Below are 72,089 nucleotides of genomic sequence, written 5' to 3' on the forward strand. Positions count from 1 at the left end.
GTTTAAGAACTACCAATATGAAATGTTCCATAATGTCTTACCTACATTTCAGTTCAAGAATCAAATCCATTGAAATTCATATGAGTAAGATATGCCATTTGAAACAATGCGTGCGCAAACTAATTTCTGGACAGATTTCAAACTCATGTTTAAATATGATTCTAATGCACTCAATTTCATTCAATTCTTGTTCGAGATCAACATTAGACATACATGAGGGTATAGTTTCAGCACTTAGCATATTAGCACTTAAAGGTCATTAACTTGACACATGTAAACATTTAAGCACAAATATTTAACACATGAATCATTTAGACAAGATATATTGCACATATATGACCACAATTAAGATTAAACAATCAACATGTAGTTTGACAAACAACCATTTAAGCACTTTTTCTAGCATTTTAGAATATGTTCAAATCAAGCATGCTCACACATATTTTGCATACTATCATATATAATCATCAAAAACACAATGTTGACTTAGATATTAAGTCTTGATCCAACAAGGTTACCTGAAGATAATAAGCAGAGTCCCAATGACCGCGCATAACTTGAAGCGACGCAATCAAAGTAATGAACCTCTTGTCTCAAGGCCATCCTAACAGGTTGCACAGATCTTTGGGGGGCAAATGCGAGGGATAAATTGAATGGAACACATGGCAAGGTCTGAATGGTCATTTTAGGACACTGACCATACCATGATCAATTACCCCATGATATTTGGCCATGATCGGCCAAAAAATCAGATAACTGATTTGGCTATCCCAATTGATCAGCCGAACCGAATGGATGGACGGACATTAAATTCACTCATTATAAAAGGATGAAAGATATTCAAGGTAAAATTTGAGCACTTATTTGTGATTATTGGGTTAGTGATATTTTTGAACACTTAATTGATCGTCGGAGTGTCTATAGTCGTCCCAATCGTCTTTGTTTTCAGGGTTAGGATAACCAGATCACAGAGAAGTTGTTGATCGAGCAGCCCATTACAACACATAAGAGTGTTCGACTGGTTTGGTGTCAATTTTTGTTCAGCACAAATATAATAGCATACTCAAACTTAAAAAGTACTGGTTAAACCAAAAATTTTGTCCAACCCAAATCTATATCTATCTATACTGATATATACTTATATATAAAGCAGAGACTCTTTTAATAAAGCAGAGACTCTTTTAATATTTTGACATCTGTTTTGCTAAAAGACTGAGTTTGTGCCTACGTGGACTCTCTATTCTTTCTTATCCCTATTTTCAATCACTCACACAGACTCACTGTTTCTCTGAGAAAGCATGACCTGAGGCAATAAAAAAAATAATGTAAAAGCTCACGATTCCGTCCGTTTCGTGTTCCACAGGTTGTTGCTTTGCGTTCCCACGATTTCGTCCTTTTCTACTACTTCCCTACATTTGAGTTTAGTTGTTGATGCCCCTCTATGGTTCTCTTTGTTTTTCCCCCATGATTTCGTCCGTTTCGTGTTCCACCGATTGTTGGCTACGTTGGGAAACTTTGGGGATTTTCTTGAATTGCTAGGTTGGATTTTCTTGAATTGATACGTTGGTTTCTCTCACCTCTCAATGGAAAATTTCCAGGTTTGATTTCTAAATCTAAATTTCTCTACAGATTTCTACACATATTTCAATAGTCCATTGAATTTGTAAGGTTTTAGGTAAATACAACGCTATCTCTGAGGTTAATTTATTTTTTCCCCTTTCGACTAGGTATGTGATGCTTTAATTTCTTGGGTTTGTTAGCTTATGGTTTACGTTTTTCTTATGATGATCTACTGTTCTCTTATGATGAATTCATCTGTATTTTCCGTGGACGGACAATCCTGGTGAGGTTTTTACTGTTCTAAATGTCCAGATTAATTTGTTTATTCCCGTGATGCATTAATTTCTTCTATTTTCAGGGATTAATTTCTTGATGGTTTTTTTGTGTGATGCAGTATGAAACGCAACAGTATCTCAGTCCCCGTGTGAGTCTCGATTTCTCTCACATGATCAAATTTTCGTTTCTCCTAAAAAACTACATTTTCGTTTTTTTTCTGTTATGTAGTAGGAAACACAGCGGTATCTCAATCACCATGTGAGTGTTGATATCTCTCGCATAATCAAATTATCATTTCCCCTAACAAATTAAATTTTTGTTTGTTTAATTGTACCTTTTTTCCTCCTCTTCATAGGTGAAGAGGGTTTTCCTTCACATTCAAGATTGGAATTTGACCATGCGAAATTGAGAGCAGAATCTCTCCACTCGTTCCTGGGACAGCTATACCATGAAACACTTAGTTCTCATTGTGTTGTATAATTTTTTTTAGATATTATTCTAAATTCACTTTTTTTTGTCAAACTCATTTAACAACACAAAACTGTGTAGCCAGTTAAATATAAACTTGAGAGCTACACACACTCTCTCCCAGTCTCCCATACACATAGTATGACACTTAAAGAGCCATTTGGAAACAAACAATAACTTGGACTGCATTTTTTGTATGAGTTAATCACACGGACTAAAAGAGTGAATTTGGAGACTCATATCAAAGTATGTAGCCAATGATTCATTTGAAGACTGAATATAACGCAATCAACCTGATAAAAAAAATGAACAATTGGTAAAATGTTTAAATTGAACAATTGGTAAAACGGAGTGTAAACAATGTATTTAATAATTAACTCTTTGTTCTATGTCAATAATAATTACCTCTTTGTTCTCTTTTCAAAAGAGTATTGCAAGTGCCACTAACTTTGTTTGTGCAGTATCACCTTCTCTGCTAAACTTTATTATGTTGGTTCTTCTTCAGTCTTTGTTGGTTATTGTGAATAAATTGCATGTTAATTTCAAGGGTTCCCTTTGCCCCGTTTCTTATTTCCAATGAGGTTCCTTATTTGATGGAACTTTTCAGGTCAATGTTATTAATGGAATGCGCCAGATACACCACAAACTTCTTATATGCAAGTTACTAAGAAGGCTAGGCATAATGATATGTTTATGAAAAACCAGAGAGAGAGGTGTGATTGATATTTGATTGTTTGTTGAACTCATTGTCCTTACTGGGGGTACTCTGTTTTTGTTATGTTTAGTTGGGTTGTCTTTGTTTGTTTTCTTGAAATATCAGGTATGGGAGTTTCTTCAAGTTCCATATATTGTTGTCTCCTACTATGGTTTCAACGGATCCAGATCTCAATAGATACATTTTAATGAAGGAACCAAAAGGTCTTGGTCCCTGGGTACCCAAAATGCATGCTTGATAGTTTGGAAAAATGCAACATTGCAGCAAGCCAGCAACTCATGGCTCCACTCACAAGTCACGAGTACATGAGAGTGGCATTGTTTGCACTCACTAGCCCCACTATGATCAGATACCACGTTTTTCATAAAAATTGACGACTTCATGAGATCGCACCTCAGTAGTTGGGATAGCAAAATCATTAACATTCAAGATAAAACCAAATAGGTTTGTGACACACCTTTTGATTCCCCTTTTTCAATGTTTTAAGTTGTACTGATATGTTCTCTCATTGGTTTTATGCTGATGGCTTAACTAATCATTGAAGCAGCTTGGTGTCATTGGATCCATGCCAATCTCTTGAATGAGTAGAAGATACGTAGTTGAATTTAGATTTTATGGTTTTTCTTTATTTTTGTTGTTGATTGTTAGGGAGGTTCGCGAATGCTAAAGTCAAGGCTTCCATGGTTGCGGCGAAGGTAATACGTGAGGTTTCACCTCTTATTTCCCGATTTTTATGTCTGGATTGATCTATTTTAAAATGGCTGGGTGCATATTCCTTATTCTATTTTGATTTTAATGAGTTAATCTCTTGCTTTTTGTGTTATTTTACCATTTTTCCTAAAATAGTTATGTGCTCAGCATTCATGTCTTTTTTTGCTACAATAATTTATTAAATAATCATAATTTGGATATTTACTTTCAAACACGATAAATAAGAAATATTATTTTATAATTCTGAACTTTGGTTCATATTGATTGACAAGAAAAATATTTTCCAGCTGATATGCTCTGATTTTTAAGACCCTTTTCATATTTAATTTTTTTGGTAGCATAGGAGAATTATGTGAAATTATGAGGAGTGTCTGGACAGCTGCTCAAAATACATGTTATCATCTGTTATTTGAATTAATCAGTTTTAATTCCAATTCTCTTAGAATTATTGGAAAGAGAGTTCTGGATGCATATACATCCAATTTGTTTGGTGAATAACATGGATATTCTCTAAGTTAACTTTTATGAAAATGTGAGTTTTGCTTTTTTTTTCTCAATGGCAAGCATGGGTATTCATGCAGGTAATCAGAAAGCTTTGCTGTGAACTTCTGGGTTTAAAGGATGCAGTGGAAGATCTATATGAATTCTGAAAATATGCAAACAAAATATTTGGTTTTCTTGAAGTGAGAGGGAGCATGCATGAATCTATAAATACGAGTGGTAATTATATTATTACCGTTGGCATTGTGCATTTTTGGTTTCTGTTTGAGGCATTCAGACATGATGATGAATCAAAGAGATTCATCTACTATATCGTGGTAAGTTTTGGCTAACTAATATGGCCATCTTTTATATGCATATCCTATACCAAATTTTTTAGGTCTAAATGCTTCGAGTGTTATACAACTGAAGGTGCTATTCGAAGAAATTCGTCAGGGGTCAATGGGATACAGAGGAATGCATTTCTAAGTGAAAAGTGTACAAGTCTTGCCCCTATGTGAGTTCCGTTCCTCCTTTGCTAATATGCTTTTGTTCTTGAATTTTTAATAAGGATTTTTGTTTTACTTTTGAGTAGTCACATTTGGATAGGGCTCACCATTTGGGCCTAGGCCCGGCCCGGGCCCGTAGGCCAAAGTAGACCGGGCCTGGGCAGCCCGGCCCGACCCATTGGGCGGGCCTGGGCTCCATTTTTTGGACCAGTGATATGCCAATTATATGCATATAATTGTGCATCAATTTACATGAAATCTTGCATTGTTTTAGAGTTGTTTTGGATTAATTCTGCCTAAAAAGTGTTTAATTTTGTAATTCAGGTGTAAGGGCAATCTTGGAAGAAAATGAGCAAATTGGGGAGAAAGGACCAAGAAGTGGAGATATTGAAGAAATCCGATCGATCGGATTTATGCCCGATCGATCGGAATCCACCGAATCAGAAATGAGACAGTGAGAAAATCCGATCGATCGGGAATTCATCCGATCGATCGGCCAGAGCAATCTCGCGATTTTTGAGGCATTTAATTGTCCGAAATTAACCTAAAGTCAAGGAAGGCCAGCTCAAAACGACATAGAAGTGTGAGATAAACGACTCTGGGTTGTGGGGAGTATAAAAGGGATAAGTTGCTAGGTTTTGAGGGGGGTTGGAACTTTGGAGAAATTCTCTCAAGCTTGGACGGCAGCCCTTGGGAGCTCAAGCTGGAATTTCAGGGGTTTCATCTAAGTTCTTCTCATTTCTTGTATTAAATGACTGCTAGTATGGATTTCAAGTTGTATTTCGTGATTATGAGGAACTAATCCTCTAACTATGGGTCCTAATGGAACCCCTCTTTGAATGTTGAATGAACTTGATTGTTAGTCTTTAATCTCTTTTATTATTGTTGATTTTCTATGGATATACTTATTGCTTTCAAATGCTTGATCACCATTTGAATGATTTTTAGCTTGGGTTGAGACCGGAAGGATAGGCCTAAGGTTGCAAGAATCCATAGAAAACATAAGTTGAATGAACCATAGAAATATATGTTTATGACTTATGCAATTGTTAAGTGATTTCCATTGATTTTAATGGGTTTACAATGTACTAATCTGAGTGTTAGGAATAACCCGGATTTATATTGAAAACACATTCGATGTATCTAGGAATAGAACATTGAATAGAGTGGGAAATTGATTGTCAACAACTAATTTGAGAATTGAGAGTTAATGAATCAATGGAGTTCAATTGGATGAGAGGTGGTGAAATTAGGAATCCTAGTGCTTAACTTTCTTGGAAACTAAATTGTTACTTGTGGTTGGTTGGTTGTTAAAATTGTTACTTACTTAGACATCTTTTAATTACTTGTTAGCATTGCATAAACTATAATCAACAATTCGCATTGCCAATTAGTGTAATAATTATTTGAATCGACTTTAAATTGAAATTGCCAAAATATCCTCGTGGGAACGATACTCTACTCATTCTTTATTACTTGTGCGATTTGTCCGCTTGCGAATAATTTCACAACAAGTTTTTGGCGCCGTTGCCGGGGATTGAGGCAAATTTTATTTTTGTGTCAATTTAGGTAATTTTTGTGCTAATTTGGTTTTTAATTTTCTGCAGAAATTCTTTCCTCTTGTATGAGCTTGGGAACACGTTCTTCTAATCCAGAATTAATTGCTATTGATTTGGAGATTGAAAGGACTCTTCACAATCTTAGACGAGAGCTTATTAATAATCAAATGGAAGGCTTTGGGGACAATCAAGGAAGGGGGAATGTTGGTGATCTTGGTGGAGCTGTAAATGTGAATGGTGGCAATGGTAATAGTGGAGGTGTTAATGTAAGACATGGTGATGATGAGGTTGAAGGTCCTCCTAGGCAATTTGATCCTCGCTCTCTCGAGGATTGTGCTAGGCCTACTTGGGACACAAATCCTTCAAGCATCCGCTATCCCCCTATCAATGCTACTAATTTTGAGATCAAGCCGGCTATCATCAACATTATCTCTAATTCAGTGGTTTTCTATGGTCTTCCTAATGAAGAGCCCAATATTCATCTTCGCTCTTTCTTGTATGTGTGCACTACTTTTGGGATTAACGGAGCTTCTAAGGATGCTATCTTGTTGAGGTTATTCCCATTTTCTTTGAGGGACAAGGCTAAGGGATGGTTGATGTTATTGCCTCCCAACTCTATCACCACTTGGGATGAGATGGCGGAGCAATTCTTGACGAAATTCTTTCCTCTAAGCAAGGCGGTGCTAATTAGGGCGGATATCATGTCTTTTGCCCAAAAGGATTTTGAATCATTTTATGAGACTTGGGAACGCTTTAAAGGAATTATTCGAAGTTGTCCAAATCATGGCCTCCCGGAATGGGTAGTGTACCAAGCTTTTTATAATGGGTTGAGCATGCATACTAAGGAGACTATTAATGCAGTTGCGGGAGGTTCATTCATGACCAAGAATCAAGAGGAGGCTAGAGAATTACTGAAAAAAGTGGCCAAAACCACTAACTCTTGGTCTTCGGAAAGGGGGAATCCAAAGCAAGGAGGAAGTTTTAGAGATGATGAAGTTATGTCTACTTTGGCTATAATGGCAAAGAAGATTGAGGCATCGACACTAAATCAAGCTCAAGTAGTACATGCTATGCAAAGCGCACATTCTCTTATGTCTTGTGATTATTGTTGTAGTACTAACCATCAAACCGGAGAATGCTTGATCACTAATGCATCTTCGTCTCAAGGTGAGCAAGTTAATGCTATTGGAGGTGGATATTACAGTCGGCCTAGAAATGATCCATACTCAAACTTCTATAATCCGGGGTTTCGGAATCATCCAAACTTCTCTTGGAGCAACAATAAAAATGTGCAAAACCCCCCCCTCAACAAATTCAGCCACAAGAGAAAAGGAGGGATATCGATGAAATGTTTGCTAAAATGGCCGGAAGTATGGAGGCATTAGCCAACAACACCAACAATTTCATTAGCACGACTGATTCTGCATTACAAACTCAAGCATCACTGATTCAGAATCAAGGGGCATCCATTAGAAATCTTGAAATACAAGTGGGGCAGCTAGCTAATGCTCTATCATCAAGAGAAAAAGGGGAACTCCCTAGCCAAACGGAAGTGAATCCGAAAGGTAAAGATCATTGTTATGCTATTACCTTACGGAATGGGAATCTAGTGAAAACTGCTGCTGATCTCGATGCTGAAAAAGCGGAAAGCTCTATTCGAGCTGAAGTTGAAAATGAGATAGGAGAAAAATCCGATCGATCGGGCACAATTCCGATCGATCGGACCACTGCAGACCAAAATGAAAGTGTTGAAAATATGCAGAAAAGCAAGGATGTGCAATCCCGGTATGCAGTTGAATTGGATTGGCCTGATAGTTCATTGCCAGCACCTCCAGTTAAAGCATATGTACTTCCAATTCCTTTTCCACAAAGGTTGAAAAACACCAAGAAGGATTCTCAATTCTCAAAATTTCTTGATGTGTTCAAGAAATTGCAGATAAACATACCTTTTGCAGAAGCTTTGGAGCAGATGCCCAGCTATGCCAAGTTTATGAAGGAGATTCTTTCTAAGAAGCGGAGGTTGAAGGATTATGGGAGTGTCCAGTTGACGGAGGAGTGTAGTGCAATAGTGCAGCAAAAGCTTCCAATTAAGAAGAAAGATCCAGGAAGTTTCACTATTCCTTGCACTATTGGCAGTACAGTGATTGAAAGGACACTATGTGATTTGGGAGCTAGTATCAATTTAATGCCACTATCGATAGCCAAGCTCATTGGCTTGCATGAAATCAGCCCCACTACAATGTCTCTTATCATGGCGGATCGATCTATTAAACATCCTCGGGGTATCATTGAGGATGTTCTTGTCAAAGTAGACAAATTGGTTTTTCCGGTGGATTTTGTAATTCTTGATATGGAGGAAGATTCTAATACTCCAATTATTTTGGGGAGACCTTTCTTACGTACGGGGAGGACTCTTATTGATGTGGAAAAAGGTACTTTGGTATTGAGAATTGCGGATGAAGAAGTCACGTTCAAAGTGTTTGACACTACCAAGTACCCGAATGACGAGGAATCTTGTTTTTGCGTAGACTCGGTGGACCATATCTTGGCTCATACTTATTCCATAAATTCTTGCTAAGACCCTCTTGAGTCTTGTTTGGTGAATAGAGATGCTCTCGAATATGGTGATGATGAAATGGTGGAGTTTATGAATTGGTTAGAATCGATGCAAGAGGCTAAACCAAGAAGATTCCAGCGATTTGAACCGCTTGGTGTCTTGTCTTCAAGGCCACAACCAAGTATTATAGAAGCTCCAACACTTACTTTGAAACCTCTTCCATCTCATCTTCGGTATGCTTACTTGGGGAATTCTACTACCTTGCCGGTTATTATCTCTTCGAAGTTGAATACGGAAGAAGAGGACAAACTTTTAAGAGTATTGAGGGAGCACAAAATGGCTTTGGGGTGGACAATAGCAGATATTCGGGGAATCAGCCCCACTATGTGTATGCATCGTATTCTAATGGAGGAGGATTACAAGTCTTCGGTGGAACATCAACGCCGACTAAATCCCAATATGAAAGATGTAGTAAAAGCTGAAATTTTAAAACTTCTTGATGCAGGAATTATTTACCCTATTTCAAATAGTTCTTGGGTAAGTCCGGTGCAAGTAGTTCCCAAAAAGGGTGGAATCACGGTGGTGAAGAATGAGAAGAATGAATTGATTCCCACTCGGACTACTACCGGTTGGTGAGTTTGCATTGATTATAGGAAGCTCAACAATGCCACTAGGAAGGATCACTTTCCTTTACCCTTTATTGATCAAATGCTAGAAAGGCTTGCGGGATACTCTTATTATTGCTTATTGGATGGTTATTCGGGGTACAATCAAATCCCCATTGCTCCGGAAGACCAAGAAAAGACCACTTTTACTTGTCCTTTTGGCACTTTTGCTTATAAAAGGATGCCTTTCGGCTTATGTAATGCGCCGGCCACCTTTCAACGGTGTATGATGAGTATTTTCAGTGATATGGTGGAGCACACAATTGAGGTATTCATGGATGATTTTTCTGTTTTTGGCTCATCATTTGACTCTTGTTTGAAAAATTTATCTATGGTGCTCCAAAGATGTGAAGAGACTAACTTAGTGCTCAATTGGGAGAAATGTCATTTCATGGTGCAAGAAGGGATAGTCTTAGGGCATCGAATTTCTCAAAAGGGGATTGAAGTGGATAGAGCTAAGATTGAACTTATTGAGAAACTCCCTCCCCCAACTTCGGTTAAGGAGGTGAGACGTTTCTTGGGGCATGCGGGCTTCTATAGGCGTTTCATCAAGGATTTTTCAAAAATCACAAAGCCTTTGTGTGAATTATTGTTGAAAGATGTTAAGTTTTATTTTACAAAGGAGTGCTTGGAAGCCTATACCACTCTCAAGGAAAGGCTTACTACAGCCCCTATTATCACTTCTCCGGATTGGCACATTCCATTTGAGCTCATGTGTGATGCTAGTGACTATGCTATGGGAGCGGTTCTCGGTCAAAGGAAGAATAAAATTCTGTATGTTATTTACTATGCTAGCCGTACTCTAAATGATGCTCAACTCAATTACACAACAACGGAGAAAGAACTTTTGGCGGTTGTTTTTGCTCCTGACAAGTTCCGATCATACTTGATTGGCTCTAAAGTCATTGTATACACTGGTTGTCGCAACCGGGGTCCCCTTTTCTTTCTCTCTTTTTCTTTTTCTCCCCCCTAGCTCTCTATTTTTGCTCTCTTCCCTTAGCTCTCTCCCCTAGCTCTCTATCTTGCTCTCCTCCTTTAGCTCTCTCCCCTAGCTCTCTATCTTGCTCTCCTCCTTTAGCTCTCTCCCCTAGCTCTCTATCTTGCTCTCCTCCTTTAGCTCTCCCCCCTAGCTCTCTATCTTAGCTCTCTATTTATAGGAAATTAGGAGCTACCCATCCATTGAATGACCAACCATGGCAACCTAAGTGGAGTCACCACCATTGAATAACCAATTTGCACTAAGTAAGTGGATTCACCACCATTGAATGTAAATGGAGTCACCACCATTGAATTTGCACTAAAATGATGGATTCACCACCATTGAATGTAAATGGAGTCACCACCATTGAATTTAAGTGGGGTTGCACATCAATTTGCACTAAAATGATGGTGATGCATGGAATGATGTCAAGAGAGATATACATATATGTGTATATATGTATAGGTGGAAATAGTAATGGGTTTGACAAATCATGTGGTGGGCTTTCAAATGATAATCAAGACATTGGTCAAGATGGTAGTGGACACAAGCAAATTAGCTCTTCATGAAATGGGCCAACAAATGTTGAACATAGGTTGGTATGAATTGGGCTAAGATATGAGTATTTGTGGGCTTAAGAATCCAAGAAAGAGAATATTTATGGGCTTATAGGTACAACAAATGTGTTTTTTTGCATTTTTGTGTTTTTTCTCATTTTTGTATTTTTTTGTATTTTAGCCGGACGAAAATCGGGTACTATACTGATCATGCAGCCTTGCGCTATTTATTAATGAAGAAGGAAGCCAAGCCAAGGTTGATTCGATGGATTCTTCTATTACAAGAATTTGACTTGGAAATTCGAGATAAAAAGAGATCCGAGAATGTGGTGGCGGATCACTTGTCTAGAATATTGGAGGGGCGTGAAGAAGCCACCATTCCTATCAAAGAAACATTTCCAGATGAACAATTGTTTGCTATTCACTCTTCTACAACTCCTTGGTATGCTGATTTTGTAAATTATTTGGCCAAGGAGATCCTTCCTCCGGATTTATCTCACTCTCAAAGGAAGAGATTCCTCCATCTTGTTCGGTTTTATTACTGGGAGGAGCCTTTCTTATGGAAGCAATGTGTGGATCAAATTATTCGTCGGTGTGTTCCGGAGGAAGAAATGATTAGTATCTTGAAGCATTGCCACTCATTTCCATGTGGTGGTCATTTTGGCGGTAACAAAACGGCAGCTAACGTCTTGCAATCCGGTTTTTATTGGCCTACTTTGTTTAAAGACGCCCACTAATTTGTTCTTGCTTGTGATGAATGTCAACGTACTGGGAATATTTCAAATCGAAATCAAATGCCTTTAACCAATATTCTCGAGGTGGATCACACTACCATGTTCCACACTTTAGTTCCCGATCCGACGGTACGTCAGCGAAATAGGCATGCTGCCACGAGAGGCTCCATCCCCTCCCGCCTATGGGTTATTGACAGTATGATGAAGAAAAATTTATGGCCCCATGGACATAAATTTGAGAGACGCGCATCAGGAGTGCTGGTTTGATATTGGCTATTATTTTGTGCGCGCCATGCTGCAATGCACCACGGAGGTGCGTGAGGGGAAGAAGATGCAGTTGTTCTTTCCCCGGTTGATCACTCGTTTGCTCGGCCATTTGGGCCACCAGCTACCAGCCACCGGCGATGCTGCTCCTTTTCTTTCTGAGCTCTCCCCAGCCGACTGGAATCTGCGTACTGGTCATCTCCCTCCAGCTGTTGATCCGGCTGATTCCAGTCCCCCGTCTAGTCCGGCTGATCCATCACATGTTCGCTCTACTGAGGAGCGGTTAGAGGCCATTGAGATGTTTCAGATAGAGACACGTGACCAGCTGGCTGCTATTCGTGCTCAGCAGTCGGAGATGGTTGCTCTTTTACGCCAGCTGTCCATGCAGTCTTCTTCCGCGCCAGCTGCTCCTGCACCTGCTTCTGCTGGGCCATCCACTGTTTCTTTTCCATCCAGGCGTCGTTTCTTCTGAGATCGCCCAGGTTGTTTTGTTCCTCTCTTCCCTACTGTGTAGTCATAGTTTGAAACACTGAGGACAATGTTCACATCCAGTGTGGGGGTGGGAAGGGAAAACTTTTATTAGATTATGTTAGTCCTTTTATTGTGTTTTTCTTCTCTTTTAGAACCTTTGAATTTTATGGTAGTGTAACTTTTTCTTTGGAAACTTTTAGTGTTGCTTTTCCCCTCTATGATGCTTACTATTGATGTGTTCATTGCATTGGAGATGAATTGATGAATTGTGGCTTAGAAAGTTGATATTGTTGCTTTTCAAAAACTTGTGGCCAAAGGATCAAATTGAAAACTTTTTGGTAGTGCACATCCATTATTTAGCAAATTGTGGAGACTTGAACAAATGTGAGTTTTTGAGCCATTCGTTTCTCAATGAGTGATATAAATCAACTCTATTGTTTTTATTCCGCTCACTATAATATTTGCTTGATCTCATTATTCTTCATCTCGGTTGCTTGCTAAGTACTCATTACATGACATTACATCCAAATCACTTTCATGTGGGAAATTCAATAGTGTTCTTGAAAGATGAGAGTTAGGCCATTTTTGGATCTATAAATACTTTTTTTTTCCTTTCATCATATTTTATACATGCTATCCATTGCACCCTTTTTGAAGCCAAACACTGACCTTTTATTCATAACCAATTTCCCTGCTTCTTATTGTGGAGAAAGAATTATTTATGTTAAATGAAAAATTGGGATGATATATGCTGAATTTATTTTGGTCATCAAGGGAGTGTGGATGGATGTTGTAGTTTCTTTTGGAAGAAGTGTGGGGGGGGTATTGACTGATAGAAAAGAAGAAACAGGAGAATGCAATTTGAGTCTTTAAAAAAAAAAAAAAACCAATTGCAATTGCATGTGACTCTATATTTGTGAATTGATTGTGAATGTGAATTGATTGTGAAGGAAAGGGAATGATGGAAGAATGGAAAGATAGTGAAGTATGGAGAAAAATTTGAATGACATTTCTTTGTATAATGATCCTCCACTAATTCAAAATTCTATACCCTTTGCCCTTCTCATCTAGCCTTTACCCTACATTACAAGCTTTAAAAGTCTCACTTGATTTTGAGAATGCTTTGGGTTTGAACACAAGTTGGTGAATAAGGATGTTGGTCAATTGCTTGGTTAAGTGACATCTATTCATGAGATCATTTCAATTGTTTCTTAAGCTTTCATTGCATTATCGCATGTGGGAATTCTGATTTCTTGTTTACAATATTCTGCCCACATGCACTTGAGAGAAACACTTAGCCACTTCAGCGCGATTTTGCTTGCGAGTGAATATCTGTGAGGCTTGAAGTTGAAGCTAAGAACTTTGTAATGTGCTGTGTTTTCTGCTGGAGTTTGAATTATGATCCTAAGGCCACTTGACATTTTATAAAGATTATTGAGCTACAATTTTGTTGATGACACTCTTGTGGCTTTGAGCTACTTTCAATCCTGAGATTTGGGGGGAAGTTTTAAAATTCCTTTTCTTCTTGACTCTAGAGTTACTCGAGGACGAGCAAAGATTAAGTGTGGGAGTGTTTGATATGCCAATTATATGCATATAATTGTGCATCAATTTACATGAAATCTTGCATTGTTTTAGAGTTGTTTTGGATTAATTCTGCCTAAAAAGTGTTTAATTTTGTAATTCAGGTGTAAGGGCAATCTTGGAAGAAAATGAGCAAATTGGGGAGAAAGGACCAAGAAGTGGAGACATTGAAGAAATCCGATCGATCGGATTTATGCCCGATCGATCGGAATCCACCGAATCAGAAATGAGACAGTGAGAAGATCCGATCGATCGGGAATTCATCCGATCGATCGGCCAGAGCAATCTCACGATTTTTGAGGCATTTAATTGTCCGAAATTAACCTAAAGTCAGGGAAGGCCAGCTCAAAACGACATAGAAGTGTGAGATAAACGACTCTGGGTTGTGGGGAGTATAAAAGGGATAAGTTGCTAGGTTTTGAGAGGGGTTGGAACTTTGGAGAAATTCTCTCAAGCTTGGACGGCAGCCCTTGGGAGCTCAAACTGGAATTTCAGGGGTTTCATCTAATTTCTTCTCATTTCTTGTATTAAATGACTGCTAGTATGGATTTCAAGTTGTATTTCGTGATTATGAGGAACTAATCCTCTAACTAGGGGTCCTAATGGAACCCCTCTTTGAATGTTGAATGAACTTGATTGTTAGTCTTTAATCTCTCTTATTATTGTTGATTTTCTATGGATATACTTATTGCTTTCAAATGCTTGATCACCATTTGAATGATTTTTAGCTTGGGTTGAGACCGGAAGGATAGGCCTAAGGTTGCAAGAATCCATAGAAAACATAAGTTGAATGAACCATAGAAATATAGGTTTATGACTTATGCAATTGTTAAGTGATTTCCATTGATCTTAATGAGTTTACAATGTACTAATCCGAGTGTTAGGAATAACCCGGATTTATATTGAAAACACATTCGATGTATCTAGGAATAGAACATTGAATAGAGTGGGAAATTGATTGTCAACAACTAATCTGAGAATTGAGAGTTAATGAATCAATGGAGTTCAATTGGATGAGAGGTGGTGAAATTAGGAACCCTAGTGCTTAACTTTCTTGGAAACTAAATTGTTATTTGTGGTTGGTTGATTGTTAAAATTGTTACTTACTTAGTCATCTTTTAATTACTTGTTAGCATTGCATAAACTATAATCAACAATTCGCATTGGCAATTAGTGTAATAATTATTTGAATCGACTTTAAATTGAAATTGCCAAAATATCCTCGTGGGAACGATACTCTACTCATTCTTTATTACTTGTGCGATTTGTCCGCTTGCGAATAATTTCACAACAACCAACCCAGGCCCCTGCCCGAAGCCCTATACCTCGGGTCAATTTTGGCCCGGCCCGATCCCGACCCAAGCCCGACATTTTATATATATATATATACACACACATACACAGACAGTGCATGCACTGTCTGCATATGTATATATATATATATATACATATATATATATATGTGATATATATATGCATACATATAAATATATATGTATATATAATATATAATATATGTGTGTATATATATATATATATATATTATTGCAATGTATGTGTATATAATACGTATATATTTCACTCTCTATAAAATATTGTTCAATTGTATAAAAATTAAAGTACAATTATGACATTAATCAATTGTAAGTAATATTTATTTTTTTAAAAAAAAGTCAAAAAAAAGTCAAGCCCCGAGCCTGAAGCCCTAACTTTATGGTCCCGGGCCGGTCCTGGGCCTCATATTCCCACTTTGGCCCGGCCCGAGCCCGAGCCCGAGCCCGGTCGAGGCCCGAAGATCTAACCGGGTCTGGGCTTAAAAAAGTCGGGCCTGGCCTGCCCGGCCCGATGCCGAGCCCTACATTTGGATGATAAACATCTGAGGCGCTTCTTGGAAGCTGCATCTAACCTGGGAAAACCAGACACTGGTGCTGCTAACGATGTTTCAATTTGAGCTGCTTAGTTCAACAAGAAGGTATAGCCGTTTTATTTCCCCTTCTCTCTCTCGAACCAACTATATTGAGCTATTGACATTCGTAGGTACTTCTTTGAATCATAAAATGTGGGGTGTCCTTTACCCAACATGAAATGACTTGCATTTTTCGTAGGGTTCTTACAATGTGGAGTAGAAATATCAATATCTATGATTATAGAAACTACTTTGGGAATTGGTAGGCCTTAAAGTTTTAGTAAGGAGACCTATGTCTAATTTTGAATTCAACATTGAATAAATTAGAGTTGAATAAGGTTTTGTCATGTTGTCACAGCTAGAGAATAATTGAAGGCAAAGTGCAAAAAGGACCTTACAGCGATTACGGCTACGTAAAAGAGCATTGTCTTGATTTGCTTTGTGAGGACTGTTCTCTTATGTTCTAAGCAAAAATTGCTTGAATGCATTGTTGTATACAGAGTATGTTGCAAAAGTTACATACATGTGATGGTTCCATTAGGTTCCTATGCATAATCCATAAATCATTCCTTTAAGGTAATCTATCAATGAAACTTTAAAGGAAAATAAAAATTCAAAATGCTTTTGAACTGGGCTGAATTATGATTTTTGTTATTTGTATACATAATGACTCGACTAAAACTGTTGTTATTCAATGGCCTTTGTATATGTGTCTATCTGAACTCATATACCAGTCACTGGTCTACATGATGTTTAAATTTTGATGTCTCAGTCAGGGCAATGCTTATGTGTTCTACTTGAAGGGAATTGCGTCAAAAAAACAGGGAAATCGACCAAGAGTAATACATGTTTGTTGGTAGTTATTTTGTAGAATCTAGGAGGTTTCTTTAGTTCGTTCCTTACGTTTAATTGAGATTGGAGTAGTTTTCTTCGTTCCTTATGTTTAATTGAGATTGGAGTAATTTTCTTTTTTAAATGCGTACAAAAAATCATTGTCCATGTTGATTTTCACCTCACTTTCATAATTGTACTTACATTGTTTTAGATACTATGATTTATCAACAAGATTATTAAAAAAATTGTCCATCATGAAACTTGATACTTATCGAAGCATTTTATATACATATCTACCTGAAGAGAATTCAAATTTTCCATGTTCCTATTATTAAGAAAAATTTTATACAGAAAGTCAACTTCAATTTTTCACATTTAGTTATCTATTTTTTTAATTATCTAATTATTGATTTTTTGTAGAATTCTAAATTAATAATTGGACAAAATAAACATTTATAAAACTGAGTAAAAAAATAAAAAAATATACTCTCGCATCGCGCGGGATTTCAACTAGTTGAAATCTAAATCCGAAATTTTAAAAATTCTGCTAATGTGGCATGACATTTAAAATTAATAAAATCAATTTTTGGACGGTAAAACTGCTTATATGGGAAAAAGATTGACTGAAATTATTTCATCAATTTCACTAAATCTATACCATTGAGTGGTGGGATGTGGTGTTATCAAATCCTATGCAATCATGTATTGAATGGTGGAGATTTGATGGAATAGGTTGGGCTAATTCCATTTCCAGCCCCCTATCCCGCTTACATGACATTTAAAATTAATAAAATCAATTTTTGCTGCTGACGTGGAATAAAAATAAATAAGAAAAACTTATATGTAGAATTAGTTTAAAAATAAATAAGAAAAACTCATAAGAATAAGTAAGAAAAACTTGATTGATATCAGCCTAATCTTTCGATCCCTTCATCATCAAAATTGGCTTCGTTGCTATTAATGGGTATTAGCCTAATATTGGCATAAACCTCGTCGGTATCTGGATCGATCATGAAATTGACGGCGGAGACTCCGCAGAGATGTGCTCTGCGTGGCCTTGAGGGAAGTAGAAGACTTTGGCGTGGCATTTGGACCATGCCACCGGCACAGGCGTGACATATCTGAGAATCCAAGCACTTGTCTCCACATCCTTCACTTTCTCTTTTGAATCCATGAAAGTAGTCATTTTTGTTATTAGATCTGTTGTGGTATTGTGATTGAATTTGTTATGGGGATGATTGGATTTTAGTGGAGGTGAGGGAATTGTTTTGGGTGGTCGGTCGTTAGAAATAATGGCCGGACGAAGATTTTGGGCCTCGGGAGTGTTGGCAGTGGGTGAGGAAACTTCTTAAAATTTAAACCACAACAACAAAAAAATAGTTCAAATTGATTTTTGAATGTCACCTCAGAGATGGTCAAAATCTGCTCAAGTTATCAGCTCGGAGACCAAAAGTTGTATTAACCCGTCCTACATGGTAATTATAGTGTCTTTGTTCCATGGGTGTTTGTAAAGAAATTCTTTGAACATGAGAGTTGAACCACATCCCTTCCATTTGACAAGGGTTACCCTAATAACTTACCATATCAGTCCATTTGTTTTGTTGCCCACTTGGACAAAAGCTTGGATTTCAGATGGACCAAGAAGATCAAATAAAAAGAAAATCATTTCTTCCCTTTCAAAACTTTAATTGAAAGATAATGAAATGGCACATTCTTCTATATAAAATGGTGATATGAGACTGTTAAGAATGTAGAAAGCAACAAACTAGTTTTATATGATATATCTGTTAGAAGACTGGAGCCACATATATATGAGCGATGCAGGTTAACCACTTGGATCATCCTATCTATAACCACTACCCTCCACGTGGCATTACATGGTTAACTGCTTATCTGCTCTCAAACACCACCTCCATACCCAGAAGAAGAAGAAGAAAACAGCACTTGCTGCACTGACTTTGGTTTTCTGTAGCCAAAATTACAAGCATGGAGGCCAGCATCGCTTGTTGTGCTCGTGGGGCTCTTCTTCCCACCGTTTCTTCTCAGCATTCAAAAGCACTAATCTCTACGCCAAACATCTCTGCCTCCTTCACCTCCTCCAGGGTATGTGAATCACAACAAACATATATATATACACATATATCTATGCAATGGATGCTCACATTTGAATCAAAAATAACTTCCATATTTGTTGTCAAGAGTGACTGTGTGTAAATTTGGATGACAGAGTTTGAAATCAAGCTCACTTATGGGAGAACAATTGAGAGTGGTATCAAAGTCATCCCTCAAAGTTTCAAAGACAAAGAACTACTCTCTTGTAACCAAATGTGAAATTGGTGATAGTCTGGTAAGTTAATGAACATGGTTGAATTACTTCACAGTACTATATGTGATCCTATATATAGTATGTAATTTGGGTTTTATGTAATTGTAGGAAGAGTTTCTTTCAAAATCGACATCGGATAAGGGACTGATTAGGGTGATGATGTGCATGGGAGAAGCTCTGAGGACCATTGCATTCAAGGTCAGGACAGCTTCCTGTGGTGGAACAGCTTGTGCCAATTCCTTTGGAGATGAACAACTTGCTGTTGACATGCTTGCAGACAAGCTTCTCTTTGAGGTTAGATATCAGAACAAATAGTATCTATTCCTCCTCTTAATTGTGTACTTTTGGCTTGGATATGAGGAATGGTCGCTGCGATGAATTTGACAAAGAAGTGTTATATTTGTGATTGTATGCAACAATTGTTAGTATTAGCGGCTTGACTGTTGATGTCGAATGTAGTACGAAGAACTTTGTAACAATAGTATCTGAATGATATTTTCTTTGCCGGTTTGAACTAGTATTTGAAAAAAAAAAAGATTCTGAAATATATCATTGCCCGATTATTGATGCATAGGCCTTGACTTACTCACACTTCTGCAAATATGCTTGCTCCGAAGAAGTACCGGAACTCCAAGACATGGGAGGACCAGCAGAAGGTGTGCATTTGTTGTCATTTGCTTAGGGATAATCCAGAAGTTGAAACTAACAATGAATATTCAAATAATGCTGATGACATTATATAAACCTGAACAGGTGGATTCAGTGTTGCTTTTGATCCACTCGATGGATCCAGTATCGTCGACACAAACTTCACAGTTGGCACCATATTTGGGGTGTGGCCTGGAGACAAGTTGACTGGGATAACTGGAAGAGATCAAGTTGCTGCTGCCATGGGGATTTATGGTCCTCGCACTACTTATGTTCTTGCTCTTAAGGATGTTCCCGGCACCCATGAGTTCCTTCTCCTCGACGAAGGTATGTTGACGAGAACCAAACCATATTTCTTGTTCAGTATCAAGCAATGCACAAGAGATCATCCATTTTTTGAACAACTGCTATTTTCTATCGATTCAGCGCAACAAATGCTTCTTCTTTTTTTCTAATCTCAACTAGAAGGAGAATTGCCTTTCCTTTCTGTCTAAAAATTATTATCGTGATTCATTGGTCAGGAAAATGGCAACATGTTAAGGACACAACAGAGATTGGTGAAGGAAAAATGTTCTCCCCAGGAAATCTCCGAGCCACCTTTGACAATCCTGACTATGACAAGGTATGACATCATTAGATTTTTGTCTAATCTCTTAAACATTAAGCAGATTCATTACTGACTTCTTTGTATTTTTGGTTGTCTTAAAAGCTGATAAACTATTATGTAAAAGAGAAATACACATTGAGATACACTGGAGGAATGGTACCAGATGTCAACCAGGTATATCTAACTCTTACACTTAACCATGCCCTGTGTTTCAAGTCTCATGTCGGCTTGGCCTCGCAGAAACTAAATATTGAAGGTCTATCTCTAGACACTCTAACAGGACTCGTTACTTCAATTTGCAGATCATTGTAAAAGAGAAAGGTGTTTTCACAAATGTGATTTCACCAACCACAAAAGCCAAGCTGAGACTTTTATTCGAGGTGGCTCCGCTGGGATTTTTGATTGAGAAAGCTGGAGGTTACAGTAGCGATGGACATCAGTCGGTACTAGACAAGGTTATCAACAATCTTGATGACAGAACTCAAGTTGCGTATGGATCGAAGAATGAGATCATCCGGTTTGAAGAAACTCTATATGGATCGTCCAGGCTCAAAGCTGGAGAGCCAGTTGGTGCTGCTGTTTAAACAATAATGTTCGCTCTCCATGTCTTGTTTTTGTTTCTTTCGGTCGAGTTAAGCTGTCTTGTATACAGGAATGTATGATATAGCGTTTCACGTAAAATGCTCCACTCTCATGCTCTCAACCTTAATTTTGTGCCGAGATAAAAGTTTCTGCCAGTCTTGGCATATATTTGTTTTGAAATAATTTCTTTAAATACATATATTTAAATGAGTCCAGGATAAGTATTTATATGAACAAGGTTATGCAGAAATAAGAAAAATTACTGAAAAGTTTCATGTATATATTTGTAGATCCCTAAGAAGGTTAGTCTTGGAGTTGCCTCATTAAGACTCCCCTGTCTTGCTAATAGGACACTCCAAACTTGCATTGTTTCTATGGATTCCCTCACTACAACCTATGATGAATTCTACAAGAAAAAAAAAAATGGCATTCTAGTGCAAGATGATGATCATTCCAAGAGCAGCTCACAGCCAACTGTTTTACACTCGTTAAAGGGTAGAACTGTGCAGATTCTTGGCAACCCACAGAACTCAGATAATTAACATGGTATGCGTTCTGCTTACCCCCTATTTGCTATTCTCATTCATATTTGGTTTTATATGTTCATATTTTCTGCAGGCACTCGAAGTAGGACTGGAGAAATGGCGAAGCATGGTTGGAGTCGTAGTTAGCGCACCAATTGAGAAAGTATGGAACATATAGTCTCTCAAACTAAAAGGCTAAAAGAATGGACGCTAATGGTTGAAAGATGCACTGACTTAACCGGTAATGAAGGTGTTCCAGGCTAGGCTTCATGTTCCCTCAAGATGATGGAGACAGGTCATGGATAAAGGAGAGGGTGGTTTCCATGGACTCAGCATTGCATAGTTATGTTTACAGAATCGACGCAAAAGCAACATAGGATTAGACGGATAACTCATTAAAGCTAGACAAATATGGAGAAGACTCAACACTAGTTGAGTAGTCTTTTGAGATTAATCCCATGGAAGGTGCCTGTGAGCACAGCATCATTGATTACCTGGAATTTCTTTACAAATCTGGCATTAATAGGATTGAGGATGCCATAGAAGCTGCATCTAAGGAGGCTCGAGACAGTGTGTGAGATCAGAAGATTTGTCCTGTTTATGTCATCTTTGAATTAATTTGAAACTTGTGATATCGATTATGGTATAAATTTTACACTAGAGATGTTTTAAGAAGCAATATTATTACACTGGAGATGTTTTAAGAAGCAATTTTACAGTGTGTGATATCATAAGATTTATCTTAGTTTATTTATTAGATTCCATTCTGTAGTTGCAACTCTTCTGTTAACCTCCATACTCTTCTGGAAGACTTGGATAGAATAATAATACAGAATACATAATAATCCAGATGATTTTCAACGTACTTTTCAAAAAAACTCCAAGATCAAAAGTTTTCGATTGAAGCAACAAAACTATGCACAAGAAAATCATGTTTAAGGATTATAGAAAATGCAGCAGTCGCCACTGAACAAATGAAAGGAACAAACTGTTTGTCCTATATATGTTGATATGTACTTGTACCAATATAAGGCTTCAGGGGAGAGACTGAGAAAGAGATATGCAGCTGGGAAGTATGTTTCAATTCTTTTATCTGTTACATTCAATTGAAAATGGATACTGAAGATATTACTTTTTAGAGGTACAGATATCAGTACTTTGTGTAATATGCAAGAAATGAGAAGCTAAACTACATGGCTGCCATTCCTTATTCCACCTAACAAAGAAAAGTGACATTGCATCAAAGTTCAAAGGTTTACTTTTCTACCTTTATAAAAACTTAAAAGGTGGTCTGTCATAGCTATATCAGTACTAAGTTTCAAACAGAGAGAATTGGACGAGAGAGCGAGAGAGAAATGGGGTCTTGGATGCAGGTGATGCTGCTGGCGGCTCTTCTGTTGCCAGCATTTGTGGAGTCGAAGATTCATCATTACAAGTTCAGTGTAAGTACATTCTTTGGTACCTTTTGTTGCATTTTTTTCTACGTTGGTCTTATAAATTAAACTGGCTTAACTTATATGCAGGTGGTCATGAAGAACACAACAAAGCTTTGTCAAACAAAGCCCATTGTTACTGTCAATGGGAAGTTTCCAGGGCCAACTCTGTATGCAAGGGAAGATGATATTGTCATAGTAAGAGTCACCAATCATGTTAGCTATAACGTTACGATCCACTGGTGAGAAGTTCTGCAAACCATCAATACCCAACAATTAAATCTGCTTAAAATTGATTATCTCAGTACAAATTAGCTAGTTTAGTTCAAAAGCTACTGATCATGCATGCCAATATCATGTTATGGAACTTGCAGGCATGGAGTCAGGCAACTTAGGACAGGTTGGTCCGACGGGCCAGCATATGTCACACAATGCCCAATCCAGCCTGGACAAGACTATATCTACAACTTCACTCTCACTGGACAAAGAGGTACTCTTCTTTGGCACGCACACATTTCCTGGCTAAGAGCAACAATGCATGGTGCCATTGTCATCTTGCCTAAGCGAGGCGTCCCTTATCCATTTCCGAAACCTGATAAGGAAAAGATCATCATATTTGGTACGCGTAATCTTCATAACTTCAGCAATTTCAATTGAAAGATCATTTATCATGAGGTTACATTGAATTGCAGACATGAATTTAATTGATTTGAAAATTTTGTATAGCTGAGTGGTGGAAGGCAGATGTTGAAGCTGTTGTCAACCAGTATACGCAAACTGGAATGGCACCGAACATATCGGATGCACACACCATCAATGGCCACCCTGGACCTGTTCCTAATTGCTCTTCAAAGGGTAAAAAGTAGTAACAAATTAAAATGCAGAAGAAATTAAGAATCTTGTCTAAGTATCGATTTTCAAATCGAATTTCTGCAGGTTACACACTACATGTTGACAGTGGCAAGACCTACTTGCTCCGGATCATCAATGCAGCACTCAATGATGAACTATTTTTCAAGATTGCAGGACATAATCTAACTGTAGTTGAAGTTGATGCATCATACACTAAGCCCTTCCAAACTGACACAATCTTCATTGGTCCAGGCCAAACCACAAATGCCTTACTAACCGCGGATAAGGACACCGGAAAGTACTTGATTACAATCTCTCCATTCATGGACACCACAGTTGCTGTCAACAATTTAACCGCCTTCGCCTTTTTGCGCTACAAAGGCACCCCTGCCTTTCCTCCTACCACCCTAACCAGCACTCCACCTATAAATGCCACTGCCATAACAACAAAATTTATCAACTCTCTTCGAAGCCTTAATTCGGAACAATACCCTGCCAAAGTCCCAATAACAATAGATCACTCTTTGTTCTTCACAATCGCAGTTGGTGTTAATCCATGCGCAACCTGTGCCAATGGTAGCAGAGTTGTTGCAGATGTAAACAATGTCACGTTTATAATGCCTACAACAGCTCTTCTTCAAGCACATTATTACAACATAAGTGGAGTTTTCACCGATGACTTCCCGGCTAATCCGCCGATACCTTTCAATTATACTGGAAACCCACCATCTAATTTGGCTACTAATAATGGAACAAAGCTTTATAGAGTGTCTTATAATTCAACAGTTCAGGTTGTGATTCAGGGCACCAGTCTAATAGCTCCTGAGAACCATCCAACCCATCTCCATGGATTCAATTTCTTTCAAGTTGGTAAAGGAGTTGGGAATTTTGATCCGACAAAAGATCCAAAAAGTTTCAATCTTGTTGATCCTGTTGAGAGAAACACAATAGGAGTACCAACTGGTGGATGGACTGCAATCAGATTCAGGGCAGATAACCCAGGTAAGTCAAGATTCTTTTTCTTTTTGTCAAGTGTGTATATATATATATATATATAACACATAAGTATGTTCATTGTCTTTGAAAAAACAAAATAAAAAATTGGGTCTTGTTGCTTTGTTGTAGGGGTGTGGTTTTTCCATTGCCATTTGGAAGTACACACAACATGGGGACTGAAGATGCCATTTTTGGTGGAGAATGGAGAGGGACCAAATGAGTCAATTCTGCCTCCCCCTAAAGACCTTCCAAAGTGTTGAAGAGGGAGGGATCTTTATGCAGCGGCTTCTACTAGTTATGCAGGGATAAAGCCAAGATTCTTTGTGATGTGTGTGAGTTGAGGGGGGTGGGTGTGTGTCCTTTGTGGTGTGTTCAGGTTATTGTATGAGTTTCCTTTGCTTCTTATGAAAGCAACAAAGAAAACCAAAACACTTGGTGATCTAACAGAAAATTGAAGAAAAATTACAAGGAGAACAAATTGCACCATAAGACTTCCTCTTTTTCACCATAACTCACCATAATCAATTACAGGAACAACATAAGGCTGTTAAGCCTATTAGAAGAGTCCACAAGATCAAATTACAACCACACAAAGTATTAAGCTTGGTCAAGGTTCATGGTCAATGTTCAACAGTAACTTGACCAAGACTGACTTACTAACATGAACTAAACAACACTATCACTTAAACAAACTCCTCCTTGAGACTAAGCCCTGACATACCAAAGTAAACTTCTTAGAAATTCAAATTTGCCCAAAGACTTGCAATGCACTAGCTGAATGGCACCACGCTTTTGAGATTCTCTGACAAAATGAAATTTGACATTGATGTCCTTAGATCTACAATGTTGAACTGGATTATCAGCAATGGCAATGACAGATTTACTATCACGATTCACATCTCACCACAGTAGCATCACCTTGATCATGCCCCAAGTATGCCATAAACTTTCTCAACCAAACTATATGATTTGATGCAACAACAATAACTATATACTCTGCCTTTGCTGTAGATTGTGCTACAAACTCCTGCTTCTTGGAGTTCTTTGAAATAGCATCTGAACCAAGAGAAAACATAAAACCAGTTGTGCTCTTAAAATTTGTAGCATTATTAGCCTAATCACTATCCACATAGCCTTCAAGAACACCATGAACACCCTTAATAAAATGAATTCCAAGGTCAATAGAGCTTCTGAGGTAACTCAACACCCTTTTGACGCTCCATGGTGCACTTGACTTGGAGAACTCATGAACCTTGACAACTAGCTAGCTGGATACATCAAGTCAAACCTAGAAAATGCTTGAGTTGCTTTGATACACCTCCATTCCAAGAACATACTTCATTTCTCCTAGGTCTGACATCTCAAATTCTTGCATCATTTGAGCTTTAAAGACCTCTAGTGACTTTGGATTGCTTCTAGTCACCAAAAAATCCTCCACATATAAGGAGACAATCAAATTATCATCATCATTATTTCACGTACAATGTAGCGTCATTTTCACTTATCTTGAACCCTTGATTAAGTAGAAAATAATCAATCCTGCTATATCAAACTCTAGGAGCATATTTCAAGCCATAAAGAGCTTTGTTGAGCTTGAGTACCTTCTCTTGATTTCCTGCTACAACAAATCCTTCAAGCTAATCAACATAAACTTCCTCCTCCAGCACTCCATTTAGAAAAAGCACACTTTACATCTAAATGAAAGATTTTCCAACCATAGTATGTTGCTAGAGCAATGAGGGGCCTCACTGTGTCATGTCTAGCAATAGGAGCAAAAGTGTTTGAAGAATCTAACCTTGGTTGCTATACATAACCCTTCACCGTAAGTTTGACCTTGTGTTTAAACACTGAGCCATTTGATATAGCTTACTTTTATATACTCACTTGACCCCAATAATATTTCTATCACTAGATTTTTAAGTGAGCTTCCAGGTTACTGATAGGTATGATAATACCTATTGTTTTTGGTAGAAATATCCCCCTCTTAAGCTTTCTTTTGATAAATAATGAGTGTATTTATGTGTTGATTTGTATTTTGATAGGTTGATTGCGGTTTGGATGAAAAGCGACGGAAAATGGGCTGAATTGAAGGAAATGTCCACCGACCTTCGTGTGTTCAAATAGTCATAACTTTCTGTCATGTTATTGGAATCGTGTGAAATAAAAGGCATTGGAAACTAGACATCTCAAGCTTTCCGTAGAAGCTAAAATCAGGCAAATCGGAGGTCATATGGAGAAGTTATGGTCAGTTGAATTGTGGGACTAGGCGTAACGCGCCTAGGCGTGTTCGCGCCTAGGCGCACCATTGTGCACGCCCAGAATCATTTATGCACGCCCAGTCCAGAGAGATTGACTTGAAATTGAAGTGGTGCACGCCTAGGATTGCGCCTAGGCGTGCGCCTGGGCGTGCGCCTGGGCGTGCGCCTAGGCGTGAATTCAACACGCCTAGGCGCACAAAGCAATTTTCTGGGATGTTTTAATTCGCGAATTGCCCGAGTCGCAGGAACTTTTTGGGACTTCAAACTAATTTTCTGGAGAGCGAAACCAGAGGGGGAAGGCGACTCTTGGAGCTAGGAGGAGAGATTCTTCAGCTCAACTTGGATTTACTCAACTAATTGGGTTTATTCATGATTTTCTCATCTCTCCTCTTGTGTTTTTCTCTCATTATGTGTAACTAAACTTCTTTTGCCAAGGCTAGGTTGAAGCCTTGGGTTTGATGACTTTGTTTATGACTTGATTTACATATATATGAGTTGATTTGGGTATAAATCTTGTGTTTCTATGTTTGATTGCAATTTCTTCATGCTTGTAGTGTTTGGCCAACACTTTAGGTTTTTGGATGAAATTGTTTGGAGAATTTGCTTAGACAATAATATGTCAAGTAGATTATGCTTCTTGAAACACTTGATTATGAATGTGTCTCCCTTTAATTAGGTGACAATTTGTATGAATTCTAATCTCTATAGAACTCCATGAATTCCTATGCATGTTTAGACCAATAAGATGGCTAGAATGTATTTAGGAATATCCGACCTAGACCAATAAGATGGCTAGTAATCGATTTTAGGGAGATTTGGCTTAAGTGCGCTAAAACCGACTTAGGTACGGATTCGTTATGCCCGAATTAGCAAATATGTGTGTGAATTTGTGTCATTGCAAGTCATTTCCCAAGGGGGATTCCAAAGCCTTGGTGTTCATCTCATTCATCTCATTTGCATTAGTTGCATCTTTATTCTAAGTAAATACCAAAAACACTTTGCTATTTGCTTGTTTTAGTTTAATTACCCAACCAAACAATCTTGAGTTGAACTTTACTTTTGTTTGCATTGTCCATACGTACATACAAATATACATTTGGATTAGATATAACACCGTCCCTGTGGATTCGACCCTTGCTCATCATTGTGCTGTAGTCGCCGACTAGTACACTTGCTAGTAAGGTTAATTTAGACCCAACAGTTACATTTTTCTCAATCATTTCCAACTCCTTCATAGCATGCCCCCACTTTTTATGCTTGGCAACTTCAGCATAGCTAGAAGGTTCCACAATAGCAACATGACATTGCTCATAGACTTCTCCCAAAGACTTCATCTTCTTGGTAGATGATTCATCATCATCATCAACACTATCATGATGTAAACTAGTGACTGAATCACTGCTACTATTTGCTTTTGATAGGTGCTATAACCTTGAGCTTTTCTCAATCTTCAGATTTTCCCAATCCCAATAGACTTATCCATCCACCAATACATCCTTGCTCACTATTCATCCACTAATACATCTTTGCTCACTGTTTATTTTCTCAGTTTGCAGATTTTAGACTCTATAACCCTTGGATTTTGATACATAACCCAAGAAAATTCTCAAATCAGATTTTTGGTCCAACTTCATTCTTTTGACAAAAGGAACATGAGAATAACAAATAGATCCAAAGACCTTTAGATGCCTAGCTGAAGGTTTGATCCTCAACCAAGCTTCAGTCGGTGCCATCTCCTTCTTGGGCCTTATAGGAAGTCGATTTAGAAGATACACAGTAATATACACTACTTCTGTCCAAAATTGCTCTCAAAGTTTCTTTTTTGCAAGTATACACCTTGTCATCTCCATTACAATTTCGTTCTGCCTTTTAGATGCTCCATTTTGCTAAGGTGTATATAGCTCACTATCAATTGGTGAGCAATCCTCATATCTTCACCAAATTGATCAAATTCATTTTATGTATATACTCTTTCCCATTATCTAATCATATGCTTTTGATCTAAGAAGCATCGATAGGTGATAACGTGTGACTAGTTTATCTAACAAGATTGCCATGTGTCATTCCTTCAATGGCTCACATGATTCTCCCAATAGAAGAAGTCTTGTAGTGACAATGTGTACGATAAAAAACAAGCTCAAGTTCCAACACAACGTTCGAATCAGATTGACAAGCAATGACTATTTTGATCATTTGCTTTCATTAACAATTGTAGAAGACCTTCATAAGAACATCTCTACTACTTTTTCTCTTTAGATCAGCCGTACTTTGCTAAATACTAACGTATTCCAGCCGTATCCTATTTTTTTTAAAAATTTAGGTATGACACTACGCACCCGCACCCCAAACGCACTCAGTGTGGGTGCCTTGGGGATATTGTCGTACTAGTGCTTCCTAGCTTTTGATCTTCTCATTTTGAGCTTCAACCATATTCTTAAACTTCTTGAACACTCAGACCACCTAAGCTTTACTGGAGATAAAGTAAACTCAAGAAGTCTTACTAAAGTCATCTATAACTAGAAAAATACTGTTTTGACTCAATGAGGGAACACTCATTGGTCCATCACATCAATGTGGATAAGTTACAGCTTCTCACTAGCTCTCCATGCTAAATTCACTGGAAATGATTGCCTATGTTGCTTCCCAAACTGACATAAACCAAAGACTTCATCATTGACATGTGTCTTGGGGAAAGGACTGCCTATGTTGCTTCTCTAATAGTTTTAGAATCCTTCATCTTCAACATTTCAAATTCCCTCTTCAGAGTCAACGACCTCTATTGTCTAACCCTAGTGCTTCCCTGGAACTCCTCCTGCAATTTACCCTAAGCATTCTTGGCCATTTTGATATCAATTATTCTAGGAAAAATCGTCTCATCAATTGCAGAGTGCAAAAAGATAAGAGCTTTGAAATTTTCAGCTTCAAATCATTATGATGCATGAGTTCTTGAATTATAGGATTATCTAGTAGTGAGAAAGGGTCATACCCATCCTCTATCAAATGCCATAAACCATTAGCCATAAAGAAGGACTCCATCCATAGTATGGCTGATGGTTTATGGCAAAGGATGTTTTGATCGTCTAGATTTGAAATCGTCTTTCCACATACATATTATGTACGGATAATGTCTGCGTTCATCCTGTTTATCCTCGACTCCGCCCCTACAGAAGCCTTGTGCACGAAAGTTGTTTACATTTTTTTCCCTTCGCGAGATAAATGGTCGAAACCCATGCTTCCAAGTCCTAACACCACTGATTCTCCATAGTATGATTCTTTATCCATGGATTTAATTGCAAGAGAGATAACCTTGGCTTTTTTAATCTTTTTTTTTTAATTCAATTTTTTATTTGTTCAAGATTTGTCATGTAGTTAATAGGATTTGTTTTAATTTAGTGTTTGGACACAAAAATAGCTATTAAAACAAGTACATCTGTTATATAAAGGCTTCAATGTCATTTGTCGCTACACTAATAGTTGCTCTCAATAATTTTGCAGAAAGAACAATGTGAGTCTCTTATTTGAATGAATGTAATGAGTGGAATAGGTTAGCGATGGTGGAAGAGGCAAAGGACGTTTTGTTGGTTCAGATTTGAAATTTTTGTATTTCAAACGACTAATAATTGATAAAATTAAAAGAGTGGGGCTCAACCAAAAATTGTTGGCTAGGTGTCATCAATTCACTGGAGCATGTGCACCGCATCATATGATGATGGTGCATAGCACCCCCACCCAATATTTTCTTCAAAAATAGAGTAATTTAAGGGGTTTTTATCTATAAGAATAAAACTTAAAAGTTGTATTCCAACAAGGACAATCCAAAAAATTTTTTAGAAAAAACGACAAAGCCTACCAACTTACCAAAATACCTTCCCTCTTTCTTCTTCTTCCTTGCGCCACCATATCGGAAGTTGGCCGTCCGACCATCATTTTTGACGAACAAACTACCAAAATGAAGCTCTAGGTTAGCTCGATCAAAGCCCAGTCATCACCAACAGTAGAAAATCACTTGAGTCACCGAAAAAACTTCATGAAATCACGGCCATCGGTTGAAAAAGAGCTAGATCAGACCAATACGCCCAACGTCGGCAACCATCAATACCTCCAATCAACTCCACAAACCAAGGCGCATCACCTTTGAGGTTTTATTGATTTTTCAAACTTTTTTTCCATCTAAAATCAGATTTGAATCTACAGATATTATATATATTTCGTATATGATATTATATCTGTTTTGTATCTGTCAATATTATATATGTTTTGTATATGTCAATATTCTTCTGAAATCGAATCTGAATCTGTAGATATTATATCTGTTCTGATATGTTATCTGTTTTGGTCATTTGAAACTTCAAACAGATAACATTTCATTAAGGACAGATAATTTTTTAAGAAAATAGATAACATTTAGCAAGACAGATAACATTATGACATATATCAAATTAATCGAAACACATAACATATCACCTGCAGTCTGCAGATCTCGCATCAGAACCAAAAAACCACGAAAATCACCACAGAAAGTTTCGAAAATAATGATGTGATGACAGATCGAAGGAAAACAACAAGATCTACAAGTCTCGTGGTGAGTATGAGTAGATCTAGTTCGAACACAACAAAAATTCGGATGCAAAATCACTAAAAATGCCATAGAACTCTCAAATAAGTCACGAGGAGTGGAGACGAAGCTTTCGACAGCGAAGACAAAACTTTCGGTGGAGGTCCAAGATGAATCATGTGCAGGAGACGTGTCATGTTTGAAGATGAAGATAAGAGTATTTTAGACAATAAACCATATATTTTGACCTTTTGTCTTTCTTGAAATATTAGTTCAAACTATATGCACTTTATGGAATAAGACTTTTACGAGTGTCGTTATTAGAACAAAACTTTTTAATGATGGACTTATCCTTAATTTTTTCATAATTTAATCAAGAGTATAATTTATCGGTAGCACTACACGTCCATAAAGAATCCATCCATAAACTTACATAACTGATGTGGCATGCCACATATGCAAGCTGACATGGCAATTTTTTAAAAAAAAGAAATGCAACCTAATTTCACTTGTAAATAGGTGTGACAGAGACATAATTTCGAATTTCGAGAACCCTCACCTCCCAAATCTGCTTGATGAAGCTTGAAATCCACCGCCCAGATCTAAAATCCGTGCTTCGCGAGCGATTCAACTTCAAATCGGAGGCAACATTGAAGAGAATATTTTGACAATCCATACTTGTTCAAGAGACCTACGCGAGAAATCTAGTTATCTTCAACCCATGAACCAGTAACAACTTTCTTGGTTCAAAGAAGCAAGTTTATGGAAAACAATTACATTGCGTTGTTCTATGGATACTATTTTGAGCATTTACAGATTTGCATGTTAGTGTGATGACGTTTTTCTTATTAATAGGTTTTTGAAATCAAATATTTGTGTGATTTTGATTTCCTAAAAATTATATATGAATATTTGAACATTCTGATTTTGCTTGGTGCAATCAAAATGATATAATTACATTGTCTAGTTGCAAATAGCATAACTAAATATCATTTTTCGATTGGGACATCATACTAAAACACTTTTTTTCCATTTTGGACGACTTAAACAAACTTGACAGTGGTTTATTACATTGTCAAATTAGACAAAGTAACTATTTACACTGTCCAATTGTGACAGTGTAATAAGACACTGTCTCCACTTGAGACAAAACATCCCAAAAACATTGTCTAGTTGCAAATATTGTAATTAAATATCATTTTTTAATTGAGTCATCGTATTAATGACACTTTCTCCATTCTGGACAATGCAAACAAATTTGATAGTGGTTTATTACATTGTCAAATTAGAAAATGTAACTAGTTACACTGTCCATGTAATTAATTACACTGTCAAATGTAATAAGCCACTCGTGAGTAAAGTTGACAGTGTTGTTTTATTTTGTTTGGCAGAGACTTATTACACTTTATATATAAATGTTACTCAGTCAATATAATAAGGCACTTGTGCATAAAATTGACATTGATGGCTTAATAAGCTTGGCAGGATCTTATTACACTTTGAATATAATTAATTACACTATCAATGTAATAAGCCACTGGTGAGTAAACTTGACGTTGGTCTTTTACAAGGTGTTTGATGGTTGTCAAGCGTTTAGTTTTAGTGCGAATGAATGTTTGATTCTAATGCTTAAATAGCAAATATTGTCAGTATTTATAAGTTTTATCAGCTAACTCAACACGAATCATCAAACGTTTACATACGAAAAAACAAGTGAGAATTGCATATACCACTTTGGTAAAAATGGGACTGTATACCATTTTGTAGGAATTAAACTAAACTACTGTCTACCAAATAAACGATATTGTTAGACTAAAATTGCTTTGGTAAACTATTAGAACTCTATGGACAGACTTCGCGTATAGCCCTATTGACAAAGCCAGTCAGGCTCACAATCGGTTCAATTTCCCGTGATCGATCAAGTGAGGGTGTTTGATTGCAGCGACAGTGATTGCCGAGTCTCTCTATGCTTGAGTGGTCTATTGAACAGCAACATCGAAATTTATTTTTGCTAGTGGCGGCTTCTGTAATTTCATGGATCCATTGGTTTGGCCTGCACCACCACGATCGAATCATCTAAGAAGCATGTGGATTCAAGTCAGAGTGGCAAAGCAGCCCAACGACCGTTTACAAGATCGCAACATGATTATGCTCAAACGCGTTCTCCATGACTTGCTCTCGGACGTTGCAACCGATAAAGCTAGATCGTGTGATGACCTGCGGCTACAATGTGAGAGAAAAGTAAAAGAGCTGCAAAAGTAAAAAAGGAAGCTTGAGGAGAGAGGAAAAGAGAACTGCAAGAGTAAAAAAGAGGAGAGAGAAGCAGGAAAAACATATCTAGCTTTTTTTATTTTTTTAATTGAATCTAGGTGGCATGCTGAGTTGGATAGCCACTTAAATTATGTAAATTTATGGATGGTAAAATTATGGACATAAATCATTTTCGATAATTTATTAACGATAAATTAGATATCTCCAAATTAAAGATATTTGACCTCAACAAATTTTTCGTTCTTTTACGAATACATATTTTTATAAAGAATCCTTTTGACTGTTTATCCTTTATTCTCTCTCAAACAATTTTTAGCTCATCCCTCGCAACCACACTGAATTTCAAAACACTATTGTTTTTAGATTCACCTTCCTAGATCCTCGCAACTCAATCCAGCTTTCTATATCCTTAAGATAATCAGTGTATACATAAACAGACCTTACGCTGTAAATATGTTCAATCTTTATCACCTTTCCACTCTTTCTGATTATCCTTGATGTTGGTTTTCCCTCTATACCTTACTTCCTTTGTGGGTTTCGCAGTTTATTACTGTCTATGTGCTGACACTCTGATTTGGGTTTTGATTATGTTCTCTATTGGGGTATTATACTTGTGTGAACGATTTTTCATTCTCTTTTCACGATTGTCAAAAGTTGGGTCTTTATTGGATTCTCTTTAGTTTATGCCTGTTGAGAAAAACCAGATTCTTGATTCCCCTCTTAACTGATTCCAAAATTTTTTGCGACTTTTTTGAAAGTAGACATAAAAGGCTCGCTATCTCTCTATATATATACACTCTATATGCCTTTGTTCCTCTTACTTTGGAGTTTATGAACTTCTGAGTCATTGTTGCATATTAGCAAATTTAAATCATGGAGACTCTATACTCATCTCCATACATGTCCGACACTGGTTGGTTTAGCCAGAGCACAGAGTGGACTAGAGAAGAGAACAAGAAGTTTGAGAGTGCTTTGGCTATATATGATGAGCATACTCCGGATAGATGGCTTAAGATAGCCGCAATGATTCCGGGGAAAACAGTTTTTGATGTGAGGAAGCAGTATAGGGAGCTCGAAGATGATGTTAGTGATATTGAAGCAGGCCGTGTCCCGATTCCCGGTTATCTTAGCTCATCTTTGACATGGGAGTTGGTTAGTCCGGACAATTGTGATGTGTATAGGAAGAGGTCTTTGGCAGTCAAGACTTCGGATCAGGAAAGGAAGAAAGGAGTTCCATGGACTGAAGAAGAGCACAGGTGAATCCCCTTCAAAACACTTGAACCTTTCTTTGTTTCATTGCTCTTTCTATTTGTGTTGCCTACAATTTGGTACTTTTTTATTTTCTATGTTAAGTGTATCATTGGTTTCATGGAATATTGATTGATTGATTGTGGGTTGCAGGCAGTTTCTGATGGGATTGCTGAAGTATGGTAAAGGGGATTGGAGAAACATATCGCGGAATTTCGTAGTCTCAAAGACTCCAACTCAAGTGGCAAGCCATGCCCAGAAATACTTCATAAGGCAGCAGCTTTCAGGAGTGAAAGATAAGAGGAGACCAAGTATTCATGACATCACCACAATCAATCTCACAAACACAACCCTGATGGATCACAACAATAATTCATTTGATCAGTCTAATGCGCTTTACTTCCAGCAGAAGCCGACTGGCACCAACAAAATCAGTCTTGAATATTGGAGTCACAAAAATGATGAAGCAGTCATGGTTCTGGATTCATCTGACGATGACCTGTTCGTGTCATCTCGCTATGAATCTGCTGCAAATAGCCTTATATTGCAGGGGCAGAGTCTCTATGGCAATGCTGGTATAGACTCCCAGAATTTGGCTTTTCATATGCCATCTAGGAGGTATCGTATTCGCGGATGAGCAAGCAGTTGTTGTACTCAAATGGGTTGAACTGCTGAATCTGATCATGTTTAGTACAATTCCCATGTTTGTGCCTTTTTCATTATGTGATTACCTAAATGAGAAAATCTGCAAGTCACATTGCTTCTCTTGTTCTGCGCAACAAACAAATGGATTCATGTTACACCTAGGATTCCAATGTCTGAAACGACATTTACATCGTAAGAATCTTGACCATGGAGATATATTTACGCGCTAAAAACTCGTTCACACATCTCTAAAAGCATGGCAACAGCAAATGAACAAGAGAAAATTTGTCTGTCTTTGGTTCCAAATTTCTGACCAGATGTTCCAATATCAGCCTTTCCTTTCAATCAGTTCAAGAAATTTCGAGACATTGTCGCGTGTTCAATCGAGTCTTGTCTTTTCTACTAATCCATACTTAAAAAACACTCCAAATGATGGTTTATTCAAAGCTAAATTCAAGAAGGATCACAAGTAGTGCCAGAAAAGCAATATTTTCAGATATTCCCCAAAAGCAAAGAATTAATGATAATGAAGTTGCTGATCAATTTGGTCTTTTTCATAAGGTAAATTAATCAAAACTAAAGAAAGCTTATGCTTATACAGGTGGATTGATTATACAATCATCGGTGTACAATTCCGCATCACCAGATGATGATGTGGCCAAGCCAGAAGCTGAGTCAGTAGGCACTCCTTTCTTTCTTTTGCTGATATTCCATAGTTTCTGATTGCTTTGCTTTAAGGCACTCCCTCTGTGGCCAACCTTAACTTTATTCCCTAGATATGGCCAAGTTGACCAAAGAAGCTTCATCACCATCACTTCACTACTCAGTAGATTCTGAGTTTGCATTCCACTTGTATTCAATGAGCATCGATCTCTTGCTTTCATTCCATCGTATAACTCAGAAAGATCCACGTAACAATGTTAATGTCATGTACAAATTTTCTATTCTAGTACTTTTTTTCAAGCCAATCCAATTTGACCTTTTTTTTTTGTTTAATATTAGTTTCTTTTTCTGCCAACCCTAGTTGTCAATGGTGGCATGACTTTCAATAGGGAAATGTATTAGCTTTCTTTCTGCTAGTTTCCAGAAACATCATGCCTTTCTTTCTGTTCTGTGATAGTTTATTTGACAAACCCTAAAACAATAAAAAGAAAAGAAAAGAAAAGGAAAAGTGGATTGTTACTGTGCTTAGATTTTGTATCATTATGTACTCTGTTACTCTGATGAAAATCCAGTGCTGCGCCATTAGTCCCACCATATTTTTGGCAAATTCCACCATTTGAGATCCCAAATGGGTCTTTTAATGTTTTATGAACATTTTTAATAATTTCGTGTTTTTGTGTTTTTCATTATAGTAGAGTTGTACGTAGTAGTCGGTCTTAGAGCTCATTATCTTTTGTATTTTAATAAATTAATCAAACCTTGAGAGTGTTTCCTCTCTACTGTGAGGTGAGTCTAGCTTTAAAATTATTAAGGTTAAGAAATTGAAATCTTGGGATGTTGAGCTGTTGTTTACTTTGTAAGAATACAATCATGGTTCTTTAGTGTTCAAAGGTGCTTCAAGGATTCCTTTTCTGGGTTTTTGAAGTTTTTTTTTTTTAGCATTAATGCTTCTACTAAAAAGTGTGGATTTGATGATGATGATGATGATCATGATAGCAAAAGTGTTTGGCATTTGACAGCTGAAATAAGCATAACATTGTTTTCATTATTGTGCTGATGACACTGTGTTTGTTTTCTTTCAGCAGCCTTTGCTGCTGTTCAACTATATATACATCATCAAAACCCACCAATATTACTTTACACACATCATTTTCCACACCAACCATCAACCATTCAAAACAAAACCCATATATAAAAGCAATATCATCCTGATTAAACCTTTTTTTGTTTTTGGGGTAAGTGAGATAATTACCAGCTATATAATACAATTGAATTGGGAGCAGTCTTTCTGCAAGTTGCATACGAAAGCATTCCTGCTCCTTTATTCAACTTTTTATCAAACCTTTGAGAAGCTAGTTCACACCATTTTTGCTTTTGGCTATATATATATATATATATATATATAGTGCCTTTTATTGCTTGAACAAAAATCTCCCTGACAAAGCAAGATATGTTCTTGGCTTTACGACAGCCTCTTCATTGGCTTATTAAAGGATGATCTTGCGTCAGCACTTTATGATCAGATCATGATAGGATAAACATCGACCGACGAAATATGACCATTGTATACGAGTTAGAGTTCTAAGGTGCCCGACAGTAATATAATGATGAATAGAGTGTCGAATCCACGAAAATTGTATCGAAACTCGTTAAGTATCGATTGTGACTAATTTTAAATCCTATTTGAATAATCAAACAGTTGAAAATTGACAAATTAATCTAAAACAATAAGCTAGAAAATAAAACGCAAAACATGATATATTGATGAATTCAAGCAATAAAAGGCACTAGCGCATCTAATTTCACAATCATCAATCCTATCCAATTCATTTAGTATGTTCATCATAATTATTCTCAATGTTGACAATCGACTTTCTCTTATTTATTCAATACTCCATTCCTGGTCACATCAAAAGTATTCTTATTATCAACCCCTGTTATTCCTAACATTCGAATTCCGATATCAAGAACCCATTAAAAACTATGAAAAATCAAGTAACAACCATACAAATCATACTCCTACATTCCTGTGAAATATGCAACCTATGATATCTATTACAAGAAGTGGCCTCGATACCGACCTTAAAATTCGTTCAGTGGTCTCGATCCTGCTCGAGCTTTCCTTCTCTGTCAACTTTGTACTTTGACTCAAGAAACATCTTTTTCACCAATTCTCAACTAAATAGCTTGAAAATAAAAAATAAAGAGAACTTAGGCAAAAATCATGGTTAACTCAAATCAAAATAGACAAAAGCAGGTATAGATTTGAGGTATAAAAATATGTAAATTAGCACTTAGTTTTTACTCGTTCTCGAGTAAAACAGAGGGCACAAGAAAATTAGGTTCAAACAAGAGTTTGCAAACCAAATTGAAAAGCGAGTTAGAAAACAAAATTGCAATTCTTCATGAATCTTAGAAAATCATACCACTCAACTAAAATAAAAAATAGTTTACTCCAACTCCCAACTCAAAGATTCCAATATAAACAGAATCAAATACAGTCATATCCATTTCAAAACTAAGCAGTAGTCCAACCATCACATAACTCTTAATTCCAATTTCAAACCTCACAGACAATTTACATAAAATAAAAAATCATACCAAAGTTGGCTAAGTGTTTCTCTCAAGTGTATGTGAGTGACATAATGTAATCAAGAAAACAAAATTCTCACATACTTTGATCAAAGAAGGTTCATGAACAAAAATCAAAACATGATCTCACGAATGGATACTATTTACAAAGAATGAACACTTAGTTAACTCCTCACAATCAAACCAGACCATTCTCAAGATCACGTAATAAGACTTTTTAAGTTTGTAACGTAAGGCTAAGAGGAGTGGGGGTAAAAGAAAGAAAACGAGAATACAAAAATGTAGAGAACCAATATATAGGATAAACATTCAAATTCTTTCCCACAATTTTTGAACTCCCGTACTTCATCTCAAACTTCAGCCACTTTGAATCTTAAATCTCCTTACACTCGAACACAATTGTTTCTTTTTTCAACCTTTTTTCCTTTTTTTTTCTTTTCTTTTTTTCAACAAATCACCGATCATATTTTGGAATCCCAAAATTACCACTATCGCATTATAATAACGATTATGCATAGGGTTGATCCAAAAATGGCCTACTTTTCTCTCCTAAGAACAATATTCCATCGTTTTTGATTGCTCTGCTTTACGGCCCCCTTTGTGTCAACCTTAACTTTATGCACTCAATATGGCCAAGTTGACCAAAGGAGCTTCATCACCACCACTTAGTATATGCTTAGTTTACATTCCACTTGTATACAATGAGCATCTATTGCTTTCATTCGATCGTATGATTTGGAAAGATCTACGTAACAATGTTAATGTGATCTACAATTTTTCTAGTCAACTTGGCATTTTTTGTTTGATATTTGTCTCTTTCTGCCAACCCCACTTGTGAATGATGGCATGACTTTCAACTTGTGAATGATGGCATGACTTTCAATGGGGAAATGTAGTAGCCTTCTTTTTGCTAGTATCTTCTGTTCTGTGATTTAGTTTATTTGGCAAACCATAAAACAAGGGGAAAAAAAAAAAAACAAGAGGATTGTAACTGTGCTTAGATTTTTGTACGGAAAATGACATATTAGTACATACTATATGAAAGTTGGACACTTAGGTCAAAGAAAAAAACACTTTGCCATATAAGTACCTCTTTTCCACATAAGTACCTATTTTAAAAATTGATAATTACATAATCCCACATTTGCCCTTCTTTTTCAATAGGAATGGATATAAAAAAATACATAGATTTAACACACATACTCTTCATCTCCACCATTGTCACGTTTGTCTCCATCTCCACCATCGCCACTGCCACCGTCACCACCACCGTCCCCCATCTTCTTGTTCACATTTGCCCTTCTTGTTCAATAGGAATAGTAGATCGATCATATAGCTCGCATGGGCCTTGTTGAGAAGATAGCCTAGGCCGTGAACCTGTGGGCTCGATAGTATGGCTCGCATGGGCCTTTCTGAGGAGATAGCCTAGCTCGTGGGCTTGTGGACTCGACTGTATGACTCACATGGGCTTTGTTGAAAATATAGCCCAGGTAGTGGGTCTGTGGGCTCGGCATTTTTAGATGGGACTCAAGTAGTTCCACACTCAAGTGATCCTAATTTGCAACTGTAGAAGTAGGCAAACAACCTGAATGCTTTGATAAAATCATGGATCACAACTGTGTATCCTCAAATATACTGATGAGCATCTCAAGCTGAAAGACAGTAACAGAGCTTTGGCTAGACCTGAAGAATATGTACTCAGCCATAAATGACACAATAATATATGAAAATTTCAGGGAATTGTCCAACATCAATGAAGGCAATCAAACAATCACTGACTACTATTCAAGAATTAAAATTAGACTTACTCATCATGAAAGTGTGTTGAATGTTGTCTTGTGTGTTCTTATATTTACATTTAACTTGATATCATTTATAGTAAATTAACTGAAATTAACAGATATGTAGTGACTTCCACTAAAAATGAATGTAAACTGCAGGAAATGCATATTTTGAAGAAAATTGGCATGGATGTGATAGATAAATGACTTTACATATTCAAACCACAACAAAGAAGCTTTAGAGCTTATACTAGTTCAGTAAATATTGTTGTTAGTGATAAAATTAATATGGCACATGAGATTAATTAGGACATCCATCTGAAAATGTACCCAAACTTTTTCCTATGATTTTGGAAGAAAAATCTCATGAATGTATTGAATGCTTATTAGGACAAAAAAGAAGCCATTTTTATTTAAGTACTAACAAATCAGCAGCTTGTTTTGACTTGAATTATATAGATATCTGGGGTCTCAACTCTACAGTTTCAGTGGAAGGTTATAAATATTTCTTAACTGTGGTTGATGACTACACTAGGATGTTTTGAGTATATCAAAAGCTTTACAAGTGATGTGAAAACACAGTTTGATAAAAATCAAAATTTGATCTAGAAGGTACTCCATATGTTTTTCTAGGAACAATGGTAGAGACCCCCAAAATTTCCTCAAATCTATGTGGCATTAAAATAGTCATTGATTAAAAACACACATTTAGGGTCCACTTCACATCCAACACTCCACATCAAATGGAGGTCTTTTAGGGATCATTTTTTAGGGATCTTAAGCATTATTCTTTTTCTAGGTCATCCATTAGGCACAAAAAGTTATATAAACTACCAAGTACACATAAAACTTTACATTTAGGGAAGTATTTTTTAAAGGAAACTGAATTTCTTTCTAAAATAATTGTAGTAGCCAAAAAAAAAAAAAAAAACAGACAGACAAGTTCAAATCAGAGATTGGAGGAGGGATACTCTTTCAGGAGAAAATTTGTCAACATGTCGAGACACGGACTGCCTGAACAGCGACCGGAGTCCAGACAGCGCTCATTATCGTTGTCAACAAACTCGCAAACAATGTTAGCGTTGAAAAGACATGTGGCCGATAGATGGTTTTGTTGCTACTGGGCAGATCACCCTCAGAGAGCGATAGAGGATGTTAGGAGAGAGAGACAAAAGTTCTAGACTGAACGAGGTGATGACCTGGCAATATTTTTAAGGGTTAATTAACAATAAGTCTGTCAAAACAAATTTTTATTCCAATAAAAACACTCTTTTTTTTTTAATACCGTAAGGTCGATACGAACTTAAAACATGACAAAAAATTTAAAAAAAGATTTATTGACTAAGTTACCATTAACCCTTATTTGCAAGATAGAAATGTGTTTCTAACATCAGTGTCATCGGATACATTTTTGGAGATTCGAATGTTCCATGGGTCAAATCGAAGCTCGAAGTTTACATATCAGAGTCGTATTTCTGATGTCATTATGTTCGATGCCAACGTGTTCGGACAGGCATAACTCACTCATTTGAATTCTGATTGAGACGATCTTTGTAGCATCCCAAGACTTCAAGCTCTAAGATCCACATAATTGTGTCCAATACATTTTTGAAGATTTGAACATTTTGGAGATCAAATCGAGACTCCAAATTTATGCATCGGGACTGTGAATCTTATAGACACAATTCCGCACTAAGTTTATCTGAATTATTTACACTAAGTTTATATATACTAAGTTTATCCGCAATATCTATTGCGATTTTGTTATAGTTATTATATATTGAAATTTATTTTCACTAAATTTATTTGTACTATTTATCTGAATTAGTTTATCTATATTTATCTGTTTTGGTTTGAGGTAATACAACTTTTGGTCACTAAAAAATTTGTCAATTTTCAACTCAATCACCGAATGTTTAAATATTACAACTTAAGAACCCAAATTGAAAATTGTTCCAATCTGCACACACGGATAGATTTCTCACTATTCAGATAAATTCCTTATATTGGTCTTTTATGCCACATCAACGATTTTACTGCACGTGTGTGTCTATTGGAACAATTTTCAACTTTCAGTTTGAAAGTTTGAAAGTTCGAAAATTCGATGGCCAAGTTGGATCTAGTCAACCTCTTTCAATGACCAAAAATTACATTACCCTATTTTAATTTTGCTATGATTAGTATATATTGAAATTTATCTGCAGTAGATTTTCTATAGTATCTGTTGTGGTTATGTTATGGTTAGTATATATTGAAATTTATCTACATTAGTTTATCTAGCATTCTTTGTTGTGATTTTCTTATGGTTAGTATACATTGAAATTTATCTGCACTAAATTTATATGCATTATTTGTCATTTTATTGTGATTAGTGTCTATTGAAATTTATATCCGCTGGAAATAAATTTATCTACATGAAATCTAGATGCGAGATTTTTTTTTATCTCGGAATATATGGACAATGAATCTTATTTGAAATAGTTTTCCACGTTAATTTAGAATTTCAAAATCCATCATGGATGTTGAGAGATAAATCGTCTTGAAGTTTCGTTTAAGAAAATAAAAAAGGGTTAAAGTCCAATAGAGAACCAAAAGACTACCCAAGATGGTTCGTGATTTGATTCTAATTAACTTGGTTTTTTCTTATTACTGATTCTAAACGAAAAAGCTATTTGTCCCAGCAACTAGGATCCCAGTGATCACAGTTGCTGAGGTGTATGGAGGAGATTAAAAGTGCAAGTGATGGGGCCCACTTGCACTTTTAATCTCCTCCATACACCTCAGCAACTGGGATCACTGGGATCCCAATTGCTAGAATGAGTAGCGGGGCTGGATTTTAAATATGGAGATTCATTAAGAATTTTTGTTACTGTTAATTATGTTATTTAGGGTTGGTGCTTGGACTAAATGGAAAATCTACGTCAGTTTCATGATCTAGCCCCTTTGTGGAATTTGCAATATTTGTCGTTTGTCTTCCGGCCATGTATTACCTTCATAATTTGGAAGCCACTTGAGGAGATCGCGGTCTTTGATCCATTTCTTTTCGTTTAGATAGATCCAACCACCCACTTATTGATGTTTTGTAGAAACCACATACTAAAAGAAATAAAATATTTTTTAATACACCTCGAGTCACAATGATATTTGTAATCTTTTTATTAATATTTTCCAAACCATCAAAAAAATCAACCTTTCTACTCTATTTATTGTTCTTATATTTCTAACTCTCTAATTTAGGCTCCGTAGAACGCTTCATATGAAAATGATCCAGAAAGACCAAGTTTTGTTCAAAATTAGATAAATTGCGTGGGAAAATTGTGGGAGAAAAATTAAGAAAGTGTCCATGGATTAAGAATATGTAATTTTATTAAATAAAAATGAGCATATAAGTAATTCGATGAGTTGTGTCTTTACTAATAATTTTTTTTTAGTTGTCTTTATTGGAACATGTCTTTAACCGTTGTTCCTATTTTTAACATTTAGATGAGATTAGTAATAGTGCAGGGGAATGACAGCGTACCCGATCCTCTTACCACCACACCCCCACTCAAAATAATTCAACATCCCAACCATAAAAGATAGGTAAACAACCCAATTATCAGGGAATTCATGGTAAGAAGTTTTCTTCTGGTTGACTTTAGAATGAAACAAGCTCAAATTCTCTCGCTCTGCAATCGTTTTAGCTGTAAATTGAAGTTTGGTGCTTTCTTAGGCATAAAAACATTGACCAAGTTTGCAGTGAAACATTCTTGGAACTACCCACTCTTCCTTCACAACATATACTTACGCGCATGAGTGCACGCGCACACAGCGTACACATATATATAGAGAAATTCTCTTATGAGATCTTAAAATGAAGTCCTAACTTTTAGGGTTCACCACCAAGAATTGGAGAAAACTACTCCAAAGAATTTACAACAGACAAACATCATTATCTAGCAGAATAACCGCTATGGTTTCTTGTGATATTGGCTAGGCAGATTAATTATTACATGCCACAAATGAGTAGAAAAATGTAGTCGCCGCACAGGAGGAGATCGAGACAGTAGTTCAACCAAAGGGCGAGCACCTTCAAATTACAAAAGAGAGACTCAAGCTTATTACAGCAGAGACGTCTAAAATGTAATGGAAAATCAAAATTATAAGTCGGAAAACGAAACCCTCTAATCAAAATGGAAAAATGTTACATGATTTGATAAAGAAAGCGAGGCCAGAAAAAATATACGTAAACAACTTCAGGAAAAAGAGTTTGTATATACAGCTCTCTAAGTGGCAACTAATTTTTTTGGGTACAAAGGGATAACATTGTCTGGAAAATCTGTTCTTGGTCCAGCGAGGGAGTAATATGAAATGATATGGGCTTTATGCTCTTGAAGGACAGCCTCTCCGTCTGGATTAGAGACAGTAACTTGTCTAGAAGGGATTAACTCAATATTCCAAAAAGGGCGAGCCATTGCTAAAAGCTCACAACCTCCGGGTGATGATGCTTCATATCCTTGAACCCATAAAAATCTCAGAGAAGTAAGTTGCATCACAGCGGCAGCAAGTGCACAATCACTGAAGCAACAGCCCCTCATTTCCAATTTTTGCAGGCTAGGGCATCCTCTAGAAAATGCCAAGAGACCTGCATCGGAGTCCCCAACAGGTCCCAGAAGCATCCATCTTATATTGGGACTGTATTGTCCAATGTAACCAAGTCCCACATCAGTTAATCCCCCAGGTCTTAGATACAAAGCAAATCTCCTAAGCTTTTCACAGCCCCTCAATAAAGCTCGAACTCCATTATCAAGTGGCAAATCAGTTATCCTTTCTTCTCGTTCAAGCAAGACCAAACGAAAATCACAGAGGTTCTTTGAATAAGTTCCAATACATTCGAGAGAAGCATTTGTAATATCTGATACATAAACTGCTATATATTCCAGTTCAGGGCAGCCTCGGGCCAAAGCAATTAATCCTCTTTGTGAAACTCTGCCTTCTTCATCCTCCATTCCCTGCTCATCGTCACCTCGCTCAATCCTAAGCCTCTTTAGTCTCTTGCAATTCTGAGCAAGAGCTTCTAATCCTCTATCTCCGATAACATTCCTGGTCTGTCCACATGAAAAATACAAGTGAGAGAGAATATTCTTGATACATAGATGAAGTTATACGGAAACAACTCCCAACCAAAGAAAAGTATGCAAGTCCCCCTTCCCTTAAATCTCCGTACTTTGACTTTTTTGTATTTGTATCTAGTACATCCTACAACATCCAAATAACGCATAAATAAAAATCTTGATGTGCTAAACAAACTAGAAACAATAACTGAACAGAGTCAATCTCTTGTTTTGCGTAACGAAACCCAGATACTTAGACCAGAACGTCCATCATAAGAAAGTACAGGAACATCCCCAATACATTTATGCATTATGGTCAACCAACAGATAAATAAATAATCTCAGAGCATCTAGCATAAAAAAGCATGAATACAACTACCATGTGTGAAACACCACCCACGGTATTACATATTTCAGATGCATACAGTTGCAACTAAACCAAGGGAATAAAAAGTAAATAAGAGTAGACATGATTAACAACAATATAACGAAAACAGAAATGTATCATAGAGCCTACCTCAAGAACTTCTAAGTTGGGGCACCTTTGAATTAAGAGACAATGGCCCTCCGTATCAAGCAATGCACAGAGAAGATCCAACTTTTTGAGATTAGATGCAAAAGGGAATACTATAGTCATTTCAATCTTCCCCATGTAGATTAGACCCAAACTATGAAGTCTGGGTGGAAAAGATACAACAGAATACTTGTTTGATTGCTCATCCAATAACTCCGGTTGCTCACTGAAAGAACCCCCAGAGAATTCCTGTAGACCGGAAGCAGCATGAAAGAAACCCAAAAGGTCCAAGATTTCACAATCACTAATTTTCACAGAGATTAATGAAGGACAATTTCTTGCTATAAGTTGAAGGTCTTCAAATTTGAATTTGCTAAGATCCGTCATGTAAAAGCTTAAAGTCTCGAGCACTGTGTTGTTCATGGCAAGCTCATGAAGCCACTCGCCATCATACTCAACAATTGAGCTCTCTTCCAAAAATAATGTTCTTAATTGCCTGATATAACATATAATAAGGTCAAATTAAATTAAAAAAATAGTAACTGCCTGAGCGCCATAAGAAGGGGCTAATAATAACCACATAGAATTTGAAGAAGACAAAATTCAGAGGTGGAGAAAAAGCCAAGCACGTTTCTTATCGTAAGTGAAATACTACATGAAGTGTCATACCTGCAGATGGAATGAAAAGTTAACTCTTTCATTTTTTAGAGAATAATTTGCAAAATGCAAAACATTTTACGCAAATATGTTTTCATAGGATATAAATTTTAACTTATTGGGAAAGAATTATAACAGTTGATAACCTCAAAAGGTGCAGAATCATTTTGGTTAATAGATTTTTCCTTTGCAAGAGCTCTGTAAGGCACCTACTCAATCGTCCACACAGGGTTGCAAATTAAAAAAAAAAAAAAAAAAAAGAGTTATTGCAACAAATTTATATGCTATGGATGGTATATATCTTTCAGCGAAGGCTGAGTTGAAGGCATGGAAATTGCAAAGGAAAAAGGCAGTGGAAAAAAGAGTTAGTAGCACCAATAACATTGCTCATCTCTTAGTTTGTTCTGAAAGAGAGAAACAAGAGGGCCTTCAGAGAACTCTTTTTGATATCCTGAAGGATTAATGAATAAAATCCTTTAGGTTTATATATTGTAAATATTACAATAGACCTCATCTATAGTCCATGATTATACTTGGTTTGCATTCTTTTGGTTCCCATTAATACAAGCCATTTTTCCACCCAGAAGGGGAAAAAATGATAGAATATTTACTTTCAACGGAAGTATGTTAATTAATGATTTGCACCAAATATTAATCTTCCCCAGAGAACAAAACAAATGCATAACTATATGTTAAGACTCACAAGTCACAACCCCTCTCCCCACCCACCCGACCCAACCCAAATAAAAACCCAGAGAGAAGGAAAACATAAGTTGCAATTAAGAACCAAAATGATGCTCGAATTTTGCAGCAAGTAGGAAATTTGCCCAGAGATCTTAATTACAATAAATAATTTCATGTGCAACCATATCAACAAGAGAATTAGATGTATTAGTGCAAAATGTAAAGGAGCAAATTCTCAATTACAGACCTGGACCACATGGAAAAATCAAATTATTAATTGGAGCAATAACATACAAAGCCACAGATCATTCAAGAAAGAACAATCACCAAAAATGTCCGGTAATACTATGATGCTCATGTTAATGGCTGCCCTCATCACCCATACATGAAATGTTGAATGTAAACTAGAAAATTCATTCTTAATTCTTTCATTTATTTATTTAACATACAGTGAAAACAGTAATTCCCACAATTTCCAGAACATCACCTTGAAATTTGCTCAAATTACCATCATAGGTAACAAAAACACCAGATTGGGCTTTAAGTTCCTTTAATTATTGACAGTTGGCCAAGACCTCTTAAATTTTGACTTCCCAGAATCATGCACTAATTTGCTTGATTGTATCAGCTTAGCACCTTTCTAACTGTTGTTCTCCTTTAACATTCAGGGGGGAAAAACTGTTCTCCTTTGTTTCTTAGGCTACACCACCTTGTTGGTCCATGCTTCTTCAATAAGTTCTTATCACATTCAAAAAAAATTATTTAATACACGATAAGTATGATCCTGTGTTACGGAGAAGGCTCACCAATGCTAAACTGTCACAATTGATACATTTCTTGTTCTTCATTCAACTTGATACAATACAATTGATTTGAGTCAAAAGGAAAACTCAGGAAAAAGAAGTACCACAGAATTGATTCACAGGACAAAACCATTATATAATAGCTTCAAAATCCTTCCTGCAAAGAGAATTACGTTGAACCCACAAATGTTTCATTTTTCTCAGTAAATATAATACTCATACGTCTAAGACTTTAAATGCAAATGCATTTTGTTTGTATCACCCATTTTCATGATCAACTGTTAACTACGCTTGCCAGATTACAGATTTGTTCCCGTTTTACAAAGGTTCCTGTCTGGTAGGGATTGAGATCCCCTACAATTCTAGCTCCTTCCATTTCCTTGAGATTTCAAAAGAAATATTTGAATAGTTTTTCCCTCCTCTATTCAAAGTTCAAATGTGCTGACAAGGCTAACATTCAAACTCTTAGATGCAGAATTGAAAGGATTTGGATGAAGCGAGAATTGTGGATCTAAATCTATTTGTTTAAATACTTTCTAGTTACTAAGCATAAAATTATAAGCACCCAATGAGGATCTAATGAGTCTATCCGCACCAGATGTGTAGATTACGAAGCCCACGAGTGTCCTTTCTAATGAATCCAGAAATAAAGATTTCAAGGATTTCTATAGCATTATAAGTTTATAACTCGTAGTTCAACAATCAAGTTAAAGGAAAAAAGATTAACAACATATCTTCATATCCTGAAACTAGGCTAATTTTTCACTTCCTTGCTTCATGCACAAACACAATTGCTTGAACATTGCTTGATCTTTGACACTATAATTTTCCAATCATGTATCCATCAGTTCACAAGACAACAATGAACTTCACTTCAAACAGCCATCCATTCTAACATTTAAGAATAGTAGTCTCAATCCTTATCTTGAGTTTTTTTCATCATTACGCCGACAGATTGAAGCCACAACTCTTAAGCAGGTTTTTTCAAGCATAAGAACACAATCAACCACATTTAAGATGGTATGGACATGTAGAGTAGAGCTAGCAGTACGATGGTGACGACGGTGACGACGGTGAAGAGAATCGATAGAATTTGTCTTAGAGAGAGTAGGAAACCAAGAGAAAGACCTAAAAAGAAATGGCTTGACGTAGTAAGAAGGATACGGATTCAATAAAAGATAGTATGATCTAGATAGAAATGAATGACACAAATGAATACACGTAGTAGATTTCAATTGATTTTCTCATAAACTCATATAGCCAACTCCAAACTTTTGGGATAAAATCTCCAATGACGTTAATGATGATGAAGAACACAATCAACCCCATTTTTCTTTGCTCTCCAAGGAATTGAGGCATGCCCTTGAACCAAAAAAAAAAAAGCCCCCGTACTAGAGACTAACTGCAGACTTACGAGGAAAAACTAAGGCAAGCTTGTGAAATTTGCTGTCCCTTCATAAAAAAAAACCTACTGAGGGATTAATACAGGCAGTTTAAAGTTTAAACCCACTGAAAAGGTTCAGTTAAGTAAGCATAGATATTTGAATCCCCCAACAAGCACAGTCATTCAAAACATTTAGCATCACTTACGACAAATTTTGTCTCTTAATTCTTCTATAATATAACTAAACTGCCAGAGACTAACTTACGGCATTCTAAAAAAAACATTCCACTTATGGTTTATTTCACACTTAGCCCTTCAGGACATTTTGCAGTATACTCTTCACTTTGTAAGATATTCTCAAAATATAAAGTAAAAGACAAAAAATAAGAAGTATAGTAGCCTACAATCAGAATGTATTCAGAAAACAAATGGCAGCACTAAAACGCAAAATTTCAGGCACATGTAGACAAAAACAGTGAATAACTTCAGGGTGTATGCAGAACACTGAGGGGAATCACACGGCCAATAAATAGAAATTTTTCGTAGCACAAGAAACCTTGCCTCAATTAAAGAGCAAAATCTGCAGCACACTAGAATACAAAATCACCAAAATTCATTACCTGCACGAGCGACCGATATGCTTAAGGCCATCCGTGGAGAATTCGGAGCATTTGTCAAGCTTAAGCACCTGAAGAGTCCGGCCACGAGCCCTTACAAGGAGCTCCAGATCGGAGTCACTCACAATCATTCGCCTAAAATGAATCGATTTCAAGCAATTAAAGGACTCAGCAATCTCTTTTACCCACGGGGTCACGTGACCTCCCCAATCCTCCGGTATGAGATTGAACATGGCTGCCCTGGGCTTGCCTTTAAGCTTCAAGGATTCGAGGTGCTTGAATCGGCGCCGCAGCCGATCAGGGCTCGTTGAGTAACAGAGAGCAATCGTTATGTGCTTTCGCGTCAAGGAGTCTAGCTCGTACCATCTCCGGCAGACCAGAGAGACGGCGTCTCGGTCTTTAGGGTCGTGTATGTACGGCATAACGCACCCTAACACGACGTCACCCATGCTGCTACCCATTCTACTGGCTTTCGTATCCTCCTCCATCTACTTCAAAATAGCAGAAATTCCAAAAACGAAAAGAAAAAAAAAATCAAAATAAAAAAAAAGTAATTAAACAGCTGATCAAGTAAAACTGAAACAAGGACTATAAAAAATATCAGTAAATCCGATCTTTGAAGAATCGGCTAAAAAGCTTCAAATCTTGTACACATCAGACATACTGGTAACAGCCGTACAAGGGCTACGGTACACGTACAGCGACGAAGAAACAGAAAAACAAAGATTTCGGAACCGATCTCGGAGAAACGGCGAAACTCCTTCGAACCGAAATAGTACAAAGGAACGGCAACTTAGCGCACAAGTTTTCCGGAACTGAAGCTATTCCGGCACGGAAAGCGAGCTAATCCGATCCATAAAGTACACCGAATCAATAAGCTACCGAAATGTCGAGGGAGCATCAAGTTTCAACTCCAACATGATAGGACGCAGCATCGAATCTAGCGCACCGATGGAGCTAGCATAAAGATTCAGCAGAGTAAGAGAAGGGACAGTGAAGATCAACGGAGAAAGAATCCGACGGAGACAGTTGAATTTTTTGGGTTTTTCTGTCCTTAATCGTGGTTTCTGGATCAGATGCAAAACCGCGGCTTCACCCAGAAAAACCAAAAGCAGTGTAATATGCACATAAATAAAGCAGAAACGACAAAATATATGGGTATGACCAATCAGATAACTAAATAATTAAGAACACGGTGGAATTTCTCCAATTTTTAATTTGAATGGTGACGGGGCAATATATGATAGGGGCTGTCACAGAGATTCTGTTTAGTATTCCTAGTAGATTCGTTTTTGGGGAGATAACGGTAATAAATGGGGCGTGAAAAATCAAACAAAATTTCAGATCGATCTTTTTCTTTTTCTTTTTTTTTTTTAAAAAAAACGCAAACATCAACACTCTCCTCAACAATACAAATGTTACAAGAATTAACCTCCTCTAGCCAAATTCTATGTCAAACTCGTACGTTTTTCTTTTTTTCTTTTTTTTTTTTGTGTTACAGTCTTACAGAATTGCATTGCCGTGAGACATATTTTTAAAAATAAACCATCCCCATTAGACGAGCAAGATCACTGCCCGATTCCGCCAAGTATTTCATAGAGGACGACAAACAAACACTCTGATTGAGCGTCTCAATTAATTTACTTGAGAATGATTCCACCATAATAACTTTAAAATAAACTTCATAAGTTGCTTGCAAACCATATATAACACAGTAAAAACCTCTGCCACTAAAGGCTAATGTAGACCTGGATAGCGAACTGATAAAGCCAAGTTATCCAAGAAAATCCCACTCCACTCTATCGTAAGCTTTGCTCATGTCCAATTTAACCGCCATATAGTCCTTCCTGCTGCGATGCTTAATGGCCATAGTATGCAAAGCTTCATACGCCACAATGATATTATCCGATATTAATCTTCCTTGAATAAAAGCTGACTGATTACCGTGAACAATTAGGGGCAAAACCACCTTCAATCTATTTGCAAGAATCTTCGCAATTATCTTATAAAGGACATTACAGAGACTGATTGGTCGATAATCCGTCACTTTCACTGGCTGCTTTAGCTTGGGAATCAAGACAATGGAAGTCTTATTTATATCTGGCAGAAGACAATCTGTAAGGAAGAATTCATGAACAGCCTCAAAAATATGTTCGCCTAAAATATCCCAGTGTTGCTTGTAAAACGCTGAAGAAAAACCATCTGGACCCGGGGATTTGTTCGGATCAATTTGTGACACTACAAGAAACACCTCCTCTTTGGTACAAGACTTACAGAGAATAGCATTCATATGATCAGTTACAAAACTCTGCAAGTCAGAAAGAAACTCACTGGGCTCATGAGAACCCAAGGAACAATAGAAAAGTTCTGAAAAATAGTTATGAAAAGACGATCTAACCATTTCCTCTGAAGAATGTAAAATGCCCTGGGAATCTTGAATACTCTTTATGGTGTTGATCTTTCTCCGTTGTTGAATACAAGAATGAAAGTATTTGGTATTCCTTTCTCTTTATGATGCCACTTGACTTTAGATTGTTGCTTTCGGAATGACTCCTCATGCTCCCTCAGCTTGTCAAGAGCCCCCCTGAGATTTGCTAGTTCCACCGGGTTCCCACCACTTTCCCCCTAAAGGTTCAGAGCCAATTGGCTACTAAGAAGATTGCTTTGTTGCCTTTTGTCATTCTTGAATTTCACTACCCATTGTTGGATACTCTTGCTACACTGGGTCAACTTGGAGAAACAAGTTTTCAATTTTGAGGGAGGATAAAGAACAGAAGTGACTTGGACCCACTTACGAGCAATTGTTCTCTTACAATCTGCATTATTGCCCCACCAATTCAAGTACCTGAATCTGGATTTTATGCGACTCGAACAAGGGCCTCTTTCTGCCAAAGAAATGAGAAGACAACAATGGTCAGAAGAGGAGGTACCAATATTTTGAACCTCAAAAGAGATGAAACGATTCATCCAGGAGGAATTAGCCAGCCCTCTATCCAGGCGCTCTTTAATGAAAGAAACAGATTCCTTTCGTTTGTTACTCCACGAGAACTTAGGACCCGAGCACCCAAGATCGTATAACCCCACATCATGTAATACTTTATTGAAAGCTTGAATATGATTCCCCACTCTGGAACTTCCTCCTACTTTCTCGTGCAAATTAGTGATAGCATTAAAGTCGCCTGCACATAGCCAAGCCTGATTTATAAGCTGAATCCTACGAAGGAGGTTCCAAGACTACTCCCTATTGGACTGAACGGGGTGACCGTAAAAGCCAGTGAATATCCAAGGAGAGGAACTCCCTCTATTGGAAATAGACACACTGATATGATACTGAGTGTAGTTGAGAAGAGAAACATTAAGATCATCCTTCCAAAGAATTAATATCCCTCCCTTTTTATCACAAGAATCAACAGCAAAAGCACACTGAAAACCCAACTGAATACGAATACGCTGAACCTAAGCCTGAGCAGAACAAAATTTTGTTTCCATTAAGAAACAAATACTGGGCAACTTATCAGCCACCAGCTGGCCTAATTCGAGAATTGTAGGCTGGTTCCCGAGCCCCCTACAATTCCAAGATAATATTTTCATAACACCGGGCGGGGCTGGGATCCAGCCAACGCCTCGATATCATTGTTGATGACATCATTTAATTGTTCATGCCTTCCCTTCTTTGATACTCCAGCCTGCGATCTTTCCTTTTGCATTGTCTCCTCTAACATTTCAGCTTTTCGTTTAGCCACCACAACCACGGGTTTGGATTCTCCCTTTCCTCTTGCTCTCCTCTTCCACTTCTTAATCCCCATACCAGAGTCCTCTTGAACACATGAGAGAGTAACCAAGTTGCCTGAATCCCCTGTCGTAGTAGATTCTTCATTCCCTACCACCACTTGCAAATCATCACATTAGACATCCCTATTGACGACAATATCTCCAACAGCCGTCAAAATATCCTGTTTTTCCACAGAACCCGTAGTTTCCTCTCTCACCTGCGTCCCCCCATTTTGGTCTTTCAGGCCCTCCTCTGACATCCCATTCGTTGAATCTGACTGCGAGGGCTTTTGCCGCTCCGAGTTGTCGAACTTCTTATGAAACGGTGTAGCCCTCAGCCAGGGCCGTATTCATCATCCCTTCCATCTTTATGGAGACGAGGATCTGAATCAATCGTACATGAGCCATTCTGGTGGACAATCCTTCCGCATTTAAAACAAAACCTTGAAAGGTTCTCGTATTGAAACCTTAACATATGTTCCTTGTCAGGAAGCTTCAAGATTTTCCCCCGCAGCAAAGGATTAGTTAAATTGATCCTAACCCGAACTCGTAGGTAGAGACCCCAACCTACTCCCTCCTTGTTTACATCTACTTCGATCAACTCCCCCAAAGAGGTTGTTATCTGCTTCCCCACTTTCTCCGTCATAGCCCGTAACGGGAGATTGTGTATTTGGATCCAGATCTCCTCCGACTCAAAAGACATCTGGCTTATAGGTGTCGATATATCAATCTCCTTGAGGACAAAAATATAGCGGTCAAAAGATCACAGTCGCCCACCCAAGACGCGCTTCTTATCCCTGGCACTCTTAAACTTAATGAGAAATGTATTCTGCCCTAGCTCCATGAAAGAGGGATCTCCAGAAATTTTCCAAATATTCCCCATAGTGTTAGCTAAGATCACCTTACTAACCAGTCGATCCATAAAAATCTTACCCACTAAACTGCTCTCTGTAGCTACTCGATTCTACTCTGGATCTAGATCTGATATACATATCGCTTCCCCCTCCTCTACGGTCAGAGAGATTTTACTCCATTTCTTCATTAGATCCTCCATCCTGAACCTAGAAAAGATTTCAACAAGCGACCTAGAAAATAAGATTATTAGTAACTAACTAACCACTCACAAGGAGGGACCCCAAGTATTATGTGTGATTCCAAGTAGAATATATATATATATATATATATATTATTTCTTGTCTCGAATCATGAGAGATACACTTGAGTGATTGAGTCTTAATTATGAGAAGCATAATCCTGACTTTTGCAATCCAATTATTTTCTTTTGACAATAGTGGAAATTCTACTTTATGCGAAATGATAAATATTAATGCACAACAAATAAAATAATGTTGATTATTTGAATATTTTAATTTAATCAATTTATACTAAAGTCCCTTCTAATGGTCCACACTAGAAATTCTTATATAAAATTTGTGATAAACCCTAATTTGGAATGCCCATGGTCATATATATAGTTCAATAGGAAAAGATAATGTTGCCTACCTGGAATTTGTGTCGCATTAACGAAAAAAAATAATATTTTTTAATATGCTGTGTCTCGTGTTAGCTAAACTGAACAAAAACTGTGAACCAACGTTTCAACTATAGATGTGATGGGTCTTACAAAAAATTTATGGTCATCACTTTTGTTTTGTTTTATTACAACCATTGGTGTATATATATATATAAATTAAGGGCTAGACTCTCAAGAGTTAATAAGTTGCCAAAATAAATAAATACTTTTAAAATATAAGAGGTATTCGGTTCAACTCCTATGTTCAGTTGAATTTTTGTAGCCACGTCTACGATACAAAATTTTTGTAATTGTCTAGTGCGTATGAAATAGGAAGACTCACATGTTCAAGGTTAATCATGTAAGGTAAAGTCATATATCCCATAATTTTGGCCGGTAGAAATTCTCTTTTATATATAAAAAAAAATTCCAAGCCTAATTGCAAAGTCTCATATATATATATATATATCCCAATTGCTTTTTCTAATGACGTTATTTGATTGTTTTTGTTTCTTTTATTGTCAATTTGGTTTAAAATATGGTTATGATGATTTGTTTGATGCTGCTCTAATGCTCTTCTAGGAAGGAAAAAATGATTTGATCTATGCTAAATTTGGGTGAAAATGATGGGTTAGATAAAGTCTAAAGTCTAAACATTAATCAATTTAATTAAATCCATCTCTGACCCATTTAATTAGATTTGGTTAGCCAGAAAATCCCAAAACGTCAAACAACTTACTCCATTCTACACTTCTTGGTGTGTTGTGTTTTTGTTTTGTTCCCCAACAAACTTGAAACAAAGTCTTCCAAAGCCAAATACAAGATTCTTCCCAAATAAATGCACGTACGCACAAACAATACAGCTCACTAGGAGCTTGACCCTTTGTCTTCTCTTTAGAAGACAACAAAAATGGGTTTGGAAAATTTTATAACCAAGTGAAAATATCACTTTAGATTGCGCAAGTAAAATAGAAATTATGTAGCACCCGATTCGATTGAGCGGGGTCAAAATAGTATATAATATAATAGGTAAAATTTCCAAAATAGTAACATGCAAGCATTTTTTCCTGGGTCATATTAATATGGACTAGTGTTAGGTTTAAGAAGACAAAATCATGCGGCCCAGTATGAATTGATCCGAAACGGATTAAATGTTACTAATGCGGAGGAGCAAACAGTTACAAATTAAGTGGTGGGTGCATGTTGGGTGGGTTCACTTGATTGGATTTGGGTGGCCTTAATGTCTTATAAGGATGCTTAGATTAGGTAGGCCAATGGTAAGGTGTCTTGAGAAGTAACAGATACATATATACATAGCCAAACTATATGAGCGGTCCTCCAATTTAACAACCATATGGCCCCTCATTCTACCCATTATTAATTGCTTAACCTATAATAATTCCTCTTTTGAGAACATATTAAATAACTAGCATATGTAGTTGTCCAATTCTGTCAATTTGTCTTGCCCTTTTGTTCTGGGTGTAGGCTGATGGAAGCTCTTCTTCAAGCACCACCTGTAGTTATGATAAATTGGACTTCTCCTGTACAATGAAATGGGTGGTGGCAATGACTTTCATAGGCTTGATCTGGTGGTGTGTCGTATATTGTATTTGTACTTGTATTCAAAAAAAAGAAATGGGTGGTGGCAAACTTGCAATAGTTTATCTGATTTGCCTTTTTTTTTTCCTTCCCAAGTTATTAAAATAAATATAAATAGAGTGGTGAAGCAATAAAATTATAAAATAATGAACACCAATAATTATAATGGTTCGGCTTATAGTCTATGTCCACTCTTTAAAATCTTCACGGATATTTTTATTGTTTGATTTGTATTACACCCAAGGTCTCTATTTATTGGATTGTGTAGGTGACAAAATCAATCAATCAAATTCTTAATTGAATTTTGATTATTTGATTGATATTACAAATATTATGATGGATTATATCAATCAATATTAATTAAAATATATCCTATCAATATTCTCTAATAGGTAATTCTCTCTAAAAATCTCAGCTCAACATATATACAAATTATGGCACAACTAAAAAAAATGAATGTAGGCAAATTTTACAAGTTTTTTTTTTTCAATTCTTTTAAAGAAAAATAAGAATAGTGGCTCTGATGTTTATTGCGTTAGTTGGATAATTGATTAATTGACTCAGTTTGGCTAATTTTCTTACAATTTTGATTAATTTTGGTTGGTTTTGATTATTGTATGGGTAGATTCTACAATCAAATAAATATTCGAGGGGACCACCAACAATCTACAAAATCAACGAAAGATGATGATCATAGACCTTGGTTATCGGTGGGATGTCAACCAAAAATCCTCCAGCGATCAAGTCAATAACAATTATAATGAGCAAAAGAACAATACAAAGCTAGTGTGTGAATAAACAAAATATGCATCAATTAATTAATATCGCAATTGAGATATTGGGATCGTAAGATAGCTAGAAAAATGATAGATTACAGAGAAGAAGATGATCCTCTTTTACAGTGAAGGTTTTAGCTTAAATAATCCCCTATAAAGGGGTATGTGTCTCTCAGTTAATGGAAGCCTTTTGGTTTAGGCTACTGTTAGAGAAAATACAATTGTTGATTGATAAATGTCAGTCTCAGGATATTGTTCCAATCCTGCTATCGATTGCATGGGTTTGTGGAAGGGACAATGTGAGAGCAAGTCCCGTGTGTCAGAAGTAAAGTCTGACGTAGCAAATTTATGAAAAGATATTTGATGTAAAAGGTTTATGTTGTCTGGATAAGTATGGATTTGAATATCGAGGTTGCTTTTAAGGGGATACAAAGTGATATGATCGTCAGATGGATCTTGAGAGTGGTACAGGTATCATACGCTCTTTGTCGACACTTTAGGAGGTCATTGACGAGTTTAGGGGGATGTCGATATTAACATAATTATAACAGACGAAATGAGATTATGGTTACGAGAATTATACCCATTGATGCATTGTGGGTCCACAGAGAAAAAAGCAGACGATTTCTAGCTATTACAATTATAAAATATCAAAATTGAATAGAACAAATTAACGAAACAATAATATATGGAGAGTTGAACATTTTTTTTTTTGATAAGTAACGAGATATATTCATAATAAAAGCAAGTACAAATAGGGCATCAAGGGATGGCTTGGGAGCAAAAATAACAAGTAAAAGTGCACAAAACTTCAATGAAAACAGACTTTACAAAACTCGATCCCAGTGTACAGATTGGAGAGCACCAAAGGGAGAGCTCCTTCAAAACCATAAAACATAATCTGTTGATCTCATTACACCTTTCTTGGCAAGCAGATCTGCCACCCATTTGCTTCTCTGAAGATGTGAATTATAACCACTTTTGCAAGGATTCATTCTCGGCCACCCTTGAGTGGTTGTATATAACAGAGTTTTGATATATCATATATATGATATAAAATTAGGTATTATCCACTTATTTTTTTATTTATTTTAAACCTATTATTATGTGAGACTCTAACCTATTATTGATATGGAGGAACAAATTTGTAAGACAAAGCAGCACAGATTCACTTTTTTTTCTTTCTTTTTGATAAATAATATTGTTCATTAGTGAAAAGTGTACACAAGAATTTGAATGAGTGAGTTTACTTTTGGTGGAGACTTTTTTTTAGGGATATAGTAGAATCACCATCAGTGGAGCTCTGACTAACATTCTTATGGACTTGAAAAATGTTGTATGGTTGTTAAACTACCAACCAACAGGGTGGCTTACACTCTGGTGCCAGCCTAACTGGTTATCATTCGTGTATCTCTATTCGGTGGGCAGAGTACAAACCTTATGAATAACATTTGTGTGCATCTATGTGCATTTATGTGAGTGTGTATGAATTGCCAGACAAAAAAAAAAGTTACATTTATGTTTTTCCATGAGATGTCTTATCTGATTCTGATGTAGCCTTTGCAAATTGCAAATGCAAAGTCCCTTTTTCCTGACTTACTGTGAGGGCTATGATCCTGTTCACCGAGAAATGTACCTTTTGCTTTCCCCACCATTAAATTAATGGCATTCTTTTGAGGCAGAAAGGTAAAATAGTTGATTTTTTTAGTAGCTTTGTTACCCGCCAGGTCACCACGCAAACAAGATTTTTTTTTAATGATACTATTCACAGACATCCACGACTTGAGAGTAGGGGTGTTCACAATCTATCCGCAATCGAGGAATCGATCCGTAATCGTGGTTATTCAGTTATGGTTTCGGATATGATTATGGTTTTAGTAAATGTTTGGATATTTTTGCGGTTATGGTTTTTTCGGTTACGGTTATGATTATAACCGAAAAAACCGAATAATATTAATATATATTATATATTATATATATATGATCTATCATATATCATATTATATATATTATATAAATATATATTAGATTAGATTATATATATATAGATTTCATTAAATTTTTGTCAAAATTCTTCCTCCCAAAATGGATTTTGGGAGTCATTTGGAGAGAAGAGACGACTTATTAAGTTATTTATATGTTAAAAACCTATTTTAGCCTTACACATAACATTAGGGCTGATAACACTCTAACATAAAATATAAGAATAAATTAGTAAATTAAATTAATTTTCTTTTCTTTCTTTTTTTATTTATCCAAATATGATAGAGGAAAAATTATCATTCATTCTCTTCCCTTCCCTCCACTTCCCTTCCTCATCATATTTGTATATTTTTTACTTTTAATGAATTTTTTTCCTTACCCAAAAAAAAGTAGATAATATGATATGGTATGGATTGGATAAGAAATCTATTACAGAACAACAATGACATGCATTTTGTTTGTATTTTAAAGAATTCTTAGAGCCATAGATTCATTCGAGGAGACATATCCACACTCACCACCTTCCCTGACCAGCCGCCGCGTTTGGCCTTGCCTACCTCTTCGACGGCTTCAAGAGGTCAAAATCTTTGCCTCCACTGGCAGTAGTAATCAATATAAGAAATAGACAGTTTCCATATTCAATTGATTAACATAATAATATCCCCTTAAAGTAGTAAAGACAGTACTAGGGCTGTGCATGGTCCGGTTAACCGGACCGTGGAGACCAAACCGTCACCAATCCGGAAATTACGGATTTGTATTTTCTGAAACCAAAACCATCAAAACCCGTTATTACGGTTAATCGACTAACCGGTTCGGTTTTGGTCCGGTTATGGTTTTTCGTAAAATATCTATTTTATAAGTAAATCTTAAAGGATTGATAAAAATGTTTCAAAAAAAATCTCAATGAATAATATATATTATATTAATATTTCATAGTTAATCACTTAATCTAATGGTACATAACATTAGTAATTATATATTATATATCAATGGTCCATATTTAAAGACATTATAGTATTAAATGTTATATATTATATATACTGGTCTGGTCCGGTTAACCGGTGGTTACAAAAATTCCACACCATATCCGGACCGACTAAACTCGGTTGGTTTCGGTTTTTGAAACCGTTTGACCAAACTCAGTCAACTAACCGATCCAAACCGGACCGACCGGTCCGGTTACCGATTTAATATCAATGGTCCATATTTAAAGACATTATAGTATTAAATGTTATATATTATATATACCGATCCGGTCCGGTCCGGTTAACCAGTGGTTACAAAAATTCCAAACCATATCCGAACCGACTTAACTCGGTTGGTTTCGATTTTTGAAACCGTTTGACCAAACTCAGTCAACTAACCAATCCAAACCGGACCGACCGGTCCGGTTACAGATTTTGGTCCAGTTTTCGGTTTCATTTGCACAGCCCAAAAGACACGACAAGAGAAAGACAAATGCGATAACTACGACCGTTGACTACCAAAAATTCCAAGGATTCCAGCCACACAGCAAAGAATTTAATGAGGACATCACCTCGGATGGCCAACAATACAAAGCCAAAGCATAGTACCAAAATTCATTTACATTCTTAATTGGACCTAGAACAATAATGATGGAAATATAAATGCAAAAGGGCACCCCCAAATGGCAGGATTTGCACTAATTACACACCCAAAAATTTAAACAGGAATCTTAACACAGCACAGGCAAAGCAAATCCCACAGACTTCATGTGTCAGAAATGGTAATAGACAAAACAATCCACACAGCATATCAACTGATAACTATTGTCCAACCATGCTTTAAAAAAAAGACAGGATTACTATAGTCCAACCATAAATTGTATTAGCTCAAACAATGTTGACTTTCTAAGGGACAATATTAATTGTTTCTCCAAGTCAACACAAGGATTTTCTCTCGTTTCTCGATGAAAAGCCACAAGTTCAATGTTCAATCACTTGTAGTTTGGATTCAAAATGTATATTTTGATGAACATCAGTACTCAAGTTGCAGAACTGCTGTAACTATTCTGCCCAACTAACGACCTATTCCAAGAGGCCTTAAAAAGTTTTAAATCACTTGTTCTTTTTGGCTTCTCCTGCATATTCATCTATTAGTGCATCCACATCTTTCCAGAAAAGGCCCTCCACCAAAATTCCATCCTTGGTAAACCTACAATATTGGGACAGATTAGAAATATGGCGCACGCGTGTGTATGTGTGTATATATATGTGTGTGTTAGAGAGAGAGAGAGAGAGAGAGACCACTGAGTAACACTTTTGGTTAATTCTACTGGTTTCCCCGCTGAAATTGATTTGGGATCTGAAGTAGCGATTGTAATTGTGTAAAGATCAGAAAATCTTGGCAATTTTGAGGAGACCACCAAACCAGTGCTGGTGAAGGATCCCTGCAGAAAAATGGGCGGCTAAGATAGTGAGTAGAGCAGAAAACTATTCGAACTACTTAACTTTGCCTGTGGTTTCTGAGTAGCAAGGCAGGTTCTACAGGCATAATCACATTGTTTGCTAACATTCAAGCAACACATAGAACAATTCACATAAGAAAACAAAATTGATAAGTTCACTGTCAATTTTATTCTAGGTACAATCTACTTTCACTGTCAGTCGCATAATTGGATAGTGTGAATCGACAAAAAGGGGAAGGAATAGCAAGTATTGTAATATTCCAAAATCCAAACACTCCGCAACAAAGCAACATATCCATAAAGAAGAAAGCACATGTAATCTCACAACTGATTGCTGAATACAATATCTTTTAACATTTTAGAAGGTTAAAAAAAAAAAAGCACATGGATGAAGCCTGATTTTATGCAGAGAGGTTTTTCATAAATCCCAAGGCAAATAGTTTTTGCATGCCAAAATTTTATTGGAATCAGGGGAGGGCAAGATGTCTGCAACATTACACCCCATATTGAGGAGAGACTAAACCAGTGACCTGAATCAACTTTCCAATATACCACAATGAAACTGATTTGTCATAATGTATTATTGAGTAGACCACAATACCGCAATATTAAATTTAATTTGGTTCGGTCAAAATAAAGAGCAAGGCTAAACCCCAATTCCCAAGAAATATACGTTATGGGAAATGATATGTTGAGCGGAACAAGATTCAACAACTCAAAAATATGATGCTCAAATCACTCCGACTTCTTCCATATATAGAGCCAATGGTTCAGGGTACAGCTGAGTAAGGCATTGCCTCTGCTAACAGAAGACTAGACAAGAGAACAACATGTTAAAAAAAAAGAGAGGCCACACAGATTGGATCCTGTCGGCCTGTCCTAAGTGGTTGGGTTCCTAAGGAAAAGCAAATTAAGCCAGGAAACTTGATTTGATGTAAAGCAGAATTTTGCATCACAGATAATTAAAAAATCTCCAAAGAACGCATACAGTTTCTGACATACTTGCTTCCAAGTACTGACCCAGCATCTCCATATCCTTCACCCTTGCAATTAAGTCTCCAGGGTTAATTTTGAAGGAGGAAAAAAAAAAATTTGCCAAAGGCACCCCCAAAGCCCCCCTCTCCAGACTCCAGACCCAAAAGAAGAAAAAAAAAAAAAAAAGGAGTAAGAAAGTTGATTTATGTTCAATATGGTGGTGCCAGAACCTATTCATCCATTAAATAAGATTCAAACTCCCTAAACATATTTAAAACCCTACATCAAAAATACCCACGTGCACACTCAGGGAGAGACGCTCCTCAAGTTACACCACTCTCAAACAGATTTTTTTGAATAGAACAAACTCTCAAACAGATATATGCAATGTAACTCAACCCTGACCCAAAATCCCACTGGAAGAAGATATCACAAATTTACTCACTTTTAAGAAAATATTAATTGTTAACTAAACCTCCACGCCACTTCAAAATCATAGAATGATTGTACAAAGAACAGGCTACCAAAGCTTTGTCCATATGTCATAAAGTATTCTCATTAACCATACCATTAATTATACCACAATAGAGCTTAGAAAAATTCGCAAGCATTCCTTTACTTATCCTCATTAAAAATTTGAGAACACTATCAGCATGCATCAGTTGTGCTTATCTGAACACGTGTTAGGGAGTAGTTAAAAATACCAACTCCAAAAAGACAAAATCATATGCTCTCTTTCATCTGACGGAACATTTACTATTCAATTCAAGCGTACCAGAAATTGTAGCAGAAAAAATTATATGCACTGCCCCTTAAGTCTCAGTAGCACATGACAATATGGTTTATGAGCATTCTCAACCGCAAAGCAAGTAAAATTATTGATTAACCAGTTAAATTTATCCATGTTATACCATCCGGGCATAGGACAACGACACCAGAATATATATGCACGACATGTAGACATGTTTTTTGAATAGATTTTTTTTTTGAATAGAGATATGTAGACATGTTATCAGACAAACATAACTGCTAAAGCAATTTATGCAGCTTGAAGATATAGACTAACTTACCTCAGGAGGATAAGTAAACAAGATTGCGTTCTTTTCCTTTGTGTAGATTATCAACTGCAATAATCCGTTGAAAATTACATATGTATGACAGTCAAGGACCAAACACACTACCAATGTAAAGACTAATTATATCCAGTCAAAAGGACGCATCCACGAATGCATCAAGAACAGAGAAGACAAAACAAAACATTACTATTAAATCAATTCTTTAGATCATTCAGCCCCAAAAAATATTGAGGCTTCAGCTATTCCCCACAATATTTTGATTATGCCCACTCTTATCATATGCATGTAAGATATAGACCCCACTTTATCATATTAGCGAACGAAGAAATAACATAGAGTAATAACATATATATGGACTGTTTAGAGAACAGTGATCATAGAACTAGACACAAAAAAAAATGAACATTAAACATACAGATGCAACAACAAAGGTGCAAACAAATCAATAACATCATGTATGTGATGTTGCCAACATAGGGTATACAATTACAATAAGGCACCAACTTGCACTTGTTTGAATTCATTAGCATGCATATGCAAGCACATAAAGGGAGTGCGCCAAGAGAACTGATCAAAGAACTATATATGTAAAATAAGTACTATGCAAACTTACTAGTACACTACCAAGAGTGAGATTTCATAAACATTATGTAAATAATCATACAGGCTGCCTGCACGAGATTTTTAAATAATAATTGCATAAAGCAACAGTCACAATTAGGCTTAAGAAAACTGCAAAAAAAGGAGGGAAGCCAAAATAAGGTCCACAAGTCACCATGGCAGAACTTAACAAATTACAGCTTTACATATAAAAATATTAAGAGCAGTTGCACAATTTTCTTCACTTGAAGGAAAAGTTCGGCAGGAAAATGTGGATACGAGGGATAACTTTGCAATTTGCAGACAGGTTGCTAGCAGAGATTACCAATTGATACCAATTGACACAAACAGAAAACAAAAAATGAGCTTGAATTATAACATAACTAACCACAGCAACAAGCAGTAAGAGCTGAACCGAGCAACTAACTGAACAAAGTACTACTACGATGTAGTAGCCAAAACAACACAACAGATACCATGCAGGCTCATTGAACGATAAATGTCTAACAGCGTAATGAAAAATGTGTTACACCACAAACAAAGAAAAGTATATTTGACAAATTACAATGTAAACAAGATTGCATCTTTTCCTTTGTGTATATTATAAACTGCAATAATCTGTTGAACGCTACATAGGCGAAAGCCAAGGACCAAAAATACTAGCAATGTAAAGACTAATTACAACCAGTGAAAAGGACGCATCCACGAATGCATCAAGAATAGAGAAAACAAAACAAAACATTACTATTAAATCAATTCTTTAGATCATTCAGTTCCAACATATATTAAGGCTTCAGCTATTCTTCACTATATTTTGATTATGCCCACTCTATTATATGTATGTAAGATATAAACCCCAGCAAGATGTCGAAAATTCACAAAACATGTTAGCAGGAAAAAAAAATACCATCATTTACACAACAATCAAGTACAATGCAATCATATCAAGAAAAATATTTCTTTAAAACGCAAAATAATAAAAAAGGATATAATGTGATGCAACCAATAAGAAAGTCCTTGTTCTCAGGGAACTTCTTCTTGTAAAACTGGGCAAAAAGAGCAATAACAATGATAACCAGCCCCAGCACCAGTCTTATATTGCCCATCCTAACGTCCTCCACAAATCCACGGGTTGTAACAACCTTCATAGTTCAAATTAAATGGGAAAAAATAATCAATTCAATGCAAAGCAATAATTAAAAACAAAATATCAACGGATTGAAATTCAAGCGAGCAGAAAATTAGGGTTTACCTCGGAGACGGATTCATCGAGGATGTTCTTGATGGAGTGGTGATCAAGGAGATTGACCTTCTTAGGGTTTTTGGCGGCCATATCTGATTTCTATCTTATAGTTAGGTACGTGAATTTGGGTGTCTGAATTGAGAGCACGGTATTTCTGTGAGAGAAATGAACAAGTTAGTCAAGACTCAAAATCAAGATTTTACATAAAATAGGAAGAGAGTGTAAAATCAGAATTGTAAAATAGTATTGTAAAATCATAAAATTTTACGTATTCTGTAGAATTAAGTATAGTTAACAATAATATAATGCGGAAACAATAAGGGAATCTAAAAATAATCCCACAAGGTATGTATTGAAACCAAATTTGGCTTTAACATTAAACTTATTCAAATAACAGAAATATCGACTAAATGAACATGAAATAGAGACAAAGCTGTCAAAATAATCTAATACGATGTAATACTAGCACAAGGTGTGAGGTCCAGCCCCCTCCAAAAAATTAAGCAAATAATCACATAACTTTAAAAAATATGATCCCTTCAAAGAAAAGATTTAATGCGTTCTCTACTTCAGCTTCAGGTATCCTTCATCATCTTTTTTTCCCGGTTTTTCAAGCTCATCATACTTAACAACAAAATCTGATATATTGAATAAAACAAACGTTCAACAATTTGAACAATTTTCACGAATATTTTTCTAATCAAACAAGGAAGAATCATAAGAAGCAAAGACGCAGCGTAAATCGGAGGTAAATGATAATCGATGAATAATAAGGAATAAAGCACAAATATCTCCGTACCAAAAGCAGATGCAGGACCGTATTGACGCTATTTCTGCTTCTATTGATGTGGTTTCGAACCGCAACAGTCGAAGTCCAAGAAGAAGGAGATTCAATTCGATTTATTCGAGTATTGATGCTGTTTCTGAATTCTGCTTCGAAGCTCCGTCTTCTCCTCTTGTTCTCGCCGTCTCGGTAGGTAGTGCGCAGCGCAGTAACCGATACTGTCACTTACCGAAGCCGAAAGAGGAAGGCCCTTTTAATAAAAAGGCCCACTAACTTGGCCCATTGTTTATTGTCCATACCTTGCTTTATTATATCCTAAGTTCCTAACCCGAACTCGTAGGTAGAGACCCCAACCTAGTCCTTCCTTGTTTACATCTACTTCGATCAACTCCCTAAAGAGGTTGCTATCTGCTTCCCCACTTTCTCCGTCATAGCCCGTAACGGGAGATTGTGTATTTGGATCCATAACTCCTCCGACTCAAAAGACATCTGGTTTATAGGTGTCGATATATCAATCTCCTTGAGGACAAAAATATAGCGGTCAAAAGACCACAGTCGCCCACCCAAGACGCGCTTCTTATCCCTGGCACTCTTAAACTTAATGAGAAATGTATTCTGCCCTAGCTCCATGAAAGAGGGATCTCCAGAAATTTTCCAAATATTCCCCATAGTGTTAGCTAAGATCACCTTACTAACCAGTCGATCCATAAAAATCTTACCCACTAGACTGCTCTCTGTAGCTACTCGATTCTACTCTGGATCTAGATCTGATATACAGATCGCTTCCCCCTCCTCTACAGTCAGAGAGATTTTGCTCCATTTCTTCGTTAGATCCTCCATCCTGAACCTAGAAAAGATTTCAACAAGCGACCTAGAAAATAATTGGCGGTCCTCCAATTTAACAACCATATGGCCCCTCATTCTACCAATTATTAATTGCTTAACCTATAATAATTCCTCTTTTGAGAACATATTAAATTACTAGCATATGTAGTTGTCCAATTCTGTCAATTTGTCTTGCCTTTTTGTTCTGGGAGTAGGCTGATGCTCTTCATCAAGCACCACCTGTAGTTATGATAAATTGGACTTCTCTTGTACAATGAAATGGGTGGTGGCAAACTTGCAATAGTTTATCTGATTTGCCTTTTTTTTTTTCTTCCCAAGTTATTAAAATAAATATAAATAGAGTGGTGAAGCAATAAAATTATAAAATAATGAACACCAATAATTATAATGGTTCGGCTTATAGTCTACGTCCACTCGTTAAGATCTTCACGGATATTTTTATTGTTTGATTTGTATTATACCCAAGGTCTCTATTTATTGGATTGTGTAGGTGACAAAATCAATCAATCAAATTCTTAATTGAATTTTGATTATTTGATTGATATTATAAATATTATGATGGATTATATCAATCAATATTCATTAAAATATATCCTTTCAATATTCTCAAATAGGTAATTCTCTCTAAAAATCTCAACTCAAAATATATACAAATTCTGGCACAATTAAAAAAATTAATGTAGGCAAATTTTAAAGTTTTTTTTCTTTGTTCTTTTAAAGAAAAATAAGAATAGTGGCTCTGATGTTTATTGCGTTAGTTGGATAATTGATTAATTGACTCAGTTTGGCTAATTTTCTTACAATTTTGATTAATTTTGGTTGGTTTTGATTATTGTAGGGGTAGATTCTACAATCAAATAAATATTCGAAGGGAACAACCAACAATCTACAAAATCAACGAAAGATGATGATCATAGACCTTGGTTATCGGTGGGATGTCAACCAAAAATCCTCCAGCGATCAAGTCAATAACAATTATAATGACCAAAAGAACAATACAAAGCTAGTGTGTGAATAAACAAAATATGCATCAATTAATTAATATCGCAATTGAGATATTGGGATCGTAAGATAGCTAGAAAAATGATAGATTACAGAGAAGAAGATGATCCTCTTTTACAGTGAAGGTTTTAGCTTAAATAGTCCCCTATAAAGGGGTATGTGTCTCTCAGTTAATGGAAGCTTTTTGGTTCAGGCTACTGTTAGAGAAAATACAATTTTTGATTAATAAATGTCAGTCTCAGGATATTGTTCCAATCCTACTATCGATTGCATGGGTTTGTGGAAGGGACAATGTGAGAGCAAGGCCCGTGTGTCAGAAGTAAAGTCTGACGTCGCAAATTTATGAAAAGATATTTGATGTAAAAGGTTTATGTTGTCTGGATAAGTATGGATTTGAATATCGAGGTTGCTTTTAAGGGGATACAAAGTGATATGACCGTCAGATGGACCTTGAGAGTGGTACAGGTATCATACGCTCAATGTCGACACTTTAGGAGGACATTGACGAGTTTAGGGGATGTCGATATTAACATAATTATAACAGACGAAATGAGATTATGGTTACGAGAATTATACCCATTGATGCATTGTGGGTCCACAGAGAAACAAGCAGACGATTTCTAGCTATTACAATTATAAAATATCAAAATTGAATAGAACAAATTAGCGAAACAATAATATATGGAGAGTTGAACATTTTTTTTTTATAAATAATGAGATATATTCATAATAAAAGCAAGTACAAACAGGCATCAAGGAATGGCTTGGGAGCAGAAATAAAAAATAAAAAATAAAAGTGCACAAAACTACAATGAAAACAGACTTTACAAAACTCGATCCCAGTGTGCAGATTGGAGAGCTCCTTCAAAACCATAAAACATAATTTGATGATCTCATTACACCTTTCTTTGCAAGCACATTTGCCACCCCATTTGCTTCTCTGAAGATGTGAATTATGACCACTTTTGCAAGGATTCATTCTCGGCCACCCTTGAGTGGTTGTATATAACATAGTTTTGATATATCATATATATGATATAAAATTAGGTATTATCCACTTATTTATTTATTTATTTTAAACCTATTATTATGTGAGACTCTAACCTATTATTGATATGGAGGAACAAATTTGTAAGACAAAGCAGCACAGATTCACTTTTTTTCTTTCTTTTTGATAAATAATATTGTTCATTAGTGAAAAGTGTAGAAAAAATTGGAATTTTGTAATATTTACAGACTAATTAAGTACACAAGAATTTGAATGAGTGAGTTTACTTTTGGTGGAGACTTTTTTTTAGGAATATAGTAGAATCACCATCAGTGGAGCTCTGACTAACATTCTTATGGACTTGAAAAATGTTGTATGGTTGTTAAACTACCAACCAACAGGGTGGCTTACACTCTGGTGCCAGCCTAACTGGTTATCATTCGTGTATCTCTATTCGGTGGGCAGAGTACAAACCTTATGAATAACATTTGTGTGCATCTATGTGCATTTATGTGAGTGTGTATGATTTGCCAGACAAAAAAAAAAGTTGCATTTATGTTTTTCCATGGGATGTCTTATCTGATTCTGATGTAGCCTTTGCAAATTGCAAATGCAAAGTCCCTTTTTCCTGACTTAATGTGAGTGCTATGATCCTGTTCACTGAGAAAATGTTTGCTTTCCCCACCATTAAATTAATGGCATTATTTTGAGGCAGAAAGGTGAAATAGTTGATTTTTTCAGTATTGTTACCCGCCAGGTCACCACGCAAACTAGTTTTTTTTTTTAATGATACTATTCACAGACATCCAAGACTTGAGAGTAGGGGTGTTCACAACCTATCCTCAATCGAGGAACCGATCCGTAACCGTGATTATTCAGTTATGGTTTCGGATATGATTATGATTTTAGTAAATGTTTGGATATTTTTGTGGTTACGGTTTTTTCGGTTACGGTTATGATTATAACCGAAAAAAACCGAATAATATTAATATATATTATATATTATATATATATCATCTATCATATATCATATTATATATAGCATATAAATATATATTAGATTATATATATATATAAGTTACAAATTGTAATATGAGACTATGGGAGGCCAAGTAGTATTTATAAAACTCTGATTATATCTTCATAACAAATTATAAATATATATTAAGATTGATTAGTTGAAACAAATGGTGGCTTTATCATTTTAAAATTCATATAAATTAATATTGATTATTGCTAAAACGAAAGTGGGGAGACATCTTCATGTATGTTTTTTTTCTTAATCATATTATTTCCCTCGGTCTTGTAAATTTATTTTTCTTTAATTGTGATGAGATAATATATTTATTATGATTATCATGAATTTTTATCAAACTTTGTTAAATGAATTGGAGTCGATCATGAGTTATTTTCTCACTCTATTTGAGATTTATTCATACTTTTTCCATTTCTTCAAAAACCGATCCGATCCGATCCGAAAAATATGGTCATTTTGGTTTGGTTATCCGAACATATATGGTTCGGTTATGAATTTTAAAATATCATAACCGAATCGATTCGGATATTTCACTTGTTAATTAACTTTTGTGTATGACAATCATCAAACTTTTGTTACATACGTATATTCGAGTGGGAAAAAGAGTGGTTGTAGTCTTGATTTTAGCAGTAGTTACAGCTCTAATTCTCCACAAGTTTTTTTTTTCTTTGAATTTTTTTGTGTTATTAGGATTTAAGAATTATAATTTAGTGTTTAGGGTTTAGGATTTATGTTTAAAGGTTTAAAATTTAGGATTTAGGGTATGATTTAGGATTTACGGTTTAGAATAGGAGCTGGGGCTTAGTGATTAAGATTTAGGGTTTATGATTAATACTTTTTTTTCAAAATCATCTACATTATAACATTGTGATAATCCAAAATACTAAATGACACAAAAAAAAAA

General features: G+C 36.4%; 5 protein-coding genes and 1 long non-coding RNA gene across 15 annotated transcripts; 4 read left to right on the forward strand and 2 right to left on the reverse strand.

The window, feature by feature from the left end:
• Positions 1–1,288: 1,288 nt before the first annotated feature.
• On the forward strand, positions 1,289–16,972 carry LOC119986474. Of its 7 annotated transcripts, none has more exons than XR_005465280.1 (6): positions 1,289–1,363; positions 1,540–1,843; positions 1,955–3,714; positions 4,312–4,548; positions 4,643–4,727; positions 16,354–16,972. It is a non-coding gene; the product is annotated as an uncharacterized LOC119986474 (long non-coding RNA). The 7 variants fall into 7 exon arrangements; XR_005465314.1 differs by having other exon boundaries at positions 1,303–1,363; positions 1,540–1,598; XR_005465287.1 differs by lacking the exon at positions 1,289–1,363 and having other exon boundaries at positions 1,376–1,843; positions 1,955–3,017; positions 3,125–3,714.
• A 1,708-nt stretch (positions 16,973–18,680) lies between these two features.
• On the forward strand, positions 18,681–21,160 carry LOC119985445 (sedoheptulose-1,7-bisphosphatase, chloroplastic). The gene is made up of 8 exons (XM_038829770.1): positions 18,681–18,932; positions 19,057–19,176; positions 19,264–19,449; positions 19,730–19,811; positions 19,909–20,130; positions 20,325–20,425; positions 20,513–20,584; positions 20,713–21,160. Exons 1-8 carry the CDS (start codon positions 18,816–18,818, stop codon positions 20,992–20,994), a joined length of 1,182 nt encoding a protein of 393 aa, XP_038685698.1. The 5' UTR covers positions 18,681–18,815; the 3' UTR covers positions 20,995–21,160.
• Positions 21,161–22,841: 1,681 nt separating this feature from the next.
• Positions 22,842–25,273, forward strand: LOC119985362 (laccase-4-like). The gene is made up of 6 exons (XM_038829682.1): positions 22,842–22,958; positions 23,040–23,191; positions 23,324–23,568; positions 23,676–23,804; positions 23,886–24,803; positions 24,927–25,273. Exons 1-6 carry the CDS (start codon positions 22,872–22,874, stop codon positions 25,055–25,057), a joined length of 1,662 nt encoding a protein of 553 aa, XP_038685610.1. The 5' UTR covers positions 22,842–22,871; the 3' UTR covers positions 25,058–25,273.
• An 8,897-nt stretch (positions 25,274–34,170) lies between these two features.
• LOC120016419 (transcription factor DIVARICATA-like) lies at positions 34,171–35,896 on the forward strand. Its single transcript, XM_038869226.1, has 2 exons — positions 34,171–35,137; positions 35,283–35,896. The coding sequence occupies exons 1-2, from the start codon at positions 34,755–34,757 to the stop codon at positions 35,764–35,766; spliced, it is 867 nt and encodes a 288-aa protein (XP_038725154.1). The 5' UTR covers positions 34,171–34,754; the 3' UTR covers positions 35,767–35,896.
• An 8,963-nt stretch (positions 35,897–44,859) lies between these two features.
• On the reverse strand, positions 44,860–51,682 carry LOC119997524 (coronatine-insensitive protein 1-like). 4 transcript variants are annotated; one of them, XM_038844633.1, is made up of 4 exons: positions 51,262–51,682; positions 50,566–51,050; positions 46,421–46,913; positions 44,860–45,897 (listed from the first exon to the last, which is right to left on the reverse strand). In XM_038844633.1, the coding sequence occupies exons 2-4, from the start codon at positions 51,048–51,050 to the stop codon at positions 45,076–45,078; spliced, it is 1,800 nt and encodes a 599-aa protein (XP_038700561.1). In that variant the 5' UTR covers positions 51,262–51,682; the 3' UTR covers positions 44,860–45,075. The 4 variants fall into 4 exon arrangements, with proteins under 4 accessions (XP_038700561.1, XP_038700557.1, XP_038700551.1 ...); XM_038844629.1 differs by having other exon boundaries at positions 50,566–51,053; XM_038844623.1 differs by having other exon boundaries at positions 51,227–51,682.
• Positions 51,683–61,997: 10,315 nt separating this feature from the next.
• LOC119998366 (probable signal peptidase complex subunit 2) lies at positions 61,998–67,566 on the reverse strand. Its single transcript, XM_038845688.1, has 6 exons — positions 67,329–67,566; positions 66,539–66,683; positions 66,277–66,428; positions 64,681–64,762; positions 62,475–62,617; positions 61,998–62,382 (listed from the first exon to the last, which is right to left on the reverse strand). The coding sequence occupies exons 2-6, from the start codon at positions 66,617–66,619 to the stop codon at positions 62,286–62,288; spliced, it is 555 nt and encodes a 184-aa protein (XP_038701616.1). The 5' UTR covers positions 66,620–66,683; positions 67,329–67,566; the 3' UTR covers positions 61,998–62,285.
• Positions 67,567–72,089: the final 4,523 nt, after the last annotated feature.

This window comes from Tripterygium wilfordii, chromosome 1, assembly GCF_013401445.1.
Source record: "Tripterygium wilfordii isolate XIE 37 chromosome 1, ASM1340144v1, whole genome shotgun sequence".
Lineage (NCBI taxonomy): Eukaryota > Viridiplantae > Streptophyta > Magnoliopsida > Celastrales > Celastraceae > Tripterygium > Tripterygium wilfordii.

Excerpts from the sequence above, each read along its gene's own strand:
- LOC119985445 (XM_038829770.1), top strand. The coding sequence starts at position 18,816 with ATGGAGGCCAGCATCGCTTGTTGTGCTCGTGGGGCTCTTCTTCCCACC. Across the intron at positions 19,177-19,263 it reads GTGAAATTGGTGATAGTCTG|GAAGAGTTTCTTTCAAAATC; the intron begins GTAAGTTAATGA and ends ATGTAATTGTAG. Across the intron at positions 20,585-20,712 it reads TGGTACCAGATGTCAACCAG|ATCATTGTAAAAGAGAAAGG; the intron begins GTATATCTAACT and ends TTCAATTTGCAG.
- LOC119985362 (XM_038829682.1), top strand. The coding sequence starts at position 22,872 with ATGGGGTCTTGGATGCAGGTGATGCTGCTGGCGGCTCTTCTGTTGCCA. Across the intron at positions 22,959-23,039 it reads TTCATCATTACAAGTTCAGT|GTGGTCATGAAGAACACAAC; the intron begins GTAAGTACATTC and ends ACTTATATGCAG. Across the intron at positions 23,805-23,885 it reads TCCTAATTGCTCTTCAAAGG|GTTACACACTACATGTTGAC; the intron begins GTAAAAAGTAGT and ends GAATTTCTGCAG.
- LOC120016419 (XM_038869226.1), top strand. The coding sequence starts at position 34,755 with ATGGAGACTCTATACTCATCTCCATACATGTCCGACACTGGTTGGTTT. Across the intron at positions 35,138-35,282 it reads TGGACTGAAGAAGAGCACAG|GCAGTTTCTGATGGGATTGC; the intron begins GTGAATCCCCTT and ends TGTGGGTTGCAG.
- LOC119997524 (XM_038844633.1), bottom strand. The coding sequence starts at position 51,050 with ATGGAGGAGGATACGAAAGCCAGTAGAATGGGTAGCAGCATGGGTGAC. Across the intron at positions 46,914-50,565 it reads CATATCGGTCGCTCGTGCAG|GCAATTAAGAACATTATTTT; the intron begins GTAATGAATTTT and ends ATGTTATATCAG. Across the intron at positions 45,898-46,420 it reads CCAACTTAGAAGTTCTTGAG|ACCAGGAATGTTATCGGAGA; the intron begins GTAGGCTCTATG and ends TCATGTGGACAG.
- LOC119998366 (XM_038845688.1), bottom strand. The coding sequence starts at position 66,619 with ATGGCCGCCAAAAACCCTAAGAAGGTCAATCTCCTTGATCACCACTCC. Across the intron at positions 66,429-66,538 it reads TCGATGAATCCGTCTCCGAG|GTTGTTACAACCCGTGGATT; the intron begins GTAAACCCTAAT and ends TGAACTATGAAG. Across the intron at positions 62,618-64,680 it reads TGTTTACTTATCCTCCTGAG|GGATCCTTCACCAGCACTGG; the intron begins GTAAGTTAGTCT and ends ATTTTTCTGCAG.